This window comes from Lycium barbarum, chromosome 3 (genome assembly GCF_019175385.1).
Source record: "Lycium barbarum isolate Lr01 chromosome 3, ASM1917538v2, whole genome shotgun sequence".
In the NCBI taxonomy this organism is placed as follows: Eukaryota; Viridiplantae; Streptophyta; class Magnoliopsida; order Solanales; family Solanaceae; genus Lycium; species Lycium barbarum.
This window is the reverse complement of record NC_083339.1, coordinates 11961045-12033133: the sequence shown is the minus strand read 5'-3', so window position 1 is coordinate 12033133 and position 72089 is coordinate 11961045. Positions and strand designations below refer to the sequence as shown.

The following is a 72089-nucleotide window of genomic DNA, read 5'->3' as shown; positions in this document are numbered from 1 at the left end:
TAATTATGCAGGAAAGAAAACCCTAATGTCCGGGTAATAACAATAAACCCGCAACAAAAGAAAAAAATGGTTTACGTGGAACAAGGCACCAACATCAAAGAGCGTACTCCTGCTATCAAAAGGCAAAATAGTAAATACATCATCCTGGGTAGTGAAGTACACCGCGCCAAAACCTATAACGGCAAAGTCCGGTTGAATAATCTCCCGAACTTCAACATCCTGATCTTCAACCTCCTGATAGTCAACCTCTTCCTCGGATGAATATTGTTTTTAAAGTAGAAGTGAGCAACTATTTGGGGTAAACAAGTGCTACAACAAAGTAGAAAAATTAAAAGCAGAAAAAATAATAAAACTCTAAAAGCTGAAAGCTAAAAGAAAATAGAACGATTAAAAGCACCAAAAATAATAACCTCTAAAAGATTAACGTTAAAAGAAAACAGAAAAAAGATGAATATTTTTTTTAAAGTAGAAATGAACAAATCTTTTGACTTTCATGACAAAAAATTAGAGTGGGATGTTTTTCCATACCGCTACCATCTGCTCGCATGGTTAGCAGAAAAGATTCAAATAGTGTTAGCTGCCTAAAGCGAGAAAGAAGGAGACATATATTTTTTTGGAATTTGGAATGAGTAGCATTTCTTTACTGCTACATATTTATAGTAGTGTGGGGACCCTATTGGGCCTTTATCCAGAGCCTTTTAGGGTTTACGGGCAATATAGAAAATATAAGTATTATTAATAAAATTTTATAGAATATATATTCCTCTACCTTAACTTTTTAACTTAAAGAGATAAAAAAATTACAATGATGGTCTTATCTGCATATTGTTAAAATAATAAGTATTATAATAATAATGATAATCAATATCTTAACTTAATTATAAATATTATAATTGAAATAATAGTATTAGTTTTTCTTTAAAAAATGAACTAAAAACATTATAGATTTTTTTTTGGTACTGTTTCTATAACGCAGTATTTTACTGCGTTACAGAAAAAAAAATTAACTGCTTCTATAACGCAGTAAAATAATGGGCTAAAGCATTTAACGGTTCCGTCTCCGTGAACTGCTTTAGCGCAGTAAATTACTGCGCTAAAGGTAGTTTTGTAACTTTTTTTTTTGATGGGGTATTTTGATTCAAAGTGGTTTTTTTGGGGGTCGGACCCTCGAAAACAACACATGCCAAAAAGTGAGCATTTTGGTTCAATGCAACCGCTTTCATTTTAAGTCCCTATGTTAAATTGTATATATATGCAGTTATTCTTATTTAATTCCCTCACGAAATCTATCTTCACAAAGTACAATTATATCAAAAAAAGACACTGTACAAGAAAGAAGAAATCAAAATTTGGTAGACCGTGTTTTTGGGAACTTTTGGAGAAGCCCCAAAGATGTCAGATTTTTTGCTACAAACAAAAAAATTTAAACAGCCTCATCCGAAATTTAATTACAAGGAAAGTGGCAAATAACAAGCAAGCACACATCCTTAATTAGGAAGGAAAGAAAACCCTAATGTCCGGGTAATAACAATAAACCGGCAACTAAAGAAAAAAATAGTTTACGTGGAACAAGGCACCAACATCAAAGAGCGTACTCCTGCTATCAAAAGGCAAAATATTAAATACATCATCTCGGGTAGTGAAGTACACCGGGCCAAAACCTATAACGGCAAAGTCCGGTTGAATAATCTCCTGAACTTCAACCTCCTGATCTTCAACCTCCTGATAGTCAACCTCCTGATCTTCAACCTCCTGATAGTCAACCTCTTCCTCGGATGAATATTTTTTTTAAAGGAGAAGTGAACAAGTATTTGTGGTAAACAAGTGCTACAACAAAGTAGAAAAATTAAAAGCAGAAAAAATAATAAAACTCTAAAAGCTGAAAGCTAAAAGAAAATAGATCGGTTAAAAGCACCAAAAATAATAAACTCTAAAAGATTAATGTTAAAAGAAAACATATAAAAGATGAATATTTTTTTAAAAGTAGAAATGAACAAATATTCTGACATTCATGACCAAAAATGAGACTGGGATGTTTTTCCATACCGCTACCATCTGCTCCCATGGTTAGCAGAGAAGATTCAAATAGTGTTAGCTGCCTAAAGCGAGAAAGAAGGAGACAGATATTTTTTTGGAATTTGGAATGAGTAGCATTTCTTTATTGCTACATATTTATAGTAGTGTGGGACCCTATTGGGACTTTATCCAGAACCTTTTAGGGTTTACGGGCAATATAGAAAATATAAGTATTATTAATAAAATTTGATAGAATATATATTCCTCTACCTTAACTTTTTAACTTAAAGAGATAAAAAAAATTACAATGACGGTCTTATCTGCACATTGGAATAGTAATAAGTATTATAATAATAATGATAATCGATATCTTAACTTAATTATAAATATTATAATTAAAATAATAGTATTAGTTTTTGTTTAAAAAATGAATTAAAAATATTATAGATTTTTTTTGTAGTGTTTCTATAACGCAGTATTTTAATGTGTTATAGAAAAAAAAATGTAACTGCTTCTATAACGCAGTAAAATAATGCGTTAAAGGATTTAACGGCTCCGTCTCCGTGAACTGCTTTAGCGCAGTAAATTACTGCGCTAAAGGTAGTTTTGTAATTTTTTTGTAGGGGTATTTTGGTTCAAAATGGTTTATTTGGGGGTCGGACCTTCGAAAACAACACATGCCAAAAAGTGAGCATTTTGGTTGACTGCAACGGCTTTCATTTTAAGTCCCTACGTTAAATTGGATATATACGCACTTATTCTTATTTAATTCTCTCACGAAATCTATCTTCACAAAGTATAATTATATCAAAAAAAAAGACACTGTACAAGAAAGAAGAAATCAAAATTTGGTAGACCGTGTTTGTGGGAACTTTTGGAGAAGCTCCAAAGATGTCAGATTTTTTGCTACAAACAGAATAATTTAGACAGCCTCATCCGAAATTTGATTACAAGGAAAGTGGCAAATAACAAGCAAGCACATATCCTTTAACTAGGAAGGAAAGAAAACCCTAATGTCCAGGTAATAACAATCAACCCGCAACTAAAGAAAAAAATTGTTTACGTGGAACAAGGCACCAACATCAAAGAGCTTACTCCTGCTATCAAAAGGCAAAATAGTAAATACATCATCCCGGGTAGTGAAGTACACCGGGCCAAAACCTATAATGGCAAAGTCCGGTTGAATAATCTCCTGAACTTCAACCTCCTGATCTTCAACCTCATGATAGTCAACCTCCTGATCTTCAACCTCCTGATAGTCAACCTCTTCCTCAGATGGATATTTTTTTTAAAGTAGAAGTGAACAAGTATTTGGGGTAAACAAGTGCTTCAATAAAGTAGAAAATTTAAAAGCTGAAAAAATAATAAAACTCTAAAAGCTGAAAGCTAAAAGAAAATAGAAAGGTTAAAAGCACCAAAAATAATAAACTCTAAAAGATTAACGTTAAAAGAAAACAGAAAAAAGATGAATATTTTTTTTTAAAGTAGAAATGAACAAATCTTTTGACTTTCATGACCAAAAATGAGACTGGATGTTTTTCCATACCGCTACCATCTGCTCCCATGGTTAGCAGAGAAGATTCAAATAGTGTTAGCTGCCTAAAGCGAGAAAGAAGGAGACAAATATTTTTTTGGAATTTGGAATGAGTAGCATTTCTTTACTGCTACATATTTATAGTAGTGTGGGGACCCTATTGCGCCTTTATCCAGAGCCTTTTAGGGTTTACGGGCAATATAGAAAATATAAGTATTATTAATAAAATTTGATAGAATATATATTCCTCTACCTTAACTTTTTAAATTAAAGAGATAAAAAAATTACAATGACGGTCTTATCTGCACATTGCAATAATAATAAGTATTATAATAATAATGATAATCGATATCTTAACTTAATTATAAATATTATAATTAAAATAATATTATTAGTTTTTGTTTAAAAAATGAATTAATAACATTATAATTTTTTTTTTGGTACTATTTCTATAACGCAGCATTTTACTGCGTTATAGAAAAAAATAATTTAACTGCTTCTATAACGCAGTTAAATAATGCGCTAAAACAGTTAATGGCTCCGTCTCGTTGAACTGCTTTAGCGCAGTTGTAACACCTCGTAAACTTGAACTAGGTGTGAATGTGTAAAAATCTAGTATTAGGATGATATTATATCTATATGAAACCATCTTGATGAATTCGGGTGAAAGATGGTCGTTTTGAAGTCAAACCAACTAGTAAAGTTCTTAAGGCCTCTTAAATTCGCCTAAGTTTTGGTAGGTCTGTCTTCTGGGGGATTTTCATGAAAATGTGTTGCCAATTTGGAAAAACATCCTTCATGGAAGTTGTAGCTCTTTGAAATATCTTTCCAACGGTATGTCCCGCAGCCCAGGCAAAGTTACGTACAAGAAGTTATTCCTATTTTACCGAATACTGTGCAGAACCGATACATGCCGCTTGTGAGGGTGCGTGTGGGCGCGTGCTATGGCCCCGCGTCGCGCGCCGATCGCACAAAACCCCCTTCTCTGACTATTGATCTGCAGATGGTCGTGCGCTGCATGTGCGTCGCGTGCCGATCGCACAAAAACCCCTTCTCTGACTATTGATCTACAGATGGTCGTGCGCTACATGTGCGTCGCGTGCCGATCGCACAAAACCCCTTCTCTGACTATTGATCTGCAAATGGTCGTGCGCTGCTTGTGCGTCGCGCTCCGATCGCACAAAAACCCCTTCTCTGACTATTGATCTGCAGATGGTCGTGCGCTGCATGTGCGTCGCGCGCCCATCGCATAGCAGGGCCGGTTTCGGGTCAAAAATCAGGATTTCGCGTTTTAAGTTATATTTAAGCTTGGGGTTTATTTCCCTAACACCCCTAGTCAGAAAAAATCACCCTAAGGTTAGGAAGAACAAGTCCCAATTCTCAAGAACCCTACAAGGTAAGTTTTATCATGATTCTAGGTTGAATTCAAGTTCCTAATCCCTTTTCTAACATCATGCCCATAATTCTTAATATGGTTTTTGTGACCAAAACCTAGGGTTTGCAACATAAATCTTCCCAAAGTTATTCAAGCTAGGGCTTGGGTATTCTTCATTAGAAAAGTAATTTGTTAAACCTTGTTTAACAAATCAAGGTATGTCTCTCTTTTAAAAACTTATTTTGAATGAAAAATCACTTTTTGAAACTATTGTTGGAAGTATAAATTTTATTCAAGATTCTTTAATGAACGAAAGGAAAAGCAATCTTTTCATGTTTCCTTGAACTCTAATTCATGACTAAATGGTGGTTAATGTGTGTGAGGGGACAACCCCACATTAAACCTAGATTGTAACAAACCCTATATGTGTATAAGCTATTATGAATGTTTTCCTCTATGAGAGATGCTTAGTAATGCTAGTTAAGAATTGGTAATGACATTCTCACTGGTGAGTTGGGACATGGAAATCTTTGTAAAGAACTTGTACGTTTTCAAAACATTGATTGGAATGACTTATTCTTTCGATATGCATAATGAACGTTAATGTTATTGATAGTGTGACAACTTTGAGACAATTTGTGAATCGGCTTCTATGCTATGAACTTTGTTGTGATGTTTGGCCCGAGTAGCCACTATGGATCCTAGTGTGTCATTTCCTAGCCATTCGGGAGGAAGGGTGGCCACCGCTGGGTTCGCTACCCGGGGTGTGATTTATGCCTAGCTATTCGGGAGGAAGGATAGCCACCGCGTACTACATAGACCGGTGTGATTTATGCCTAGCTATTCGGGAGGAAGGATAGCCACCGAGAATTATATGTTCCGGCGTGATGCGCTATGCGCGATATGCTTGATTCTTGGGCCTGTATTAGCATGTGTGACATTCTTATTCTATTATGGAATTGTTTATGACTATCCTAATTGATTAAAAAGGCATATTTGAAGTTGTAACTTGACAAGAGGCTTATAAATGGGTTTTGATACTTATTATTGAGATACATAAACCGAATAACTATTCTTACATCGCTCCCACCTGACTGGCAAGACTAATTTCTTTATGTATTATGTATTCTATTTTCTATTTACTCATTGTCCCCGAGGCACTCACTGAGTACGAAGTACTCAGGCATACCATTGTTGTTTTTGATGGTATGTTAGGTAACGGAGAAGAGCAGGTTTGTCACGGCCTAAAACCCACCCTAGACGTGACCGGCATCCGACGTCATGAAAGATATCGGAAGAACCTAAACAACACCATAATAATACTTGAACCCGCCAGGTTCAACATTCGCCTCCAACAATTTATAAATTAAATGTAACATATCATGAATCATGAATTAAATCAGCGGAAGTCTTTAATATCATAAAAGTTAATCAAAACGTGACAAACACCCAAGAGTTAACAAAACTCAACAACTGCCCACAAGAATGTATACTATGGAGCTTCTAGGATAAGAGGTAATAGGTTGACTCATCGGGACGCAACCCAAAACTAATAATAAATGAACAAAATAAAAGGGTGTCCCACGAATGAACGTGTGGGCTCACCAAATCAGCAGCAACAACAAGTCCTTCCTAAGCGCCTGATGTATCAAGAACCTGCTCTCCTCCGTTACCTAACATACCATAAAAAACAACAATGGTATGCCTGAGTACTTCGTACTCAGTGAGTGCCTCGGGGACAATAAGTAATATAAAAATAAAATATAATAATACATAAAGAAATCAGTTCCGAAAAGATAGTATAAAAACTGTCATTCCACTTTATGATTCTTAATATCACTTATTGCACAGTTTATAAAGACATTTCAAAATCCCAGTTTCAATTATGCTTAGTTCCATAATAAAGATGGATATCACAACCGCCCATATAAGCCCAACTCAATATCAACAACACTACGTAATACACCGAAATATGAATTCACGGTGGCTACTCTTCCTCCCGAATAGCAAGGCAATTAATGCACCCCAGGTAGCGAACCCGGAATTGGCCACTCTTCCTCCCGAATGGCAAGGCAATTAATACACTAGGATCCATAGTGGCTACTCTTCCTCCCGAATAGCAAGGCAAACACAACAACAAAGTCCATGGCATAGAAGCCGATTCACAATTTGTCTCAAAGTAGTCACACCATCAATAACCTTAAAGTTCATTATGCATATCGAAAGGATAAGTCATTCCAATCAATATTTTGAAAACGTACAACTTCTTTACAAAGAATTTCATGTCCCAATTCACCAATGAGAATGTCATTACCAACCATTAACTAGCATTACTAAACATCTCTCATAGAGGAAAACATTATTAATATCTTTTACATATATAGGGTTTGTTACAAACTAGGTTTAATGTGGGTTTGTCCCCTCACACACATTAACCACCATTTAGACATGAATTAGAGTTCAAGGAACATGAAAAGAGTTCTTTTCCTTTCATTCATTAAAGGATCTTGAATAAAATTTATACTTCCAAATTCAAGAATAACAACTTGTCAACAACATCCACAACAATATCAACAATTATTTTATATCAATATCCAACTAATACTATCCATTTAATCATACCAAAACAGTCCCCAAGTCATTTGGTATCCAAAAATTATAACCGAACTTTCAATGCCATTTTCTATATTCTAACTCGTCAAATCTATCAATGGTAAGGATAAAAACATCATTAAAACTTAGACATACCTTATATGGGCAGCCACCACGAAAACAACCTCCCCCAAGTTCAATTTTTAGCTTAGAACGACGGCAACAACTTGTTCTACACTTTATCCTTCACGAGCCTCGGGCTTCGGGGCCTCGAACTTGATTGTTTCACCACTTTCTCTCTCTAACTCTCCTCTCTCTCTCTCTCTAAAAATCTGAAGGTTTGGTAGGGGAAACGTGGCTGCTAGAGCTGAACATTTCCCTTAAATACCAAGGGAAATGGGCCTGACCCGGTTTTGAATTGGGTTGGGCCAACAACTTGACCTCTCTATCTTAAAACGTCCATATCTCCTCATCCCCATGTCACCTGGGGTCCACGACCTATGGTTGGAAATATATTTCAAAGGGCTACAACTTTCATCAAGGAAGTGTTTCCAAATTCCCAAAGAATAATGGGGTTATGGCCTCCCGAAGTCAGATCGCCTGAAAACGTATTGTTTTCACCTGTGTTATGCCCCAAGGGACGGTCCGTAACACGTGTTACGGCCCGTAACTTGGAGCGTAACACTGGCCAAATTTCCAGTGAGGTTCTGGAAATTTTTGGGACGTTACGGCCCCATGTTACGGCCCGTAACGTGGAGCATAACGCAGGCCAATTTTCCAGCGCAGACAATCTTCAGTAAAATGGTCATAACTCTTCGCACAGATGTCCGTTTGACCCCCATAATATACCGTTGGAAAGCTATTTCAAAGCTCTACAACTTTTATTTCAGGGCGTATTTCCAAATTCGCAACAAATTTTCACGCAAATCGCCCAGAAGACAGACCTACCAAAACTTAGGCGAATTTAAGATCTCTTAAGAACTTCACTAGTTGGTTTGACTTCAAAACGACCATCCTCCACCCGAATTCATCAAGAATGGATTCATATAGATAAAATATAATCTTAACACTAGATTTTTTTTTTACATATTCATACCTAGTTCAAATTTACGGGGTGTTACAAGGTTCTTGATACTCCAGGCGTGTAGGAAGGACTTGCTGTTGCGGCTGATTTGGTGAGCCCACACATTCGTTCGTGGGACACTCTATTTATTTAATTCCATTTATTTATTTTAGTTTCCGGGATGCATCCCGATGGGTTAGACATTTACTCCTTATTCTTAGAAGCTCCTTAGTATACATTCGAATGTGGGTAGAAGAAGAGTTGGCGTTTAACTCTTTCGGGCACACTATCATGTTTTGGGGTGAATCATTTAAATTATAAAGACTTCCGTTGATTTAATTCATGATTTGTTACATTTAATTTATAAATTGTTGGAGGCGAATGTTGAACCTGGCGGGTTCAAGTATTATTATGGTGTTGTTTAGGTGCTTCCGATGTTGTTCATGACGTCGGATGCCGGTCACGTCTAGGGTGGGTTTGGGGCGTGACAGCAGTAAATTACTGCGCTAAATGTAGTTTTGTAACTTTTGTTTTTGTTGGGGTATTTTGGTTCAAAGTGGTTTTTTTGGGGGTCGGACCCTCGAAAACAACACATGCCAAAAACTGAGCATTTGGTTCACTGCAACCGCTTTCATTTTAAGTCCCTACGTTAAATTGGATATATACGCAGTTATTCTTATTTAATTCTCTCACAAAATCTATCTTCACAAAGTATAATTATATCAAAGAAAGACACTGTATAAGAAAGAAGAAATCAAAATTTGGTAAACCGTGTTACTAGGAACTTTTGGAGAAGCTCCAAAGATATCAGATTTTTTGCTACAAACAGAAAAATTTAGACAGCCTCATCCGAAATTTGATTACAAGGAAAGTGGAAAATAACAAGCAAGCACACATCCTTTAATTAGGAAGGAAAGAAAACCCTAATGTCCGGGTAATAACAATAAACCCGCAACTAAAGAAAAAAATAGTTTACGTGGAAAAAGGCACCAACATCAAAGAGCGTACTCCTGATATCAAAAGGCAAAATAGTAAATACATCATCCCGGGTAGTGAAGTACACCGGGCCAAAACCTATAACGGCAAAGTCCGGTTGAATAATCTCCTGAACTTCAACCTCCTGATCTTCAACCTCCTGATAGTCAACCTCCTGATCTTCAACCTCCTGATAGTCAACCTCTTCCTCAGATGAATATTTTTTTTAAAAGTAGAAGTGAACAAGTATTTGGGGTAAACAAGTGCTACAACAAAGTAGAAAAATGAAAAGCAGAAAAAATAATAAAACTCTAAAAGCTAAAAGCTAAAAGAAAATAGAACGGTTAAAAGCAGCAAAAATAATAAACTCTAAAAGATTAACGTTAAAAGAAAATAGAAAAAAGATGAATATTTTTTTTAAAGTAGAAATGAACAAATATTCTGACTTTCACCAAAAATGAGACTGAGATGTTTTTCCATACTGCTACCATCTGCTCCCATGGTTAGCAGAGAAGATTCAAATAGTGTTAGCTGCCTAAAGCGAGAAAGAAGGAGACAGATATTTTTTTGGAATTTGGAATGAGTAGCATTTCTTTATTGCTACATATTTATAGTAATGTGGGGACCCTATTGGGCCTTTATCTAGAGACTTTTAGGGTTTACGGGCAATATAGAAAATATAAGTATTATTAATAAAATTTGATAGAATATATATTCCTCTACCTAAACTTTTTAACTAAAAGAGATAAAAAAATTACAATGACGGTCTTATCTGCACATTGCAATAATAATAAGTATTATAATAATAATAATGATAATTGATATCTTAACTTAATTATAAATATTATAATTAAAATAATAGTATTAGTTTTTGTTTACAAAATGAATTAAAAACATTATAGATTTTTTTTTGGTACTGTTTCTATAACGCAGTATTTTACTGCGTTATAGAAAAAAAAATTAACTACTTCTATAACGCAGTAAAATAATGTGCTACAACAGTTAATGGCTTCGTCTCGTTGAACTGCTTTAGCGCAGTAAATTACTGCGCTAAAGGTAGTTTTGTAAAAAAAACATTGTTGGGGTATTTTGGTTCAAAGTGGTTTTTTAGGGGCCGGACCCTCGAAAACAACACATGCCAAAAAGTGAGCACTTTGGTTGACTGCAACCGCTTTCATTTTAAGTCCCTACGTTAAATTGGATATATACGCAGTTATTCTTATTTAATTCTCTCACGAAATCTATCTTCACAAAGTATAATTATATCAAAAAAAGACACTGTACAAGAAAGAAGAAATCAAAATTTGGTAGACCGTGTTTCTGGGAACTTTTGGAGAAGCTCCAAAGATGTCAGATTTTTTTGCTACAAACAGAAAAATTTAGACAGCCTCATCCGAAATTTGATTACAAGGAAAGTGGCAAATAACAAGCAAGCACACATCCTTTAATTAGGAAGGAAAGAAAACCCTAATGTCCGGGTAATAACAATAAACCCGCAACTAAAGAAAAAAATAGTTTACGTGGAACAAGGCACCAACATCAAAGAGCGTACTCCTGTTATCAAAAGGCAAAATAGTAAATACATCATCTCGGGTAGTGAAGTACACCGGGCCAAAACCTATAACGGCAAAGTCCGGTTGAATAATCTCCTGAACTTCAACCTCGTGATCTTCAACCTCGTGATAGTCAACCTCCTGATCTTCAACCTCCTGATAGTCTACCTCTTCCTCAGATGAATATTTTTTTTAAAGTAGAAGTGAGCAAGTATTTGGGGTAAACAAGTGCTACAACAAAGTAGAAAAATTAAAAGCAGAAAAAATAATAAAACTCTAAAGCTGAAAGCTAAAAGAAAATAGAACGGTTAAAAGCACCAAAAATAATAAACTCTAAAAGATTAGCGTTAAAAGAAAACAGAAAAAAGATGAATATTTTTTTAAAGTAGAAATGAACAAATATTCTGACTTTCATGACCAAAAATGAGATTGGGATGTTTTTCCATACCGCTACCATCTGCTCCCATGGTTAGCAGAGAAGATTCAAATAGTATTAGCTGCCGAAAGCGAGAAAGAAGGGGACATATATTTTTTTGGAATTTGGAATGAGTAGCATTTCTTTATTGCTACATATTTATAGTAGTGTGGGGACCCTATTGGGCCTTTATCCAAAGCCTTTTAGGGTTTACGGGCAATATAGAAAATATAAGTATTATTAATAAAATTTGATAGAATATATATTCCTCTACCTTAACTTTTTAACTTAAAGAGATAAAAAAAATTACAATGAAGGTCTTATCTGCACATTGTAATAATAATAATAATAAGTATTATAATTATAATGATAGTCGATATCTTAACTTAACTATAAATAATAGTATTGATTACAATAATTCCACGTGCAGTAGAATCTTTCTTTTTCTACGCATTGTAAGTTTTCAGATCTCTTTTGTGCTGAGCAGTGTTACCCTCTTCTGGGTGAACCAAAACATGGTTAATACCTTCTAGAGCATCTTGCTCTTCTAGTACATATCACATTTTACGACTCCAGATGTAGTAATTCTCGCCATTCAGTTTTTCACCTTTGTTTAAGTTAGCAATGATACTCTTAGATGTCAAATCTCTTGATTGAGACAATTAAGCAAGTTTTTATTCATCAATACTTGCTTTAATAAATTTATGCATGTAATATTCACACTCAAGCAATTAATTTCCATAAATGACTTCACATTTAGTATAAAATCAAAAGGTCACAAAGTTTCCAATCATCATCTATAGTCTAAATGTTTAATCAGAAATGGAAAAAATAAATCTTAGCGTGAATTTTATTTAATAACTTTCAATTAAGTCTCAACCCATTTAAAAATAAATAAATAAACGGGATATAAAAGAAAGTTAAACAACATAACCATATATTGAAAAAAATTCACAATTTAAATTACAAGTTCATAATCTCCCACTCGAATTCAAATTTTTGAACATATACCTCAAAAGGTTGACTTAGAAAGAAATTGTGATAACTATTAACTAAAATACCACTCCAAGGCTCTCGGAGGGAATCTACTAAAATTGCTAAAACTTCCCAATCCGAGATTTCAATAAAATTAGCCAGTTCTTCTCGTTGCAACCGAAAGAGTTCAATATGTTCAGGCACCGAAGTATTAGGAGACATCTTAAAAGCTTTAAACTCTTTAAATTTCTTCTCTCCTTCCCTTCGTATAGCCCTTTGATCCCTTAGTAGATTTTGGGTCGCCCTCGGAACATTATTCCTTATGACTTCACGTCCACGGAAATGTGTCCCACGACGACGTACTCTTCTACATTGTCTCCTTACTCGATTTCGGGAACTCCCACTTGGAGTACTTCGAGCTTGTCCCTGTCTAGCCATGTCTGAAATGGGAATAATGAAACAATAAGAATGGACATACCATTCAATATGACAACACATGCCACATTACTCGTAGAAGACAAAAAATACGTCAAGGATCATATACCAATATATGGCATGGCTATTAGGAGGTTAAAAAAAAAAAAAAAACTTTTTATTTTATTTTACATAACATAACTTCAACACTTCATAACTCACTCGTTTTAAATCCGTTTTTAATGGGTAATATATCAACGGAAAGCTTGTAACGAGTAGATTCTGAAAATATATATCACACATTGTAGTTCTTAAAAGCAATTTCCAGAAATTAAATTACAGAATGCAGTTTTTCAAAAAAAAAAAAACTGTCACAATTTTCGGCTTATTTTGAAAAAATCATAACTCACTCGTTTTAAATCCGTTTTCAATGAGTAATATATCAACGGAAAGCTTGTAACAACAAGATTCTGAAAATATATATCACACATTTTATAATCAAATTTCATCATCTGGTGAACAATTTTCATCAGCCACTGCCTCATAAAAAAAATATCCATTCTGGTCTCCTTTTCTATTACGACAGTGTCATAATGACACTACATAATCTAAGAAACTTTTTCATTGTCATCTTCTCTCTTGTTCATATTATAGATTTCAAAAAAGATTATAACCAAAGTAGACAGATAGATAAACACAGGCGTAAATCGAGTGTCACTCCAATCAAAAACTAGATGTTCTGCACTTAGTACCGATATTTCCATCACAAGAGACAGAAAAAGCATTTGTTATAAAATAACTTCTTTCAACGAAGAACAATATCACTGTTACCATGGGTTATTTCACTAGAAAATAGAAACAACAGAAAATATAGAGCATGTATGTCGTTGCTATGTGTATCTCATTTTAACGACGGACACCATCAATATTCTCAAGAAAATTTGATCACTTTTTACTGTAACTTTTATCCTATACAGATTTTCTTCAAATATTTTTAGTCACAGACTAGGAATCAAATAAACCCTAGGCTTCTGATACCATTGTTAGAAAATCATAACGGGGCAAGAATAACGAATTGTGTACCTTTCAATTGCAGCGGAAGTTGTTGATCTTACCACCAAAGAAATTGCCCAAGGTCGACTTCGTCTCACTAGGAAACCAAATTCTATTCACAAACTAAATGCCTTTCTTTGTTGCGTTCTTATGAAAAAGATGGAAAATTGAGAATCTGTATTTTCTTATATCTTTGAGAAGAAAAGAAACCGTGCCTTTTTATCTAGAAGAGAGAAGTTACAGGAGTTACAAAAACTCCTCCCATAAACCCACGTTGATAGGGTAGAAGTTACCTTTTAGTGTGGTAACTCCTTTTTTTTTTTTTTTAACTTCTGATAAATTCTTGCATATTTAATTCTCCTAACCGGGTCGGGTCTGTCCACATGGGCGACCCACGATCCAAGCCCAATATCCAACATCTCCCACTTCGCACATGGTGGACTAGACTCATACTAGTACCATGCTAATAGCACATAACACACATAATTCATACAGACAAATAGTTTATGCGATTTGCGAGCATCAAGAGCTAATACCTATTAAGGTATTACAAGAGCTCCATGTAGGAATTCAATCACATGCGAAAAGAATCCACTATCGATTATAAGGAACATATTACTCGCAATACCCCAGACATCAACTGCTACTCTAGTAGCTAGCTGTCCGATCCCTCATCCTCGAAAGCGGTGAACTCGAGTTCATGTTTAACATAAATAAGCTATATTTGCCATTTGTCCTACTTTTTCAACATATTTGGCATTCGTTATACTTTTTCAATAAATTGCCCATTGTCAATCCAACTTTAGGGCCACATTTGCTCTCGTACTTTCCAAAAAGTCATTATTTATATCCCATCTTAATTTTCTAATGTGTCACCTACGCGTCTACGTGGATTTTTATCCCAATTAAATCTTCTTACTCATTTAAACTCTATTAACCCCCGCCCGTCCTACCCAATCTAGTGATCCGCTAAAAAATTAATCTCAACGGTTGAGCAGGTTCTATAGTTTTTGCCAGAGTCTAAAATGTTACAGTCGATGACATACTAAGTCGGCGAACAAATATGTACATAATGTTGCAAGAGCTATCAACGGAGAACAGAAAAGAAGAAAATTGAAAAGCTCTCGACAAGTTCTCATATACTGCTCTTGCAAACGTACCAAGGAATTCTCAGCCTTGCATTCTACTCTTTCTTGGATATCACCCTAATCAGTAGCAACTGCATTATTCTCTAGATCTTCAACAGCTGGGAAAGAGAAAACAGTTAATGCCACCCCATACAAAGAGGCGGAGAAGAATCATTTAGCGACGTGTTCGGAGGAACTCAATAGCATTTTCTTAGACCCGGTATTTGTATTCAAAAATCCATTAAATATTTATACATATTTAGTCGCGAACCAGAAACTAACACGAGTTATGAGTTCAATGGCAAGTTCAGAATCGATAAACTTCAAACACTACTTCACCCTGCCTATATATGCCGGGAATGAAAACGGATGCAGCATACAACATATAACTTTACGATTCATAGGCTTAAAACTTTAAATAATGAAAGAAAATTGTAATACGATCCTATATTAAGCCACTAATAGTCGTATGCAGACCAACTGTCCTTTTCTCGGAAATGCTTCAGAAATAAGGACGATAAACTAAGTATCTAACGTGATATGCTTAAGAGATTAAGGAACATAATGTAGCATAGTGGAGAACTCTCTTATGAAAAACTAGTTTGTTACTATCTTTTTCTCTAGTCTTTTCTCACCGGCAACTCGCTTTCCACCGCCGTGCCTTTTCGTGTGGGAGGCATTTTCTGTGTCGGTTGTGATTCAAATTGTGAAGTATCCCCATGTTGACATCCAATTTTGACCCTTTTTTCTTCCAATTTGTTTTCTCGAGCTTCTAAGTTCGTAAAATATCAAGTACCTTATTTTTTTTACCACTATTTTATTACTATTACTACGATAACTATTTTTTATTACTATTGGGTTATTAATTGCTATTATTATTGTTACTATTATTATTGTTGTTGCTGTTGTTGTTGTTATTATTATTATATTATATTATAAGTTTATTAAAACGCTTATATAATATTGATATAAGAACTTTGGTAAATTTAGAAGATTAAAAAAACAAGGGAACAGTGAAACCAAAGCAGCCCAAATAGGCTAAGTCAAGCCCAAAACCAAAACCCAGCAAACCCATTTCAAATAATCCCTATACTAAAAATTACCCTCTTATCCCTAAGCCCTAATCTCCCTCATCGCCTCCTTTTTCCTTTTCTCTGTGGCAGGATCGCCTTTGCCTTTTTAGTCATATTTGGCTAAAATTTCTCAATTTCTCAGCCATGAACAGAGGTTGTTCACCTAATTCGACACAAGCTTTGACTTATTTCAATATTTATCCGAAACATTTTTGTCCTTTCGATGATACAACGTCCATATTTCAAAATTGAAATCTCGTGGCGGAGATTTTCTTCAACTTTTTTCTGTCATGATCTTGACTGATCTTCAAATGACTATTTCGAAATACCCTAGTTCGTCACTATATATACTAGCCTTTTCTACTCATTTTGGGGACAACTTGGAAGCCGCCACTCCTTCGAAACTATGATCTTCTTCTTACTATTATTTTGTCAAGGCACTTAATATTCATTCTCTTGCTGAAACCTCAGATCTTAGCATCGTTCGTGTTTGAGCGTAGATCCGAGATCCGAAGCCCCGTTAATTGCACCTGCAAAAGATGTATTCACGCCTTTTTCTCTGTTTTCTTTCTCGTCTGTGAAATAAAATGCCATCCTTATTTAAAAAGAATCCTATCTTAAGAGTATTTTTTCTTAGTTAAGATAATGATAAAATATGATGGTAAAAGGTGTATTTGGGTTTGTCATGCCTTTAGGAACAAATGAAGTAGAAATATAAAAGGCATGTTTCAAACGTAATGTTATCATGAAATCTAATAGTGTGGTAAATTTGAGACACATCACCGTTAGCTAATTTATATACTCATGTATTTGATTTACTTTGTTCCCATGAAATTCTTCTGGTCATAATTTTCGTTTTAAAGTATGGCACCTCTTAAATATATATATATATTGACTTTAGTAGAACATTTATGCTTACTACAATAAAACTTATCACTGTTGCAGGTTTTCTTTTTAGGAATGAGATGTTTGATAACATGTTTCTTTTGAGTTCTGTTCCCTTTTAATAAAATGAAGTAGTACGCACCTTACTGTTTTGTTTAAAAAATAAATGACAGATCATTTGATCTTAAAAAGTGAAAAAGAACGTTACAAATTAGTTAGAGTTTTGCTGAAATCAAATGCGATCCTGTTTTCCCGACTCTGTTTAGTATCAATATATTTTCTCCAATCCCGTTTCTCTGCTATTTTTCGTTGTCTGCATGAGCACACCGGAGTTGTAAGGAGTCTCGGATGAGACTCGTGTTGGGAAGAAACAAGCAATAACCAAATTGCACGACGAGGTAACAGCGGAACAAATACTCAAGTTGAAACTTTCCACACTATTTGAACCAAGAAAACAATAAACCCTAGCACAAATGGAAATCCAGCCAGCAGCTATATCAACAATAAAATAGCAAAGCAAGCAGAAATAAATCGAATGGAAGAGACACCAAATTTACGTGGTAAAAACCCCTTCAAGGTGAAGAGGAAACATCCACGGGACCTTCGGCCCACAAAAGCTCTACTATAATCAACAAGAGTTACAACAATGTTCTCAAAATGGCTACAACAACAAAGCCAAACACGGAGCAACAATACATAAAAGATAGCACCAAAACTAGTGAAGAAAGGAGAGAAATCACCCAAAAAAACGAGCTACTGTTCGTACTCGTAAACTGGAGCTACAGACCACAAAATCCGACCTCGACCGTTGAAATCGAAGAAACAGATGTTGAGAACCCCCAGTTCAAAATTTAGCACGATCTAACGGTTAACGAATCGGAAAACGTAATTTAAAGCGAACTACTGTAGCAGAAAATTTCTGGACGAAAATCTGCTTTCTCTCTCACGTTTTTCTCTCTATATGGCTGCTATGAATTCAGTCTTGTGTTCTCAAAATAAGACCTAAATTGATCCTATATATAGAGGAAATTTTGGGCAAAATTGGCCTGGTCCAAATTGAATTGGGTTTTATTAATCCAGTTTCACATAGGAAGGGAAAACCCAAAAACCTAACAATTCTCCCCCTCTCGACTATGTGGAGGAAACCGCCATCCTGGCAATTAAGCAACACTCTAAACCTAGACTCGCAGCCAAGCCTAGGACAACCTGAATGGATGACATCTTCACAAATGGAGAAAAGATTTTATAATCAACTCCCTTCTTTTGATTGAAGCACTTGACAGCCAATCTAGCCGTGTACCGTGGAACTAGGTTACTATCTTCATGTTTCACCCTGAAAATCCACCTGTTTTTCAAAGCTTTTCTGTCTCTAGGAAGCTTAACTGAATCAAATATATGATTATCATGGAAGGATTTAATCTCATCTTGCATAGCATCAAACCACCTTTCTTTTTCTTCACTATCCATGGCTTCATCAAAACTTTCAGGTTCTCCCCCATTAGTCAAGAGTATAAACTCATTGGGAGAATAACGAGATGAAGGTACTTTCTCTCTAATAGATCTTCTGAGAGAACTCTCTGGAGCATCAATAACATCATGCTGGTCATTCTGAACATGATCACTATCTTCGTTATCAACTTGATCTTCATTATTTTGAAGATTTTCTTTAGGTGCAATAGTCACAGGAACTGGTTCAACATCAACTAAGCTTTCATTGCTCTGAGAATCAACCTTCTCAGCTTTGTCAAAATCTTCAATTGTATGGTCTTCACAGAACACAACATCACGGCTTCTAACAAGTTTCTTCTTAACTGGATCATAGAAACGATAGCCAAATTCGCTATGACCATAACCAATGAAGATACATTGCCTAGTTTTAACTTCCAGCTTTGACTTCTCATCCTTAGGAACATGTACAAAAGCCTTACACCCGAAGACTCTCAGATGAGCATAAAAGACATCCTTACCAAACCAAACTCTGTCAGGGACATCACCATCCAAAGCAACAGTAGGAGATAAATTGATAACATAAGCATCAGTATTAAGTGCTTCTGCCCAAACATCTAACCCTCTCAACTAGAATTATGTTCATCCTCTCTGCTAGACCATTTAACTGAGGAGTCTTTGGAGGAGTTTTCTAATGCCGAATACCCTGCTGTCTACAATAATTATCAAAGGGACCAATATATTCACCACCATTGTCTGAGCAGATGCATTTTAGTTTCTTCCCTGTCTGTCTCCCAACCAAGGCCAGAAAAGTCTTGAACACATCAAGTACTTGATCCTTAGACTTCAAAGGAAATACTCAGAGTTTATGAGAATGATCATCAATAAAAGTCACAAAGTAAAGTGCACCACCACGGGAGCTTACTTTAAAAGGACCACACAAATCAGAATGTACCAACTCCAGCAAATCCAACTTTCTTGAAGGTGAATGACTCTGAAAAGAAACTCTTTTCTGTTTCCCGGCTAAGCAATGAACACATCTCTTTAACTTTGCTTGTTTCACTCCAGAAAGAAAATTCTTCTAAGCCAAGTTATGAATCCCCTTCTCGCTCATATGACTCAGTCTTCTATGCCATAATTATGATGAAGTATCATTCTCCACCAAATTTACTGAGTCACCACAAATGGAGCCCTGAAATAAGTACAAGTTAGATGTCTTGTAACCTCGAGCCACAACCATTGAACCTCTAATTAGCTTCCACTGGCCACCACCAACGGTTTGATCATAACCCTCATCATTAAGTTTTCCTACAAAAATTAAATTCAACCGAACATCTGGAGCATGCTCGACATTGTTAAGAACCAACCTCGAACCATTATTACTTTTCAAGCAAACTGTGTCGATACCAAGTACCTTAACCTTACTATCATTGCCCATTCGTAAATTTTCAAAATTATCCGGAGTATAAGAAGAAAATAATTCCTTCTTTGGCGTGACATGAGAAGTGGCACCTGAATCCACAAACCAGGTAGACTCATCACAAACAAGATTGATATCATTTTTACCACAAGCAACAAGAAGATCATTTTCAGCAACAACAGCAATATGATTTTCATTATCGCCTTCTTTCTTTTGCCTTTTCTAGTCTCTCTTAAACTTATACCAATATTTCTTGATGTGCCCTTTCAAGTAACAATAGTCACATATAAGATTCTTGTACTTGGAGGATCTTCACTTGCTTCTACTTTTACCTCTATCATTTTGACCTCTGAAACTGCTTCTCCCCCTATCTTCAGTAACCAAAACATTGGAGTGTGAAGTTAAAGAAGACGAAGCTTGAAATCTTCTTCTCATCTCTTCATTCAAAACATCACTCTTAGCATATTCCATAGCTACACCATCACTAGGAGCAGAATTAGTCAAAGAAACTCGAAGAGTTTCCCAAGAGTCTGGCAGAGTATTAAGAAGCCAAAGTCCTTGTATTTCTTCATCAAACTTGACACCCATTCCAGACAGCTGATCAAGGACACCCTGAAAATCATTGATATGATCAGAAATAGGGTTGCCCTCTTTGTATATAATATTCATCAATTGTTTTAGTAAGAACAACTTATTATTTCCAGTCTTTGAAGCACAACTTATTATTGCCAGTCTTTGAAGCATAAAGAGTCTCGAGCTTTTCCCACAAGCTTTTAGCATTTGTCCCATTTCACAATATGATTTCGAACATTATCTTCAACTCATTGTCTGATATAGCCACAAACTTGTAAGTGCTAAAATCCCCACTCTTCATCTTTAATAGACGCGGGTTTCTTAGAAGCAAACACAGGTAAATGCAATTTCTTGACAAATAGAAGATCTTTCATCTTGCTTTTCCAAATATGGTAATTACTGTCATTTAAACAAACCATCTTGCTCATATTTGCCTCCATCATTCAAATAGACAATCAACACAACCAAATACAACTACAAGCTCTGATACCATTTTGTTGGGAAGAAACAAGCAATAACCAAATTGCACGACGAGATAACAGCGGAAGAAATACCCAAGTCGAAACTTCCCACACTATTTGAACCAAGAGAAGACAATAAACCCTATCACAAATGGAAATCCAGGCAGCAGTTATACCAACAATAAAATAGCAAAGCAAGCAAAAATAAATCGAATGGAAGAGACACCAAATTTACGTGGTAAAACCCCTTCAAGGTGAAGAGGAAACATCCACGGGACCTTCGGCCCACAAAAGCTCCACTATAATCAACAAGAGTTATAAAAATGTTCTCCAAACGGATACAACAACAAAGCCAAGCACGGAGCAACAATACATAAAAGATAGCACCAAAACTAGAGAAGAAAGGAGAGAAATCACCCCCAAAAACAGCTACTGTTCGTACTCACAAACTGGAGCTACAGAACACAAAATTCGATCTCCACCGTTGAAATCGAAGAACCAGATGTTGAGAATCCCCAGTTAAAATTTCAGCACGATCCAACGGTTAACGTATCGGAAAACGTAATTTAAAACGGGCTACTGTAGCAGAAAATTTCTGGATGAAAATCTGTTTTCTCTCTCACGTTTTTCTCTCTATATGACTGCTATGAATTCACTCTTGTGTTCTCAAAATAAGACCTAAATTAATCCTATATATAGAGGAAATTTTGGGCAAAATTGGCCTGGTCCAAATTGGATTGGGTTTTATTAATCCAATTCCACATGAGAAGGGAAAACCCAAAAACCTAACAACTCGATGCCTCCGCTAGATCAAAACAACATCATTCCTTCACTTTGTGTTTCTAGCTCCAATGAAACACATCCGAACAGAGCAATAAGGGTCGTGATGAACTCTTGAACTCACGTCCGCTTCTTATTCGATTCTCTCCCTCTCCCGAAAATAATCCGAGCATAAGCAAGAGGAAGAGGGGAGAGGACGAGAATGGCTACTGCATTTTTTGAACTTATCTTATTCGTAGTTTCTATTTTGTATTCTTATGCGTGATTGTTTATTTGATATTTTAGTTTGTCGATATTAGAACACCTAATTTAGAGGGGGAAATTGGTATATTATTTTAGTGAGTATCGAATTTTTTTCTTCTTTTTCAAAGCTCTAATCTAGTTCATTTTATGGGACTTTTTTATGCATCTAAATGATTTCATAGCAACCAATTTTTTTCAAAAGTCCAAATGATTCCTTTAACTGTGAGTTTGAGCTTCTGCCAATGCTAAAAGGTTTGATTTCTTAACATTTCCCATGTTCTCAGTTTTCCTTAATGTCAAAAGCATTTCTAAAATGTCGTGCTCCCAAAATGTCGGATTTTTATATTTAAATAGAGTAAACTAACTATTGAATATTGTGTTATTCAGTTCTAAATCTTTTATCAACTGCGAGACCAAAACTTTTCTATAAATAATTGTCTTATCTAGTTTATTAAAAGGGTTCAAGCTTGGCTTGTTTTCGGAAAACGACGTTCTCAACTTTTGCTCCATTTTTGGTTTCAAGTATTCTTTTAATAATCAAGTCTTTTTAATCTAAAAGAACTGAGTTGGTTTTCAAATGACATGAACTTTGAGTACATAAGTTTCAACAAAATTGCACTAGCATTTGTGTTTAAGTGATTTTTCAAAGCCTAGTCAATTCACCTAAGTTTGGCCGGTTAAACGTTTTTAACGGATTTTAAAGGATGCTTAACACCTTCCCTTTAGGATAATTAGAACTCTTATCTAGAATCACATTAGTTAAGTAGACTTTTAACAGAGTTCATTTTAGCATTATCTTAGTTAAACAGGTGTCCTAATTCACTTTAAATATAATTACGTGGCGATTCTTTTGCATAATTAAATGGGAATCACAAATATGTTGTACACTATTTTGACCCGGTTAAAATGGGGTATAACAGTTTGGCGACTCCGCTGGGGATTTTAGGTTCTTAACCATAACACACTTAGGTGAATTATTAAGTCATTAAATGTTTGGTTGTGCCTTAATTGTTTCTCTTATGTGTTTTTTATAATGTAATAATTATTGCTTTTATATTTTTCTTTATGTGAATATAGTATAGTAATATGTTACCGCTTTCTTTAACTGTCATTCCGTTCATATTTCCTCCACTTCTGGAAACTCACACTATCACACGTACACGCTAGGTGTGTTTTTCGCATCCACAAATATCTTTAAAAATCTGAAATTTTAGGAGAGTTGGCATATGCGCGGGGTGTCCGGATTTTATGTGTGACCGCGTAGCCTTCTCATTCAAGTAGTCCGCTCGGAAACCTTAAGTCTAGTGAACCAACTCTTAGTCTACCTAGGATATAGCTAAACCAACACCATTTTCTAGGGGGGCATGCATCATTTTAACTTAGGAGGCTTAATATCCTTTTTTTGTTTTGATGAAGTAAGTGGCTTAATATCCTTGGTATATTAAGTTCATTAGTTAGCTTTAACCAAATGTCAAGTGGGTTCACGATCTCGAATGACGCTTATCATATTATATGTGCATTATTTGAAAAATGATTGTGCTAAAATATGGACCATTTGCTCTAAATTAATTAAACTTTAGGAGGGGAAATATGACTAACCCTTTTGTAATGCAGGAAGCGGTGAAGATCTAAAGCTATGTTAGAAAAAAAGGAAAAAAAAAAAGAATTGCCTTGGCACACATTATCATTTGAGGAAGAAGCTTGGACGTGATGAAGAAATGAATTGCGCGCACATCAAAATTTTAGTATTTCTCCAAAGCTGCAACTGCGGCAAAATTTTGGAAGGTACCGCCACAAGATATTAGACATCACAGAGATATGACTTAATGGGGCAACCATGCTGGGACAAAGGATGTTCGAACGCATGTCATATCTAAGATCCGACAGGAAATTTTAGAAACTAGATATATTCAAAATATATGTATGATATTTATTGATGAGCTATGATACTCCATGTTTTGATGATTTGACAAACTCCACTCAAGGAACCAGAATGCAACCATGTGTTTGAGCTTTAGGGGGAACAAGTCAGAAATTTGGTCCTCAGTGGGAATACAAATTATGTTTCTTTGTCGTCATCAAAAAAGGGGAAATTGATGAGTTATGATACCTTATGTTTTGATGAATTGACAAATCTTAAAAACCAGATATGTTCAGGTTCACTTGTTGCATTTGGCCTCCTTTTGATATCTCATGTACTGCTATGTCGACATGCTTCTTGAAGAATCAAATGCAATCAGTCACTACACAAGCTATAGGATATGTTCATGTTTGAAGGACCAAATACGTGTTCAGAGGGACCAGATGAGATCAGGTTCCTAGCAGGATATGTTCATATATGAAGGACCATAGATGCTCTCAGAGGGACCAGATGGGATCAGGTCCCCACTTATTGCTTGGTTAACTGAACGGCTGAAAGCTACTAACATTATAGCAGTGTAGCAGCAGAGCGGCAGAGTTGTTACAGCCCGTTCAAGAACAGATGAGGGATCAGGTTCCTCCAAATGAGGGACCAAGTCCTTGGATCGGTTAAAAGTCAACTCTACAGCTGTAAAGCTGCTGAAACAGTAGCAGTGCGACAGTGCAGCAGTAGTACAACAACAGAGTTGCTTTATGGGCTGTCACCTTCACTCCTCCTCTACACACCTTCACTTTTTCTCTACATATACAAACATTATGTTCAAGTAAAGACCTATTCTTACACAATCTGAAAATTGCTCCATCCAAAGTGCAAGTCTCCACCTTTCATGGTGTTCCTCAAGAACAGGGCCACAGCAACCCAAAGGACTAGGTCCAGAACTGAAGATGTTTTAGGTCCTTATGTTGTTGCATCTTTGATCTTTTGTGCTTAAACTGTAAACCTACTCTTCTATAAAAAAAATTTGTTTGTAGGTGTCCTGAATTGTCAAGGTTGTTTCTGCATGCTCTTGAGTGGTACACAAGGCTAGAGTTAACTTAGTTGTATTAGTGTATGGCTAGAGCTAGTCACTGCGGTGAATTCTCAAAGGGTGCCTTTGAGTGGTACACTAGGCTGTGATAAGCCTAGGTGAATTAGTGTACTTGGCTAGGGGTAGTCAAGGGTGAGGGTTGTAGAAGCGTTATTGTGAGGGTGAGTGATTATGGGAGTTAATTCCTAGCTTACGATAGAGTCGTAACTTGAGTTGCTCGGTTAGCGAAGTTGAAATCCTACAGGAGTAGGTCGTGATTTTTAATCCCTTGAGTAAGGAGTTTTTTACGTAAAAATCTTGTGTTGATTCTCGTACTGCATTGCACAAGGGAACTGGTACACGACCAGGTCTCTCATATACTATTTGGTGGAGGCATAGCCTGTATCATCTATGCTATATAATTTTTAAATAATTTTAAATATTATTTATTTACCAAGGCTTATACTTTGGACGGGGCCACTAAGTCTAAGCAAGCAGACGAGCAAGGAATGAGAAGAGTTGGAAATCTCAAGTCAACGTGAATAGCCTCCCCTCCCCTAACTCACAAATTTTCTTTGAATGTAGGAAAGTTCAAACAGGCAGAAGAGTGAATCTGTTACTCATTCAGCAAGTGTCACACTTTAAACGAGAAAGCTTCAAACATGCAGAGCAATGGTGTGGTGGTATTCAGGAGACGGTGTGAAGTTTTTTGAACCAACTGCACTAATTTCGTCTTAAATTATTTAGCACTAATTTTTGCACCGACATTAACTATGATTTATCACTAATCTTGCATCAGCACTAATCACAATTTAGCACTAATCTCGCACCGGCTCTAACTATGATTTAGCACTAATATTTGCACCGATGCTCATTTTATCTCAATAGATTTAGCAATAATTTTTCACCAGCGCTAACTTTATTTTTAAAAATTTAGCATTAATTTTGCACCGGCACTAACTTTGTCTCAAAAATAAAAATTTGCACTAATTGTGCACCGGCGCTACCTTTATCTAAAAGGATTTTGCACTAATTGTGCACCGGCAGTAACTTTATTTCAAATGATTTCACACTAATTTTGCATCGGCACTAATTTTTCCCAAACGATTTTGCACTAACAATGATTTGAGCCCAAATGATGTTGCACTAATCTTGCACTAACAATAAGTTGATCTCAAATGATTTGGAACCTACACTAATTTTATTTCAATGACTTTGCACTAACCTGATCTCAAACGATTTTGATCTCATTTATTTCCCCCATTATTTTATCTTAATGCCTTTATGTCAATCTTATTACTAACCAATGCACTCTAGATTTTACAGAAGTTTTAGCAGGAAACATGGCAAATCAAGGATCTATGAAGCATGGCACAACGTGGAACACAGACTTTGGCAGTGAACTAGGGCAAATTTGCTAAGAGGAATACCAAACTCAAAAGCAAATGTCAAGGATCTACTCTCTAACTCGAACACCTAGTGTCACTATTGCTCGACACCGGGACAATATTTTTGAATTCATCAACCTTGTTTTCCTAATTCATAAGTGTCATAGTTCTTCTTGAACTACATATGACCCGATTCTCATGGAACCCGAGATATATAGGTAACTGAAACCAGGGTTCGACTGTAATCTTCAAAACCTTTCCTATCAGTGTCATAATATTTTCCAGTATCTATTCCATCCCATAACCTTCCAACATTGTCATTACCTCTATCCTTGTCGTATTTATCGGTCGGGACAAAATTGGACACTACTTCAACGTCTTTGCCCGAAAAATCTTACATTGTCCTCGATCAAAGAGGGACAAGTTGTTGACACCCAATTTTGACACTTTTTTCTTCCAACTTGTGTAACGACCTGCCTGGTCGTTATTAAAAACTTCTACGGTCCATACACCAAAACCAAGATTCGTATGGTAAAGGACTAGGTTCACTAGGAAGTTTTACGTATAATTAAGTTAGGGATCGAATTCTTAGAAATTAAAAATTGTGTGGTAGGGTAAAAACCCTTCGCCGCAGCTTTACTGAGACTGCTGCAGCGGAAAGCCCACCGCTGCAGCTAAGCAACGTGGGCCAGACAAAAATAAAAAACTTATTTCGGGATTTTGCCCCATTTTCCCTCAAAACCTGATTCTAAGCCGTCTCTTGTGAGGTTTCTTGGACATGGCACTCGAAAACTTCGCCAAGAGTTCTCTGCCAAGGCTGTCGATTCGGGAACGTGATAGGAGAAGACTCCATGCACATTCATGATAGTTGTTCGACATCGAGGTAGGTTATGGATTACTTGAGTTAGACTTTGGTTAGTGAGTCGTATATACGTAAAGAATTAACGGGAGAAAGCATGGTTAGGTCTTCGGACACGGAGTTCGGTTGGATACTGTTTAGATTATTGTGAATAGTGATTTCTGTGTGCATGTTGTAGTTAGGCGAACAACTGAACCTAGATGTGTACTTATTAGGGTGAAGGGAATGGAGTGGTGCGTATATAGTAGTGATATTGATTAGGAGTCTGGGCGGGACTCGGGCATCATCAAGTGGGCTAGTCTAGAGTCTCGATGTACTATAGGTTGGGTGATGTGTAATTTGAGTACATGGGTATTCTTCGATCTTACATGCAGTGATGTAGGTGGTTTCATGCTCACGTTGTCAAAGAGTTGACCTACATAAGTAAGGCTAGGGCTTATAGTGTTGTGGCTTCAAAAGTATATTCATTGGCATTGATTGTATTCACATAGCATTATTGCATGCATTCATTCATACATGATGGAAACGGTTCGAAAATGATTAATGAAAGACCTACAATAATTATGAAAGAAAATGTGACACCTTGTGTTTGATGTTAATATTGTTAACTGCTCATAGTCTATACACACTGAGAATAGGGAAACCTTGTGACATACTTCGATGATATATATATATCATTTGACACGGGGTGACGATGTGGCCTGAGTTAAGGGCTCGTGATCCGAGGTAAGATTTCAGATCGAGTGGTACATGGACACCATGGGTTCCCTACAGGTCATGAATTTTGGCATGTGTGTACGGATATGATTCTAGCATTTCATAGCATTCATCGAATTGCATTGCATCGCATCGCATCGCATTCGATCTCTTTAAATTCGGTGATGGCTTCTTGTTGATGATATCTGGACACGTGTTGTCGTGCCTATCTATCCATTTAGCTGGAATCCTGGTGAGGATGGTGTACTTTTGCACAGAAGCATTCAGCTCCATCACATGTTATATTTATCTGTAAAAAGGCAAATTTTCATTACCTCGACACCTGCACCGCGATGGAAGGTTTCCGCAGTCCGTTTTCCCTCGTCATAGCAGCTCCTAACACCTAGGTGTTTAATTTCAAGACACTCAAAAATCATTAAATCGGCTGAAAAAAATAACTTTTGTTATTTCAAAAAAGGAAAGAAAAAGAAAACAACAGGATTTCTTAGTTGTTGAACACACATGACGCCAATACATTTCCTTTTGAGGATGCTCAGGTAAGAAAAAGAAAACAACACGATTTCTTAGTTGTTGAACACACATGACCCCAATACGTTTCCTTTTGAGGATGCTCAGGTGGATCAGCATAAACCGCACTTGTACTGGTAAGCAAGAACCTCGCACCAATTCTCTTGGCAAGGCCCAACATGTTAAGTGTGCCCAACATGTTAAGTGTGCCCATCATAGTTAAGGATCTCAAATGTATCCAAAATTCAACAAACCTTCTCATTTCCATAGCATTGAACTAACTATCAAGTTAGCATAAACAAGCACGAAACCAGAAGAGGTTTTTATACATAGAGCCGTTAAATTAAAAAACAATAATCCAAAACATGATCTAGAAATTGATATAACAGTTCTGACAGGATTAAACAAATTCAATAAACAAATCAAAGAACACTCATTTGAATAAGATTGAACTAAGTATCAAGTAGGCACACACATGAGAAAATGAAAAATGGTCCCTTATGTTTGATGGTAGTTCAAAATAGTCCCTTAACTATCCACTTAATAGTTTGGTCCTTTAAGTTTGCCAAAAGTATTAACTTTTAGTCTCCGTCAAATATTTCCCGATCTTTGTCTGTTAAATTTGACGGAAACAATGGAAAAAAGGGTTTAATTGAAAACACCAAGAAAGTCCATCAAATCCTAAAATATGCAACAACTGGACACTAAATAAATATAAAAATTATCGGAGGCCCTAAACATATAAAAGCCCAAACCTCTAATTCATTTTTCACAAATTCCCCTAGCGCCGTAGATAGAAAAGAAACGAGAGACGTTTTCTTTCTTGAGAATGGAGGGTCGTGTTTTGGGTAAGAGGTATCTACTTGATATCAGAATTGCCAAAGGAGGGTTCAGCGAGATCTATATTGGTGATCGTCTTTCTTTCTTTCTTTCTTTTCTTTTTTATTAGTGTTCCTTGTTGATGTTTTCTTTCTTGTTGTGTGTTGTAGGTGTTGATACAAAGACTAAAAAGCAGATCGCAATTAAGATGGTCAGTCTTCTTTCTTTGTAGCGTTGGTGATTCATATGTAGCCGTGCATGCCTTTGTCTTAGCCATGCCAACAACATTTATTTAAGATTATAACATATCTCTTGTAAAATTAGAAAGATGAATATATTCCTTGCTTTATTTGCTCATGCTTTCAAGTCTTGTAATGTCTCTGTCTTTCCTCACATCATAAATGGCAATTCCATCTCTGTTTATTAATCCTTTTGCAGGAAAGTGTCAAAGAAAAGCCTCCTCAGTTGCTATTTGAGTCAAAGTTGTATAAACTTCTTCACGGAGGAAGTAATGGCTGGCTTCTATTCCTAGTCTCTGTTCTCGTTTGTTCTGCTTAGCATTATTATTATAATTGGTATACTTGTCTTGTAGCTGGAATTCCAAATACGAGGCTCTTTGGCTCCACGTCAGATTACAATTTTCTCGTCATGGATTTGCTTGGACCCAGTTTTGAATCTCCATACTTCAGGAATCTTCCCCTCAATCAAGTTTTGATCTTTGCAGATCAAATGGTTAATCTGAATAGAATACTTAATGTATACATTTAATTGATGTATACATGTATAAAAAATAAGTTGTTTTCCTTTTAAGTGATGCCATAAAAAAACAAGAACCCAAACATATGTATACATTAGTTGTATACGACTCAAAATTGCATTCATCATCCAATGCACGAATTCTATCAAACAGATTCAGAATTAGAATTATCCATATCAGAATCTTCAGATTCAAAATTATCCATCAGAATTTTTGAAATTGGAATGTTCAAAATCAGAAACAGAAGCCCGACTCTTGAACTCCACTAAATCCATTTTTTTAAAAACAAGATTCCTGTAGTGGAAGTTCTAATTGTAATGGGAGTTCTAATTGAATGATTTTAGGAGAAGAAAGTGGTGGGGGAATTTTGGAGAGAGAATGAGAAACTAAGAAAATAAAGTGGACAAAAGAAATGAAGAAATCAACGTATAAAGAGAACAAAGTAGAGACAGAATGAGAAGATGGGAGCTATTTTTTCTCAAAAGATTATGGGTCATGTTGTGCTAAAATATTTGACCCAAAACATATATATTGGCCTTTTTATGCCAACTTATTAAAGATCGGCTAATATATGCCAAATTAGTCTAACACTTGGCACACTGTGCCAAATTCCCCTATTGACCCCACTTACGTGACCCGCAAGACGTTGATGCCAAATTCCCCTATTGACCCCACTTACGTGACCCGCAAGACGTTGATGTCAAATTCCCCTATTGACCCCACTTACGTGACCCGCAAGACGTTGATGCCAAATTCCCCTATTGACCCCAATTACGTGAAATTCCCCTATTGACCCCACTTACGTGACCCGCAAGACGTTGATGCCAAATTCCCCTATTGACACCAATTACGTGACCCGCAAGACGTTGATCTCATCTGATGCAAAGGGCTGAGTGACATCTCTCCTCACCTAAACATATAAAAGCCCAAACCTCTAATTCATTTTTCACAAATTCCCCTAGCGCCGTAGATAGAAAAGAAACGAGAGACGTTTTCTTTCTTGAGAATGGAGGGTCGTGTTTTGGGTAAGAGGTATCTACTTGATATCAGAAGTGCCAAAGGAGGGTTCAGCGAGATCTATATTGATGATCGTCTTTCTTTCTTTCTTTCTTTTCTTTTTTATTAGTGTTCCTTGTTGATGTTTTCTTTCTTGTTGTGTGTTGTAGGTGTTGATACAAAGACTAAAAAGCAGATCGCAATTAAGATGGTCAGTCTTCTTTCTTTGTAGCGTTGGTGATTCATATGTAGCCGTGCATGCCTTTGTCTTAGCCATGCCAACAACATTTATTTAAGATTATAACATATCTCTTGTAAAATTAGAAAGATGAATATATTCCTTGCTTTATTTGCTCATGCTTTCAAGTCTTGTAATGTCTCTGTCTTTCCTCACATCATAAATGGCAATTCCATCTCTGTTTATTAATCCTTTTGCAGGAAAGTGTCAAAGAAAAGCCTCCTCAGTTGCTATTTGAGTCAAAGTTGTATAAACTTCTTCACGGAGGAAGTAATGGCTGGCTTCTATTCCTAGTCTCTGTTCTCGTTTGTTCTGCTTAGCATTATTATTATAATTGGCATACTTGTCTTGTAGCTGGAATTCCAAATACGAGGCTCTTTGGCTCCACGCCAGATTACAATTTTCTCGTCATGGATTTGCTTGGACCCAGTTTTGAATCTCCATACTTCAGGAATCTTCCCCTCAATCAAGTTTTGATCTTTGCAGATCAAATGGTTAATCTGAATAGAATACTTAATGTATACATTTAATTGATGTATACATGTATAAAAAATAAGTTGTTTTCCTTTTAAGTGATGCCATAAAAAAACAAGAACCCAAACATATGTATACATTAGTTGTATACGACTCAAAATTGCATTCATCATCCAATGCACGAATTCTATCAAACAGATTCAGAATTAGAATTATCCATATCAGAATCTTCAGATTCAAAATTATCCATCAGAATTTTTGAAATTGGAATGTTCAAAATCAGAAACAGAAGCCCGACTCTTGAACTCCACTAAATCCATTTTTTTAAAAACAAGATTCCTGTAGTGGAAGTTCTAATTGTAATGGGAGTTCTAATTGAATGATTTTAGGAGAAGAAAGTGGTGGGGGAATTTTGGAGAGAGAATGAGAAACTAAGAAAATAAAGTGGACAAAAGAAATGAAGAAATCAACGTATAAAGAGAACAAAGTAGAGACAGAATGAGAAGATGGGAGCTATTTTTTCTCAAAAGATTATGGGTCATGTTGTGCTAAAATATTTGACCCAAAACATATATATTGGCCTTTTTATGCCAACTTATTAAAGATCGGCTAATATATGCCAAATTAGTCTAACACTTGGCACACTGTGCCAAATTCCCCTATTGACCCCACTTACGTGACCCGCAAGACGTTGATGCCAAATTCCCCTATTGACCCCACTTACGTGACCCGCAAGACGTTGATGTCAAATTCCCCTATTGACCCCACTTACGTGACCCGCAAGACGTTGATGCCAAATTCCCCTATTGACCCCAATTACGTGAAATTCCCCTATTGACCCCACTTACGTGACCCGCAAGACGTTGATGCCAAATTCCCCTATTGACACCAATTACGTGACCCGCAAGACGTTGATCTCATCTGATGCAAAGGGCTGAGTGACATCTCTCCTCACCTAAACATATAAAAGCCCAAACCTCTAATTCATTTTTCACAAATTCCCCTAGCGCCGTAGATAGAAAAGAAACGAGAGACGTTTTCTTTCTTGAGAATGGAGGGTCGTGTTTTGGGTAAGAGGTATCTACTTGATATCAGAAGTGCCAAAGGAGGGTTCAGCGAGATCTATATTGATGATCGTCTTTCTTTCTTTCTTTCTTTTCTTTTTTATTAGTGTTCCTTGTTGATGTTTTCTTTCTTGTTGTGTGTTGTAGGTGTTGATACAAAGACTAAAAAGCAGATCGCAATTAAGATGGTCAGTCTTCTTTCTTTGTAGCGTTGGTGATTCATATGTAGCCGTGCATGCCTTTGTCTTAGCCATGCCAACAACATTTATTTAAGATTATAACATATCTCTTGTAAAATTAGAAAGATGAATATATTCCTTGCTTTATTTGCTCATGCTTTCAAGTCTTGTAATGTCTCTGTCTTTCCTCACATCATAAATGGCAATTCCATCTCTGTTTATTAATCCTTTTGCAGGAAAGTGTCAAAGAAAAGCCTCCTCAGTTGCTATTTGAGTCAAAGTTGTATAAACTTCTTCACGGAGGAAGTAATGGCTGGCTTCTATTCCTAGTCTCTGTTCTCGTTTGTTCTGCTTAGCATTATTATTATAATTGGTATACTTGTCTTGTAGCTGGAATTCCAAATACGAGGCTCTTTGGCTCCACGCCAGATTACAATTTTCTCGTCATGGATTTGCTTGGACCCAGTTTTGAATCTCCATACTTCAGGAATCTTCCCCTCAATCAAGTTTTGATCTTTGCAGATCAAATGGTTAATTTTTTAATTTAATGCTTCAAAAATTATTTATACCCTCTTAAAATTGTGTTGTTGGTTATATGGCTATTCTATTGTTTACTGCAGATAAATTGCATTGAATTTGTTCATTCTAAATCATTTTTGCATCGATCTATCAAGCCAGGCAATTTTGTTTTGGGCACGGGAATGCGTTCAAATCAGGTCCCCTTTTCTTATTACTGTGTCTGTTACTTTTGTTTCCGTGATTTTGCATGACTTATTGTTTCTTTAATATTTTGTTTTCCCTTAAAATGTAGGTCTACATTATTGACTTTGGTCTAGCCAAGAGGTACAGAAACCCTTCGAGTCACGAACACATTCCTTACAGGTAAGTGCCTTTATTTTCTTGCTACTTGCAAATGCTCCTCCGGAGGGAGGATGTATGGAATTCTCACTTGCCCCTTGTGTTCTTTTCCCTTGTTTTTAAAAGCTTTGAGTTGGCTTTAGCATTGGAAGCAAACTAATGTAAAGTTCCCTTCCAATGAGGACATCACAATATACTTAGAATTCCCTACATCCTTCCCCGTTCCGTTCCCTAAAGAAAACATTGCAGTGTGTGTATTTCCAGCTTAGAATTGTAGTTACAACATAGAGCTGCTCTCTTTCTAATTCAGTATGTCCTAGGATATTATATTATTTTTATGCCCATGCATCTGTTTTAATCTTATTATTATGTCAGTTAGTTTACATGGTATTTGGCCCTGCAGAGAGAACAAAAAAATTTTAGGCAATCCGACATATGCTAGCATGTACACTCACCGTGGTTTCGGTAAGTGTTCTTATTCCTTATTTTCTGTTAGAACCCGTATTTTTGTACAGTGGAATAATCCGGATTTATTTATGATAAGCTAAGGACAAAATTATTTTGGGATACAAAGTCGGGATTCTTGACCTTCGAATTTATTTTGAGATATAAGTTGTGCATGAATTTATTGGTATGGAACAATTAGGAAAATTTGGGACCAAAGGTGATAAAATTTGAAGTGGAAAGTCATCCACAAATTCAATGTGGTGCCCACACAACTTTGTGTCATCTTCTAAGTGGAACAACTCATTATGTGGGCCAAGGCACCCTTGACTAAGTCTTGCATTGTTAAAAAGATGACCACTTCATTTCACTTCACTCCAACTCTTAAAAAAACGAAGGAATTGAAGAGCACCACAATAAGGGGGCTCTCGGCCAGCCCAAGGAAAAATCCACCCCCATTTCTTGCTCTTCCAAAATTATTTCCTTGGTACAAACCCACTATTTTGAGGTCCCTAAGTAGCGTGGGAATGTCGTTGGAGCGATCAACTCATTATTTTTCATCCATTGGAAACCCTAGCATTTTGTGGAATTGAAGAGGATAGGTAAGAGTTGATCTTGCTTTTGTGTTATAAAGGTTGTTTGTATCTTGTAGTATGTTATAATGGAGGAAAATCATGAAATATGAAATGTTGGAGGTGAGTTGTGTATGTGGAGCTTGAGCCGTGTAAATGGGTGTTGTTGTGTTGTGATTGAAATTATGAATTAATGCCTAGTTAGTTGATTATGATCATTGTAAGGTGAAGAACAATTGAGAATCATCCATATATGTATATGTGTAGTGTTAGCCGAAAATGGGTCACCTTATGTGCCAAGAATTGAATTAGTATCGCTTATTGTTTAGCCGTCGTCGCCATGAATTCTATGTTGGAAATGAAAGTTTATTGACTCAAATTGATGTTGTAAATATTGCGGACTGATTTGGAAGTTGTTGTACATTTAATGTAAATTGTGTATTGATGAAAATAGCATTGTTAGAATGTAAATTGTAGATACGAACCATGATTTGGAAATGAAGAAAAAGTTAGGGGGGCAGTCTCGGTTAGGGGCTGTTTCGGGTAGCTTGGGAAAATTTATGGATTGTTGGAAAAATTGTATAAATTGCTTAGAATGTCTTGAAATGTTTTTGGTATGGGTTCGGGTTAGTATGTGAGCGTATAAGCGTCGATTTTGGCTTGAAGGTAAGTCGTCGAATTGAATTTATGAAAGTTGATGAATGATGGAAAAGAGAGCTATTATTGTTGTATTACCTTCCGGATTGATTATTAATGTTGTTAGGTTGGTTGTTGTTGTTGTTGTTGTTGTTGATTGATACGGCCGAGTTAAATTCTCGGGGTAGCCTATTTACAGGGGAAATGCTGCCCAAATTTCTGTAGAATTAAGGGCGAAATTGGAATTTAATGCCCAAAGAGTCTTTAGCTAATGTTTGGCATTTTATGGCTTGTTTATAGATCGTGGGCAGCCCGAATCATAGGTTGGATTTAGCTTGAGTTTGGATCGTATTGGAGAGCGTTTGAGGTATGTAAAGTAATCTTCCTTCTTCGGCATGCCTTAGTTAAAATAGGCTATGATATAAGCCTCGAGGAAACTCTATTCTCACAATCCGAGCATGTTTCTGAATCGCATTTGTTCTTTGGCATCCTTGCCTTGTCATGGCAAAACATTGATCCTTATGTTCTTGGAATCCATAATTTGTAAAGATTACATGAAAGCTGATTTTTGTTTTAAAGTTCATTCTTTAGCGATTCCAAAACTTCAAACGCCCATAATTTCCTCAGAAAAGCTCGGATTGCTTTGAAATTTTCGTAGGAGTTTATATGATATAAAATGAGTATGTTTTTCATAGGTGGGCTCAGTTCGGGTCTATACTCGTCCGTGTGTCCCGCGACGCCCTTTTTGAAATTCGACAACTTTGAAACAAAAAGTGATAATTATTATTCCGATTTCGAATATGACTATTTTACTTATCCTTCAGATTTATAATAATGATTTTATGCATATGATTCCTCACTACTCCGCTGGTGCCTACTGTGATATCGTTCACCGGTTCCCGGGCCGGTTCTGTTGTCGTGCGCTTTGTGATACATTCTGGTGTTATGCTGTGATTATGGTTCACCGTGCTCCTCGCTCGAGGGCCGGGTTCCACTTATGTTTGGCGTTATGCTGTGTTTGGCTTTATGCTGTGTTGTGATGTGTGACGGGAATTCGGAGATTTGATACTTTCTCGTGTTATGCTGTGTTGTGGCGCCATCGACAGGCGGGCGACCACACGTTCCTGTGCCCTATGCATAATTTATACTTTGGAAATAAATATTTTGATATTTTTTTTTTGATATGTATTATTTTCTATATATCTGATTCGATTATTGTTCAGATTTATTTCTGTACCTTCTGCTTTGCATACTCAGTACATATTTCGTACTGACCCCCTTCTCCGGGGGCTGCGTTTCATGCCCGCAGGTACGGACGCACAGCCTGGTGATCCACCTGTTTAGGATACCCTTTCTGCTATTCGAAGTGCTCCTCTCTTTCCGGAGCTTATACTTTTGGTATATATATTTATAACTGCATTTGTATATATTCGTTCATGGGTACGGCGGGGCCCTGTCCCGTCATATGATTTTGTCGGTCTGTTTAGAGGTCTGGACATGTTTGTGAGTTAGGGTCTTTCTGTATGGATAGGTGTATATGTTGTTTGGGCGATCCCATACGCCGAGGCGGCCGGTCCGTATATGTTTATACGTTGCTTTGCTAGCCCTGTGTGGCCTTTGTTGGTGTTTGCTGTGTACAGGGTTATTTTGGATAGTCTGTAAAACAGAGGAAACTCTGCCGAAATTTTTCTGGGAATTGTCAAAATTTAGAATATAGCCTCGTCGGCTTCTGGTATATACTTGAATGCATTTGATAGATGGGTTTGGGTGCCCAGATCGGGCACTAGTCACGGCCTACGGGGTTGGGTCGTGACAAAAGTTGTATCAGAGCGGTTTGTCCTCGGAATGTCTACAGACCGTGTCTAGTAGAGTCTTGTTTATCGGTGTGTTGTGCACCACATCTATAAACAGGAAGCTACAGGACATTTAGGACACTGAGAGAGGCTGTGCAGTTATTGACCACTCTGGTAGCGGGACAGGCTCGCAGACGCGGGCGGAGAGATGATGATGATGAGGGTTTCTATTATGTGGCCCTCCAGAGTTTTACGGGTCTAAGCCCGACGAGGACCCCCATGACTTTATTCAGGGGATGCGGCGCTCACTAGATTTGGTCAGGGCTTCAGAGACTGAGTCTGTTGAGTTGGCTTCGCATAGACTACGGGATGTTGCTGCTCACTGGTATGAGTCCTGGGAGCTGTCCAGGGGTGAGGGTGCTACCCCAGCTACTTGGGACGAGTTCGTGACTGCTTTCACTCACCACTTTTTGCCCCCAGAGTTACGACGGGCGCAGGTTGACCGATTTTTGCATCTGCAGCAGAGGGGTCGGAGCGTCCGTGAGTATAATATGGAGTTTGATTCTTTGGCCCGGTATGCACCTGCCATAGTAGCAGATATGGCCGATCGGATGCACAGATACGTGATGGGGTTAGACCGCTATTTGATTGATGGATGTATGGCGGTGGCATTGCAGGCAGACATAGATATTGCCCGACTACAGGCTTATGCCCTGGGTATGGAGGACCGACATAGAGCTGATTATTCTAGCAGAGATCGGGACAGGAGGCCGCCCAAGAGGGCCAGATTCGCAGGTTATTCTGGAGATTCTCGAGGCGGACAGCCTCAGCAGCAGCAGTCAGGCAGACATCCTCCTCCGTCAGGCCGGGGTACACAGCCAGCCGGTAGGAGATTTGACAGTGCAGGACAGTCTGGGGCCGGTCAGAGCTCCAGAGCATCAGGGTCACAGATAGCTAGAGGTCCCAGCCAGTCCAGACCACCCAGGCCCCGTTGTTCCCATTGCGGGAAATCGCACCCGGGAGAGTGTTATCGACTTACTGGAGCCTGTTTTTCATGCGGTGGTCAGGGCCATCTTATGCGAGATTGTCCGTTGGCGAGCGGTTCTGGTAGTGTGGCTCAGCCGACGGGGTCAGCCGCTGGTTCATCATCTGCTCCATCAGTTGCACGCCCTGCGGGGCGAGGTATGCCTGCACCGGCGGGACGCGGTCGAGGTCGTGGCAGTGCTTCAGGTTCTAGCGGTCCTTCGAACCGCATTTATGCCTTAGCCAGAAAACAGGACCAGGAGGCTTCGCCTAATGTCGTCACAGGTATATTACTGGTTTTCTCTCGTGATGTGTATGCATTGATTGATCCTGGTTCTACATTATCATTTATATCTCCACTCGTTGCTGATACAATTGGGATAGAATCCGAACCGATAGAACCTTTTGAGGTAGCTACACCATAGGCAATCCGACATATGCTAGCATGTACACTCACCGTGGTTTCGGTAAGTGTTCTTATTCCTTATTTTCTGTTAGAACCCGTATTTTTGTACAGTGGAATAATCCGGATTTATTTATGATAAGCTAAGGACAAAATTATTTTGGGATACAAAGTCGGGATTCTTGACCTTCGAATTTATTTTAAGATATAAGTTGTGCATGAATTTATTGGTATGGAACAATTAGGAAAATTTGGGACCAAAGGTGATAAAATTTGAAGTGGAAAGTCATCCACAAATTCCATGTGGTGCCCACACAACTTTGTGTCATCTTCTAAGTGGAACAACTCATTATGTGGGCCAAGGCACCCTTGACTAAGTCTTGCATTGTTAAAAAGATGACCACTTCATTTCACTTCACTCCAACTCTTAAAAAAAAAGAAGGAATTGAAGAGCACCACAATAAGGGGGCTCTCGGCCAGCCCAAGGAAAAATCCACCCCCATTTCTTGCTCTTCCAAAATTATTTCCTTGGTACAAACCCATTATTTTGAGGTCCCTAAGTAGCGTGGGAGTGTCGTTGGAGCGATCAACCCATTATTTTACATCCATTGGAAACCCTAGCATTTTGTGGAATTGAAGAGGATAGGTAAGAGTTGATCTTGCTTTTGTGTTATAAAGGTTGTTTGTATCTTGTAGTATGTTATAATGGAGGAAAATCATGAAATATGAAATGTTGGAGGTGAGTTGTGTATGTGGAGCTTGAGCCGTGTAAATGGGTGTTGTTGTGTTGTGATTGAAATTATGAATTAATGCCTAGTTAGTTGATTATGATCATTGTAAGGTGAAGAACAATTGAGAATCATCCATATATGTATATGTGTAGTGTTAGCCGAAAATGGGTCACCTTATGTGCCAAGAATTGAATTAGTATCGCTTATTGTTTAGCCGTCGTCGCCATGAATTCTATGTTGGAAATGAAAGTTTATTGACTCAAATTGATATTGTAAATATTGCGGACTGATTTGGAAGTTGTTGTACATTTAATGTAAATTGTGTATTGATGAAAATAGCATTGTTAAAATGTAAATTGTAGATACGAACCATGATTTGGAAATGAAGAAAAAGTTAGGGGGGCAGTCTCGGTTAGGGGCTGTTTCGGGTAGCTTGGGAAAATTTATGGATTGTTGGAAAAATTGTATAAATTGCTTAGAATGTCTTGAAATGTTTTTGGTATGGGTTCGGGTTAGTATGTGAGCGTATAAGCGTCGATTTTGGCTTGAAGGTAAGTCGTCGAATTGAATTTATGAAAGTTGATTAATGATGGAAAAGAGAGCTATTATTGTTGTATTACCTTTCGGATTGATTATTAATGTTGTTAGGTTAGTTGTTGTTGTTGTTGTTGATTGATACGGCCGTGTTAAATTCTCGGGGTAGCCTATTTACAGGGGAAATGCTGTCCAAAGTTCTGTAGAATTAAGGGCGAAATTGGAATTTAATGCCCAAAGAGTCTTTAGCTAATGTTTGGCATTTTATGGCTTGTTTATAGATCGTGGGCAGCCCGAGTCATAGGTTGGATTTAGCTTGAGTTTGGATCATATTGGAGAGCGTTTGAGGTATGTAAAGTAATCTTCCTTCTTCGGCATGCCTTAGTTAAAATAGGCTATGATATAAGCCTCGAGGAAACTCTATTCTCACAATCCGAGCATGTTTATGAATCGCATTTGTTCTTTGGCATCCTTGCCTTGTCATGGCAAAACATTGATCCTTATGTTCTTGGAATCCATAATTTGTAAAGATTACATGAAAGCTGATTTTTGTTTTAAAGTTCATTCTTTAGCGATTCCAAAACTTCAAACGCCCATAATTTCCTCAGAAAAGCTCGGATTGCTTTGAAATTTTCGTAGGAGTTTGTATGATATAAAATGAGTATGTTTTTCATAGGCGGGCTCAGTTCGGGTCTATACTCGTCCGTGGGTCCCGCGACGCCCTTTTTGAAATTCGACAACTTTGAAACAAAAAGTGATAATTATTATTCCGATTTCGAATATGACTATTTTACTTATCCTTCAGATTTATAATAATGATTTTATGCATATGATTCCTCACTACTCCGCTCGTGCCTACTGTGATATCGTTCACCGGTTCCCGGGCCGGTTCTGTTGTCGTGCGCTTTGTGATACATTCCGGTGTTATGCTGTGATTATGGTTCACCGTGCTCCTCGCTCGAGGGCCGGGTTCCACTTATGTTTGGCGTTATGCTGTGTTTGGCGTTATGCTGTGTTGTGATGTGTGACGGGGATTCGGAGATTTGATACTTTCTGGTGTTATGCTGTGTTGTGGCGCCATCGACAGGCGGGCGACCACATTTTCCTGTGCCCTATGCATAATTTATACTTTGGAAATAAACATTTTGATATTTTTTTTTTTGATATGTATTATTTTCTATATATCTGATTCGATTATTGTTCAGATTTATTTCTGTACCTTCTGCTTTGCATACTCAGTACATATTTCGTACTGACCCCCTTCTCCGGGGGCTGCGTTTCATGCCCGCAGGTACGGACGCACAGCCTGGTGATCCACCTGTTTAGGACACCCTTTCTGCTATTCGGAGTGCTCCTCTCTTTCCGGAGCTTATACTTTTGGTATATATATTTATTAGTGCATTTGTATATATTCGTTCATGGGTACGGCGGGGCCCTGTCCCGTCATATGATTCTGTCGGTCTGTTTAGAGGTCTGTGGACATGTTTGTGGGTTAGGGTCTTTCTGTATGGATAGGTGTATATGTTGTTTGGGCGATCCCATACGCCAAGGCGGCCGGTCCGCATATGTTTATACGTTGCTTTGCTAGCCCTGTGTGGCCTTTGTTGGTGTTTGCTGTGTACAGGGTTATTTTGGATAGTCTGTAAAACAGAGGAAACTCTGCCGAAATTTTTCTGGGAATTGTCAAAATTTAGAATATAGCCTCGTCGGCTTCTGGTATATACTTGAATGCATTTGATAGATGGGTTTGGGTGCCCAGATCGGGCACTAGTCACGGCCTACGGGGTTGGGTCGTGACATTTTCACTCTTCGGATAGATGAACTTTGCTGTCTTTTTGACTTGATGTACTATTTTGGTAATTATAGAACAAAGCAGGAGGGATGATATGGAATCTCTTGGATATGTTCTCATGTACATGCTCCGAGGAAGGTGATTTTTTTGCTGCAATGTTCACCCTCCTGCCTTTGCCTGCATGTGTTTGACATCTATTTATTGCAGTTTTCCTTGGGAAGAGATCAAAGCAGATACTGGGCGCCAGAGGTGTGAGAAAATTGGAGAAAAGAAGGCTTCAACATCTATTGAGGTATTTTATCCGTAAATATGGTGATTGGACTCCTTTTTATTATGGAACTTAACTCTGCTGATCTGTCTGTGTTTCCGCAGGACTTATGTCGGGGTTATCCTACTGAATTTGCATCTTACTTCAATTATTGTCGTTCTCTCAAGTTTGAGGATGAACCAGATTATACTCGCCTGAAGAGAATATTCCGTGACCTCTTCATCCGTGAAGGTCTTGATAAGCTTGGAAGATGTTTCTTAGCTTTGTCGGTTTATAGCCATTACAATTCTCTTTGCTTTGCAGGTTTTAAACTTGATGACTGTGTTTCTGATTGGGCTCGCACTGCAACTCCTCCTTTCCAACCTCTTGTAAGTGGTGGTGTTGCATCTCTGTTTTTCTTTATAAAAGCTCCACTTGTATCTGACAATGGTTGCTCTATTTAGGGCCCTGGTGCTGGTGCCGCACCCAGCTCAGACATTCCTCCAGCCATTCCCAATGCAGACACACATTCAGGTTGTTTTCCGTGTGCCTCTATATGCGCTCTTGTTTCTAAATTTTAGCACATTGACACTATATCCTCCATGCAACTTGCGCATGGAGGTGGACATTTTTTTTCACGTCAATTACTTGAAATAGGACTAGAATAACTTTGTTAGTTGGCTATTTAAAAGTTACATGGTGCAAGAAATTAAGTAAATTTAAGGTTACAGGCGGAAGGAAGAACAATTTGTTTGTTTGCGTGGTAATAGTGCAGAAAATTATAACAGAAAAGGGTCAAATTTGCGCTTGTAGTCTCACAAATAAGTTATATTTGCCATCCGTCATATTTTTTCAACATATTTGGCATTCGTTATACTTTTTCAACATATTTGCCCGTGCCAATCCAACTTTAGGGCCACATTTGCTCTTCTACTCTCAAAAAAGTCATTTATCCATGCTTCATGAAATCTTTATATCCCACCTTAATTTTCTTATGTGGCACCTACGTGGCTTTTCTTTCCAATAAAATCTTCTCACTCATTTAAACTCTTTTAACCGCCTGTCCGACCCGACCCACTAAAAATTAAACCCAACTGCTTATTTTCCATCTTTTTTTTTTTTTCTCTTTTCAATACCCACCCAAAGATACAATGGGCTGTTATTTTGGTTCACATATTCATAATCTCCAGAATGCACATTACTGTGGTTTATGCACGAACGATGACTATCACGACAGAGAAAGTAGGCCGATTTATGCTTCTATTCCACCCGTCCCAAAAGATATATATATTTCTCTCTTTCTTAAAATTGTTTAGCATCAAAACCATCTTTGTAAACTATGAAACCTACTTTGTTTCCTTTTTTATTTTATAAATATGTTAGACATTGAGATACAAAATTGATCTTTCAATCGTGTGCGTACTGAGGATAGTGTTATAGGCTACGTTAGCATGGACAATAAGGTATTGGTCAGTGATGAGGAAATTAGTTTCGTTCGAGCTGTATAGGACCGGATGATGCAGTGCCTACCCTTTCTTTAAGATGTCTCTTCCTGAGTAATCAAAGATCTTATCCGACATAAGATTGACCTTTTGGACACTTGAGCAGGTTTTATAGTTTTTGCCAGAGTCTGAAATGTTACAGTCGATGACATAGTATCAGCGCACAAATATGTACACAATGTAGCAAGAAGCTATCAACGGAGAACAGAAAAGAAAAAAATTGAAAAGCTCTCAGCAAGTTCTCATATACTATCTTGCAAACGTACCGGAGAATTCTCAGCCTTGCCTTCTATATCACCCGAATCAGTAGCAACTGCATTATCCCCAAGATCTTCAACAACTGGAAAAGAGAAAATGGTTAATGCCACCCTATACACAGAGGCGGAGCAAGATCATTGAGCTATGGGTTCGGAGGAACTCAATAGCGTTTGGTTAGACCCTGAATTCATATTAGGAAATCCATTAAATATGTATAAATATTTAGTTCCAAACCAGTAACTAGCATGAGTTATGGGTTCAATGACAAGTTCAGAACCGATAAACTTCAAATACTAGCTTCCCCTGCCTATACATGCCAGGAACTAAAAATGTTTTAAAAATGTATGCAGCATGCAGCATACAACTTCACATATTCATAGGCTTAAAATATTAAATAATGAAAGAAAATTGTAATCTGATCCTAATTAAGCCTCTAATAGTCATATGCAGACCACATGTCCTTTTCTCGAAAATGCTTCAAAAATAAGGACGATAAACTGAGCATCTAACATGACATGATTAAGATATTAATGAACATAATGTCTCATAGTGGAGAACACTCTTATGAAAAACTAGTTTGTTACTATCTTTTTCTCTATTCTTTCCTCACCGGCAACTCGCTTTCCACCACCGTGCCTTTTGTGAGGTAGGCATTTCCTGTGTCGGTTGTGATTCAAATTGTGAAGTATCCCCCACATGCATCCAGGAGTATTTTCCGAATAATGCTGGGATCTCGGTGTTGCACGCCCTTTCTCATGTGTTATTGTCACACCCCAACCTTGGTGACGCGGATGGGCACCTAGTGCCACAATTATGCGAGCGACACACTATGTGATACAAGTAACTTACTGTATTCAACTACCTGCAAACAAAAGATCCCAAAACAAGTATATAGACATATGGGCCTACGAGGCCTCAACCTGTAACACCCTACTTACATAGCACCACTCACCACAGGTGTACATACGTCTACAAAAGCCTCTAAGAGTATCTGACAAAACAACTTGGTCGGGACAGGGCCCTGACCTACCCAGATAGTCTGTACAATTATATCGCAAGTGACTAGACTCGTCTACTCCAGAAGGAAGTGGAGCTCACCAACCTCTGCTGATCAACTGGGATGTCTACTGGGAAGTCTGGCCTCCTGAGAACTTGGACCTACAACATGACATGCAACATCCCTGGTAAAAGGAACGTCAGTACGAAATAATGCACCGAGTATGTAAGGCAGATAAACATAACAACAAGTACTGAACCTCAACTAGAAACAAGTAATAATGTAGCCACAAATGAAATGGAACCTGTCACTTACCTGCAAGTTGTACTCTACTGAGACTTCTATCAACTATGTCATACGAAATGTTACAACGAGTTCAAGTTACCTTTCAAAGTACAACTACTCTATATTTTGCAAGTACGCTCTGCTAGAGCAACAAATAGGCCTTGGAAGACCGGCAAGTAGGCCTCGGTGGCCAACAAATAAGCCCCGATGGCTAACAAGTAAAGCCGAAGGCTAGCAAATAAGCTCAAAGGCTGACAATAGGCCGCTAGGGCCAGCAAATCGTAGCTCTTAACTCAACTAAACTCTGCGTATGTTAACTCATTCAACTAAAGTCCCCCTTTTGAGGAACAACATGCGTGTCACGCCCCAAAAACCACTTTAGACGTGATCGGCATCTGATGTCATGAACAACATCAGAAGAACATTATAGATCAATAACCATCAAGTCCATTTTTAATAATCTTTCATTAATAGTTTAAGAGATGTTATAAATAACTAATTAAAGATCATGGTCATAATTTATGAAACAAAATCAGCGGGAGTCTTATTCAACATTTAAATTAAAATGTGGCAACATGCCTCCATAAACATAAGGGACATCCAAGACGCTACCCACAAGTTTATAACTATCTATGGACCTTCTAAGAAAATAAACTAACTCAGTACACAACCTGAAACTGCTAAGAAGTAATAATTGACTCAATGGAAACCCACGAACAAATATATGGGCTCACCAACAATTTGGAAAGCAGCAAGTACTCTTAATCCGCGAGATCTGTCTGTACATGCTCTTTTTCGTTACCTAACATACCATAAAAAACAATAATGGTATGCCTGAGTACTGGGTACTCAGTGAGTGTCTCGGGGACAATAAGTATTATAACAAAATAATACATTAATGATTAGTGAAAACAGTTCCCATTGAATAAATTGAAATCAAAGACAAGATCAATCGTACAACTCAAATCATTAATAGAAGTCAGGCCTACCGAAAACTTAGTCGATTCTATCAAATCTTACGCACCCCACTAGTCGTGTTGGTCTTAAATCAACTATTTTCACCCAAACTCATCTCGATAGGACTTTATATCTCTAAAATGTCATATTAATACTCTTTCAACACGTTCACACCTAATCCAAATTTACAGAGTGTTACAATAAGATGCATACAATTTGCTACAATGCAACTAAAGACTCGCTTACTTTCTGGATCCAAATCAAGTGCACAAGTGTTCAACTAGAGAAGTCATGCTACTAATGCAACTAACAAGTATGTGCCCCGACTCTTACTTACAACCAACCTTTTGTGATTCTCATCTCAGGAAGACAACTAACGATTCCAATAACTCTATGACCATATCGAGTAATATAACATCCAACGGAGGCCTAATAGTTTGGAATAGAATCAACTAAGCAAGCACAACTACCAACAAGTAGATAGATTGAACTCTTATTACGCCTTTTCTCTTACGGGCTCTTGGGTCTAGTTATACACCAACAACTATTACACACAACTGGAATTCCGAAACACAGTTGATAACACCTCTTACAAGTTGGTTTACCTAATATCTGCGATATGCGCTCGAGCAAAGAATGAATTCAATGCTAATGAACTTAGGAATAGACTAATGAGCCACATAACTCTCAACTCTACTATACGCATCACAATCTGAAGTAGGAAGAATATCAACTACGTGAATGGAGTACCTATGACAATTGCTCTTCTACAACTCTCTAGTCAAGTACATTTTCTAATGAGTCATGCCTAATAAAGAAAGGATACCCATTACATACCTTGGAATTGAACCTTCGAGGACGACAATGAAGTCTGCCTCCTCACAACCAATGTACAACAAGAAATAATACACTATCAACAAGAAGGGCATAACAACTAGCTAACCAGCGACAACTCGTCTTACACCTAATGGGACGGCATCTCCCACGCCTCTTGATTCTCTTCAGTCAACAACAACATCAACACGACAATAAACAACTATTATATGCCCAACATATGAAGAGCAATAAGAACAGCCCCTCAACGTCACTCAACAACACCCTTAGCTCAACTTTAGTTTAGCAACTTCTACGCACAAATCCATTGCTTTCTAACATCTCTAAAGCTCTACTAAGCTCAATTACATGAAGAAGAACATTAACCTTACCTTGTATAACAAGAACCAGCTCTCCTTAACCTTGCTTCAACTTGAAGGAATCCCAAACTCACCACAACAAGGAAGGAACAAGCTTATATTTGCACTTCTATGACCTTCAAGAGAGAAATCACTTCAATCTCTTGTAGAACTTTACTTAGATGATAGGGAGAAGTGTTTAGGATCAGAGATGGTGAGAATTGAAGTCCCATAAATGAGCCACCGCTTTAAATACATAAAATGAAATCTGCACCGCTTCAATGTACGGTGGAAGTACGGACCGTACTTCACAAATACTGTCCGTATTTCCTCCCAAAAACTTCTCAACTCTGTGAATCTTTCTACGGTCTCCCAGAACAAAAATACGCCCGTACTTCACTTCTACGGTCCGTACATTGGGCTGTAAATCATGCAAATTCGATGAATTTCGACGAAACATACCCTCTTCGACTCGTTCGGCCTTTAACCCTTTTAACACACACAAATCATGACCTTAACCATTCATAACCTCAGGAATAATCTTGCCCTCCGAGCTTGCGTGGAGTTAACTTACAAGGCAATTTTAACGCTCAAAATATGGGATGTTACAATTATATACTAAAACAAAGTCGCCTTTGTTTTGAAGGCCTAGCGAGTTCCTTTTGTTTTTTTCAAAGGAGGTCCTTTTCTTTCCTCGGTCTTCCTACACCTGAACCATATGTAGGAAGCCAATAAGCCAAAACCAATAGATCGACCAAAAAGAAATGAAAAAAAATAGTAACAATTCTGTTTTTGTGTTTAACTACAGAATGTACAAGTTAAATTCTGGACTAAAAAATTAAAAAGAAAGAGCTCATAGTATGAATTCCCAGTGAATTATAGTACTATGTAAAAGGGAAAAGGAAAAGAATAATTAAAAAGATCAGCAAACAGTGAATTGACCTTCATTAACAACAACAATTTAGGTTCTGATGTATTTCGGGCAATTCGCACAAATGTCCCAATCTTGGGGTGGTCTTTCATTTTGTCCCTCAAATTGCTGATTTTTAATTTTTTGTCCTTTTGCACTTTAAATAATAATAAAAAGTGCCCTAGAATATCTCTAACATCGAAAAAATAAAAAAAGAAATTTGGCATACCCTTATCTATGACCTAATTTCGCAAGGCGGCATAAATTCATTTCTACAGAATTTATGCCGGACAAGGCAAAGTTTCTATATACTTATGTTGAGCGAATTAATTACTACACAACTTATGCCGGATAACTTTATTTCTACAAAACTTATGCCGGACAAGGCAAAGTTTTGTAAACTTTGCCCAACAAGCAAACTTTGCCTTGCGAACTTTTTTTCCGACTCTGCTGGGAATCGAGCCCAGAATCTCTGATTTCGTAGGCCAGCGAATAAGGGTACTTTCGCTCACAAATTCATTAAATGAGAAGCAGGGACCCAAATTAAAGACCAGTCCGTACGAAGGGAAATCCGCGCAAAAAGTTGTTCTATTTCGTTTGCATTTCCTTTATAGTTTTATATGTTCGGACAAACCTTCATTGCAAGTATTCATTAGAAAGTTAAATTCTAGTCCTAACGCAATAAAAATAATCATAGAATAGCTCTGTTTCTACACATCAATCATCTTAATGTTAAGTTCCGAATTATACTATTCAGATTTTTCGTATTAAACTCCAAATCTTTTTTGGTCGAACAAACACATTTTATTAGAAAACACCCCACATAAATGACAGCAATCCTATATTAAAAAAAAGTAATCGACCAAAGCTACTCCTATTTGCTCTTCTATTTAGTCTCCTATTTGTATAATGCTTCTATCCATGCCCTGTCTTTAAAGTGCCTCTTCCTATTCAATATATCCAAAATTCTAAATTTGCATTCCACTTTAGTCTGCTCTGCAACATTCTGAGGTCTTGGCACTCGTTGGTTCCACAAGGCCTCATGAGGTCAAAAATTTTAAGTCATGTTGGACGGTATTTGACTAAAACTTTCGACCTCACGAGGTCGAAAATTTAGATTTTGTTTTTTAAAATATATTATGTATAAAATATTTTTTTCATTAATTATTTGTACTAAAAATAATTTCGACCGCATGAGGTCGAAATTATATTTTTCCATTAATTAAATGACCTCATGACGTTGAAATCATTACAAATAAAAATTAATTTCCTCGAGATTTCGACGGTCGAAATTTTTAGGTCGAAAAAGTCAGTTTTTATAGTAGTGTCATTTCTAGCATTCCAGATGTGGTAGATCACTGCTGCAAGTACTGCCCATATGAGTCCTGTGCTGATTTTTCTAGTTGCTCTTCTGGCAGCTCTACTCCACACCCCCTTGAGATCTATATTGTGCACTCCATTGCAAAAGTTCCTCCAAGCACTTTTTAGCAAACACACTCAAAGACTATGTGTTCTATAGTCTCAGATAGCTATCACATAGGAGGCATTTAGTTTCCTGAGTCACTCCCATCTTGACAAGTCTTCCTTGGCTAGTAGTCTCCCATGCATAGCAACCCAATACATGGAACTCACTACTAAAAAATTATTGTTTTCCGCTTATTTCTAACTGAAAAATCTTCAGTGGCTATTTCTCACTGAATTCGGCGGAAAAAACATAAATAGTAGAGTTTTCACACGGAAATTTTTTGAAATTTCCCAGCGGTTCAATGGGAACCTGTTTCCCACCATGCATTTTCCAGTGAGATTGTTCAGTAGGAATGAAGTGGGAAAATCATGTTTTATAGCAAAAATTTCCCACCGAATTTCGGTGGGAAAAAACTCTTTTTCTAGTAATGACTATGCTTAGGGACATTTGTTTTGTTCCAAACTGCCTCCACCGTGGCCATTGCATTCCAACCCCTCTCCTCCAGTTATATCCACTTTTGATTGTATCCACCAAGTCCTTGTCACCTTTACCCAATTATTCACCACATATCCAGCTGCAAATTTCACCTTTTTTTTACACACTTTCTTCCAATACCAGCAGCTGTCCACAGGAGCAGTATAGTGCCACCGGTGAACCCCCTTTAAGTAAATATATATGATTTACCCATTTTATCCAAAAGTTGTCAGTTTTGTTAGCAATATTCCATACATATTTGGCCACTGCTACCTCATTCCATACAATACAGTCTATAACCCCCAATCCTTCTTCTCTTTTAGGTTTAAATACCACATCCCAAGCTATTAAAGGAGATTTGGATGTGTTAATACCAGATAATTGATGTTATTGCTTTCATCACTTTTCTAGGAAGTATGAAGATAGAAGACTAGTAGGAGTGGATATGCATCAATACAGAATTTACCAACCGAACTCTGCCTGCATAAGATAGGTGCTTTGACCCCCCATGTTACCCTAGCTACCATTTTATCTACCGGCATTTCACAGTCCAGTAAACTCCAAAGCTTATATACCACATTTTGTGGAAAAAAAAATATGACAAGTAAAATGGACCGTGGGGAATAGCTATCATTGTATTCAATGCTGTAACCTTCACATAACCAGGAAAGTGTTCGTGCAAATTGCGACACTTATTAGTACGTGCGGTAATTTAATATAGTAACTGGGCCATTAATTGCAGGACCTGTTTGTTGCGGGAACAAAAACTTTATTAACAACAACAGTTTAAACTATGGTTTAAATGATGACGAATCCAAGCATAATCACCAAAGCTCAAGCAGAACTGCGAGAAGCCAGACAAATTACATAACTTTTAATAACGAAATACTATATTTAGAATTACCAAAAAAAGAAATACTATATTTAGATTTAGGGAGTAATTAAAGAAACTACGGAGAAGGGCCAAATATACCCCTGTACTATCGGAAAAGGGCCAAATATATCCCTCGTTATACTTTGGGACCAAATATGTCCTTGCCGTGTCCGATTTGCTTTACAATCTTTCCAACTTGTTTGCCTCAGACAATAAGCTCGATATTAGTTGATCAATACATTAAACAAGTTTTTTGAAGCTTGTATGGACATGGGTATTTTAATTGAATATCAAATTATGGGTTGGATTTTAATTAATTAGGGAAGACTTAAAAATAGGCCAATAAAATGATGACACGTGTCCCACCGTTAAAATGAGGGGTATATATGTGCTAAAGTATAACGGCAGGGTATATTTGGACCCAAAGTATAACGGCAAAGGTATATTTGGCCCTAAAGTATCTAGAGGGATATATTTGACCCTTTTCCGATAGTATAGGGGTACTTGGCCCTTTTCCGAAGAAACTCCATGCACTTCTGGTGCCAAGAGAATGTAAGGAAGAAACAGATATAATTAAACATGTATCTTTCTTCTGGTATTTTAGGTTTTACCCATCTCTAATGCATGTTCTAACTTTTATCAATAAAGAATGTATCATGATAACATTTTTCAATTCAACAAGCATTTGACTTTAGCCCACTAATTCCATTGAGCCGCCCTTGAAACATGCATGCACAAAACAAATTAGAGCAAAATAAATGAAAGGAGAACAGACGTGCCCTTGCATTTAGCAGCTGCAGCTATAAGGGCAATTAAAATTTCCTACACTGTTCCATTTTAATACCTGAGATTTATTAGGAGTATGACCAATCTGAGTGTTCCAATTTGCACCATGCAAATATTGTATATAACTCCCCACTTTGTGCCCAAAAACAAAATGGAAGCCCACACTAGTCAACAAAATCAGATAAAATGCTGCCAAATTAAGATACTTGAAACATAGAAGTTAAAAAGAGTAATGTTCATCATATTAAATAACATATCCACCAAATTTTCCTGAAAAATTAAATAGCAGAATAAAGAAGTCATAGAGGATGTGCACGTTTAAATTCACCGGGAGTCATCCAGCTTCGTCGTAAAACCAGGACCACACGTCAACAATTCAGCTCCGGGAGGTAAATTTGCTTTAAGCTGCTGAGCACGCTCTCTCATTTTCCTCTCCTCAATTAGGGAAGTAGAAATAGAATCTCCCTCTGACTCGAGGATCATCTTCTTAAGAGATGGAGCAATTCGCAGAAAATGTAAAGCAAGATTATAATCACTTGAACACCCAATAAAACCAACAAACTTCACCACCTCTAGACGTTTGTGACAGAATGAATCTCGTGCATCACGATCCTCTCTGCGCAACTTTTCCAATTGCTGCCTCATCTAGGGAGGCGGAAAAAGAAACTGAGTCATATATATCACTTTGAGACACAAAATTTTCTACTAAACGACGTAAGCAAAATAATTTACCCCCTTAATCATGCTAGGTAGAACTTTTTGCAGAATTGGATCGTCACGAATCAAAATATTCTGCCGTGTATATGTGTCAATCTAAAAAAAAAGGAAGAAGAAGAACAGAGATAAACTAGGCTTGAATATGAAAATAAAAAAGATGGCATCAAAGCAAGACTGAGGACAACAATCTTTTTAGGCATAATACATAAATAGGCCCTCAAACTTAGTCTCAGCTGGCAAGTATACCCTCCAACTTTGGGTGCGCACAAGTAGGCACCTCAACTTGTCTACAAAATGATCATGTAGACACCTCCAAAATTTATGTGTAACGTCAGCATTTGCGTTTACATGTTCAACTTTTTACAAGTTGAAGTGCCTACTTGTGCACACCCAGCTGAGGCCAAGTTTGAGGGCTTGTTTATGTATTATGCCATCTTTTAACTAAACAATCTTTGGAAAGCTCTAAAAAGTAGCTACATAGATTTTAGCTTATTTCTCTCTCCGTGCCTGAAAGGAAAAGTAACAGCTACAAGAAGAGAAAGGCATATTAGTAAAACTGTTAAGATGCATATGCCCAAGAAACTGGCGGAACAATTTCTAGCAAACAGACTAACCAAACTAAATATGCAATGGACAACAGTGAACCCAAAAAGAAGACGGGGGAAAAGAGGAATGGAAATGGTGACGCGAGCAAAAAGCACGAAGGTACATCTGCATACTAAGGATGATGTTAATCATGATTGTAACATATTAGTTCAGCTTAAACAGCAAGACTGTGAGTGTCCATTATGAAAATGGCAGTAAACAATGGAAGATGTGTAACTTCTAAGTGAAATTCTATCATTTAAAAATTTGAAATATTTTTAGAAATATATCTACCTATGTATAGTACATCTCACTCTCCATATCTGACCACTCTCCTATAGTAATTGTTACGCCTGAATTTAGTGGGGCTGAATAGTCTTTCTTAACATTTGAGGTTGTCCTTTTTCTTGGCCAGAAAGAGTTTTGGAATCTGTCTAGTATTTTTGAGACCTTAAAAAATAGATGTTTCCCCCTAAGATGTTACTTTTCTAACGGGAAATAAACATGCTCTCGGAGATGATACTCATTCTTTAATCACAGGTGTAAAACTGGGGCTAGTAAAATTTTGTACTTGTTGATGTCTGATGTGCAACTAGCAATATCATACGTAACTGATTATAGAACAGCACAATCGGAAAGCAAGCAATTAATTACAGATCTCGTTGCTGCTTATTTGGCATTTCTACCATAAATTTGTTGATTTGTAGAATAATTGGCCAATCTATGAAACCTAAATAACTAAGTAGATATTATGCTTTTGTGTTCATTGGAAGATATTGTCTGGTAGCTTAAGCTTTTAGATGAGTTTAAAAAAGTTCATACAATCAGCTCATCACTTCAAAAAACACGTACGGTTAAGCATCATTATTGAAGGCAAGAGAGTGGCACAACATGAATTTTTACCCGGATTGTTAATCTGGACAACTGAGGAGAACACTTAGTCAAGAATGTGAAGAAGCAAAGGCCATCATCCTCTTCTAAGGTGATGTTCAATTCCAACTCTTCCAGATTGCAGAATTGAGGATGTTCATTGGGAACCTTCTGGCATTTCTTAGATAGCTAACAAGATTTTCAGTAATGTATATATGTTAACAATTTATCAAACCAGACTACAAGTGAGGAAAAGAAAATGTGACTACAGCCTCGTGTGACACTTCCGGCTTAAGCTTCTTCAGATTTCGGGAATAGCTCGAGTGCTTGTGAGCATCAAAAATAAAAGAATCCGCATAACATCCTCCAATAAATAACTCAGCTAAGAGAGGAACTTTCTTGAAAGGCACTTTGATAGCGGGTCCAATGTATGTAAAAGACACGAGACCCGGAGCATGAACCTTCATAGTCTTCAACATATCACAATCTGATATTTCCATGGACCTTAACTTAGTTAATGAACCAGCAACTTTCAAACCGGTGAGAGAATCTAAGGCTGAAATACCTACTTGCTCCAACAGACGGCAGTGGGACAAAAGGAATTCAACTACTTCCTGTGTTACGCGGATATTAACAAATCGGAAAGATTTGAGAGCAGTCAATATTCTCAGCAACTTAACCTCCCCAGAAATGGATAACAGCTTTTGCACATGGGGAATGTTATAATTACTCCAAAATCCACGGTTGTTCTCGTCACCTCCCGCCATGTTCAGTTCAAGTACTTCGACCTGCTTTTCCATTGCAAAATTAATCCAGCCATCAATATTATGGTCGACTTTGACTTGCCTTTCTCTTGCAAAATCACTATCGCTGTTGGGGCCATAATCAATACTTGGATAGTTAAAACCAATTTTGAACCGCTCAAGAGATTCACCCTGATGCAATTTCAAGACTTCATTCACTGAATTTATGAACTTTTCTGCTGCCTCAAACTTCCATGTGTCTTCATTATAAAATTGAACACTACAAGTTATATACTTCCATAAGTATCTCCATCGCCGCGAGAGAATACATGTCCTTGCTGCCTCATGGAAGCTCAGGCACGAAAGAATGGCAATAAGCAACTCATTCGGCAATTGGTCAATCCCACTCTTGCAAAGATTCTACATTTAAAAGAAAACAAAAGATAAAACCTTTTTCATTCATTAGCCTATGAGTAAAATAAAACAGTATGGGAGGTAGAACTAGGTACCTTATGGCGCTTAATACAGCGAGTAAGAGGCATCACATCATCCATCTTACTTCAACTCAGAGCTGTTAACCAGAGAATTGTTCTACATGCAATGATAACGGAAACAATTTCAGCAGAGGTATCACTAAGATACAAACAATTTATACACACACAAAAAGCATGCCTCGATTGGAATTTACATATATGAGTAATCTATAACAGAGACTTGAATTTTCTATCGAATCAGAAGATAAGAACACCGAATCAGTGCATAGAATGCTGTTAATCAAAACAAAAACAATAAATATTAAGCAAAGATCAGAACTTTCTAAACCATGAGTAGATCAGAACTATCTTCTCTTTTGAAACGGACTAATAAGGAAATCGTGTCACTTTTTGGTTGCAGAATTCCTGTGAACACTTGTGATTACTCACAGAATTATTACAAAAATTAACTCTTCTTTTGCACAATTTCCTCAAACACTACCTAAGTAATTGAAACCTTCAAGTTTTTTTGTTCACATTATCTGTTTTTCACTACATCATTGAACCATTTCAGTTTTTAAAATTTTTGCCAATAATATTAATATAATATTTCTGGGTACGTTACCTTATTTCTCCCTAATGATAAATCTTCTATGTTTTTACATGGCATGTATTTTTTTATTTTATTTTTGCTAGTTCAAAATATGAATACATTTGAATTGATGAGCCAAATTAAGCAATGTAATTAGTGACTAATCAGGAAAATAATTAGTCATGTAACCTTGTATAAGGAGGAAACTGTAAAGTATTGGTATTTGGAGGTAAGCAAAGAAGCAATCATATATTTCATTCTAGAGATAATGGTTAAAGACACGCCTAAACTATTACTTTTTTGCGAGTTTCACACCCCAACTATTAGTTGTTACTTTTTCCTACTTGAACTATCATCATCTATATATTAAAACACACCTAGTTGATAGTTCAGGTAGAAAAGGAGAACATAGTTGGCTTAGTCAGTTTCGAGATGTGTTTTAATACATAGATGGTGATAGTTCAGGTAAGAAAAAAGGAACAACTGATAGTTGAGGTGTGAAACTCGCGAAAACATGATAGCTCAAGTAGCAAAAAGGAACAACCGATAGTTGAGACATGAAACTCGCAAAAACGTATACCTCAGGTGTGTTTTTGACCATTTAACTCTTCATTCTAATTAGGTCAAACCCATCGGCAGACATCTGTGGTCGTCCACATCTTTCACTTGAGCACCTAAAGTGGACCTTGTTTCATTTAGACACCTCAGGTGGGCAATACCTGTTCCAGTTAGTACCGTTAGCATGTCGTGTGTTATCAGTCAAAAAAATGCTCGTGTAACGTTTTTTTTTTTTTAATCCTATGTGGCAGCCAATGTATTATTACTTCCCTTTATATATATATCATCTTCTCCACTTCAAATTAAAATCCAATTTAGCCCTGATTTTATCCCCTTTTCAAGATCAGATTTTTCCCTCAAATTCAAGCTAATATTTTCTGCTTCTTGCTAATATTTTCTGCTTCTTCTCGTTCGTTCTTCAATTGTTGTTACTATTATGTCGAGCTTATCCGACTCTTTCATGGAGTTTTTTTTATGAACATGCCCGATATGGTAGATGTGGTAATGAAGCATTATTGAAGACTTCTTAGACCCAATTAAACCCAGGTCGCAGATTTTTATGTTGTAAAATACCAAAGGTAAACTTATATCTTCATTCATTCCTTATTTAATTATTTATTAGATGATTAATTGTTGGGTTGAAAATTGGCTTTGTAGAAAATGGGTGGTTGTGATTATTTCTTTTGGATTGAAGATAGGCACCCTGCGCAAGAAAATAGGGTGATGTGGGGTTTGTTGAAGAAAATGAAGGCTTTTGAGGAGAAAAGAATTCGAGCAAGAAATATGCTCATTGCTGCCATTGTTGCTGGTTTTGCGATGCTCAGGATATGGAAAATCAAGTCAAAATGTTAGATGGAGCAGTACAATATGTGCTCCTTAAGTACTTGTCTTTTGCTAAGTTGTGTAGTTGTAATATTGTTAGGATTGTTGGAATGTAATTTGGTTACTGCATTGTTGTGACAATTTTGTATTTTGGCATGGCTGAACTTTGGCCAACAGTCGCTCATGTAAACCAGCATTTTGAATGAAATGAAATGAAATGTTGTTTTGTCTATACTGTATTTGCCAACTCTGTTTTGAGCTCACACAGTTGCATAAAAACCTGGCCTGCTTCCAATAATTTTATGCTACATATTATTGCCAACAACAGGTAGATCAACTTTATTCAACACCAACAGCAGCTATAATTACATTAGCAGAACTGTTTAAACACCAACAACAGGTATATAATGGGCACAAAGTAACCCCAAATAGTATCTAATATATTAACATGCTCAAGAATGAGCTCAAAGTTAGCATACAAGTAGCCAAAAGCAAACATTAAAATACTGCAAATTGTTTACTGCTACATACAAGTAGCAGATTGCCAAAATAACCATCCAAAAAGAGAAATTGTTTGGTACCATATTACATTGCCAATTAAGTACTACATCCTATCCTAATACTGTCAATTCTTCTTCTTCTTCTTCATGTTTGCCATCTGCTTCAATTGGGGGCCACTGACAGTTTCCCTGTTTTTCCATCTCAATCCTCTAGCTTTATAACCAAGGTCTATGCCTGTTGGACTTGCATCCTTGTAAGCTGAACCAATTTCTAGAATCCGCTAGCTTGATGTTCTTGCTCATTTTAGCAGAAAAATGAAGCATAGTCAATTTTGTTACATGTAGTTGTGTTTTAGAGACCAAAGTTAGAATTGACTTACATTTAGTGTTTGAGTTCCACTTGTACTTGTGTATATGCCAAATCCAACATCAGCTGCCCTCTTGTGTCCCCTACTTACAGGTTCCTCTCCAGTTGCAACCTTGGCTCTCTTCTGTCCAGCAATTTGTCTTCTTCTAGGAGGTAGTTGACTTGTTATTCCTCTTGTAATAGGAATACTTGTATCTGTAGGTGGGGCTGGCTAGCTTGAGCTTCTAAGTCTTTTTGATTGATTCACCCTCCTAGCTCTAGTTGTATCATCACAAACTGCTGCTGAAGGCGTACGCTGGCTTAAGCTTGTAGGTGCAGTTTGGCTAGGTGCTTCTGTAGGGTCTTGTAAACTTTGGCTAGGTGCTTCTGCACCTGGCACAACCAGCATATTTAAAGGCAGTAACAACTTAAAAACCCAAAACACATGATAAACAAGTTAACCAACTCAAAGAAAACTATTTTACCTTGCAATATTTCTTGTTATGTCCTTGTTGATGACACTTTGAACAAGTTATTTCCCCCCCCCCCCCCCCCCCCTTTTGTGGACACCTTTCCATACCTCATCTTTTTTGGTTCATCTTTGCCTTTTGTTCTTTTCTTCTTCGGCCTGCCAGGCATTGGTTTAGGTGCAGGAGGCTCAATCTTTGGATTGTTTGTTTCAGGCCACATCTTCATATTTGGAATTGGTTGGATGAAATGACTATATTCCTTTAAGAATGTATCCTTCCTATACCAATGCTCCACAAAGTGTTCAGGATTTAGTTCTATGTGGTAGTATGCACAAACAGCATGCCGGCATGGAATTCCTCTCAGTTGCCAAGTTCTACAACTACAACTCTTAGTACTCATGTTAACTGTATGCCTATACTCACCCTCTTCAATCTCAAATCCAACATCAGCATTCCAAAGAACCTTGCATCCCCTAGCCATTTTCTTATTATCCCCTAAGGTAAGTCTAGCCATAAGTGAAATCTCAGATATCCAAATGCTGGCAAACTTAATCATATCACATTGTCTAGTCATTATCTTTCTCCTAATTTCCTCCAACATGGTTATAATTGATTTGTGTCTACAAGACAAGATTTTTGAATTGAAGGTCTCACACATGTTATTCTCAACAACATCACACTTAGAATGCTCTTCAAAGTATTCGCTAACCCATGATTTTTCTGGATAATGCAATAAATCACCACAAAAATCATTACCAAGTTTGCTCATTTTATCAAGCTCTGACCTGAACTTCACTTCAAAACTGGCCTTAGAACATCTCCAAAATTGTTTTCTTCTCTCTTCACCCTTCCATTCTTGATGCCAATTAGACCAGATGTGTCTTGCACATCTCCTATGCTCAGCATTGGGTAACAATTCTTTTACAGCAGCATGAAAACCCTTCAAAGAAAAGAAATTATTAAATAAACACTCAACAGTAAAAAATAGTAAGAAATTAAACAAGTTACTATGTACATTACCTTTTGCATGTCTGCCATCACAGTAAGACCATCTCCAGTACCCAACTGCAGATCCTCTTTCAAATAATTAATGAAAAAACTCCAACTATGCTTAGTCTCTGAGTCAGCAACTGCCCAGGCTATAGGAAACATCTGATTGTTTCCATTCTTGCCAACGGCTACTAGCAGTTCACCTTTACAAGCACCCTTTAGAAAACACCCATCAAAACCTATTATTCTCCTACAACCTTCCATCCACCCCTTCTTCAATGCACCCAAATAGACATAGAAGTACACAAATAAATTCTTCCCTGGACAACTTTCTCTGTCCATCCTCACCCAAACAGAACCACTAGGATTTGTCTGTTTTATCATATCAGCATAGTCACACAATCTTGCAAACTCTAAATACCTATCACCCATAGACTCTCTTAGTATCTGCATTTTAACTCTGTAGCAAATTGTCCTACCAACATAAAGTCTTAACTTATCCCTGCACATGTCTTGTATTTCCCATATTCTCGAAGATGGCTTCTTAATTATTTCATCCTTAAATCTAGCAGCAAGCCATTTAGTGTTGCACATTTTGTTCTTGTTAGAAGTTGTACACTTGTGTACAGGATGGTAGCTCTTAATCATAAAGTCACCAGAATCTCTATCTGTTGCAGCATAACACAATCACTTGCACTGTTTGTTACCCTTACACTTTGCCCTTACTTTACCAGGTTGATTAGGCCTTAACTTAAGACTAACTTTGTATTCTATTGCATAATCAGCCAATGCTTTCCTAAATACTTTTTCATTTTCAAAAAGCATACCAAGTTCAAAAATAGCAACTACACAAGCTGGATCATACCTGACCTTTGTGCTCTTCCTTCTTGCTGGTAGATTAACACCCCTTAAGCATCAGCATCTAACTCATCATCACTGTCAGCACTACCACAATATGAACTGTCAATATAATCCTCATCTCCACCTAATCTTCCCACATACCTAGCAGACTTATTTCTACTAATATCTTTAAAGCCTCTATCAATACCAGCTTCACCTAGTGGTATTTCCTCTGTGTTAGTTTTTTTCTTCTAGGATTGGGGTTCCTTTTACTCCTCTTTTCAGCTCTAAGGTTTTTCAATTCTTCATTAACATCTGAATCATCAAGATCTGGAAAATCTGATTCAGAACTACTAGCAACATCTGATTGATCCCCATTTGTTGCAGCCCCATTCAGAATTGTTTCACCATCATTCAGATCTGTTTCAGCACCATTCAGATCTGTTTCACCCTCATTCAGATTTGTTTCACCCCCATTTGGATCTATTTCACCCACATTTGGAATTGGAAATGTTTCAGCCTCCTTTCGAAATGTTTCAGCCCCATCTGGAACATTTACATCAGTATTTATACCCCTCTCAGCCACATGTGTTGCCCTAGCTTCATCAGTACCACATAGGTCATTAATACAGTCATCACCCTCTGGCCCTACCAACAAATCAATTGGTTGTGGAAACCCGTCCACCTCATCAATGCCATGGATCACAAACACATCAAACTCATCACCATATTTTAAGTTATTCACAAGCTCTAATAATTGTCTATCAGAAGTAAGCTGAACAAAGGCACTATCATCAACCTTTTTGCAATAGAATCCAAGGACATTTGTGTACCCAAGATCTTTAGTGTATGCTTCCAACTCAACAAGACTAAAATGGTCTTTATCGATAGCAGCACCAAAGACCTCTAATTCCCCTTTGTATGTGGGACCCACTACAGGGTCTTCAACAATTGTACCCCCATGGTGAAAACAAGTAAGAATATAGTCGTCCATTATATTCCCCAACACCCCACAATAGACAAGCAACAAGGAAATACCCAAAAAACCCGGAACTTTAACACTGAAATTCCCAAATAAACCATAGTAAACAAATAAAGTGATAACAACTAGTTTTGTACCAAAAACACCCTTATTTAAACACAATATAGCATACAAACACGAGAAAAGTTCAGTAGAGCCTTAAATTTCTCCAATGTCGCAAATGAAGTTGAAACAAACAAAGTCGAAAGGGTCGATTTCCAAACTAAAACCTGCAAATAAATGAAAATAATATCTTATGAGTGATTGTTAACTAAGAATTAAGTGAAAATGGAGAAGATATTGAACGAAATCGATGAAAATTTTACCTCGGTTTTCGTGGCAAATCGCCTGATCGTTTGCACCTGAAGTGTGTATATGGAAATGGGTAATTTTGAGCCCTAATTTGGTCTTTAGTTGATTTGCCCGCGTGTACAATGATGTGACCAATTAAAATGAGTTGGCACAGCATTAATTGAGTTGGCAAAATTTAAATGAGCTGGTACAATGTAATTGGTCACTTAATCCACGTAGGAGACGACTGATATACACGCGCTTGGGATTTAAAAAATCTGGTGCAAAAATTGTCTAACTGGAACAAGTATTGCCCACCTGAGGTGTCTAAATGAAACAAGGTCCACTTTAGGTGCTCAAGTGAAAGAAGTGGACGACCACAGATGTTTGCCGATGGATTTGGCCTTCTAATTAAGATAGCATTGTGAGTAGTAACAAACATCATGAAAAGGCATAAAAAAGAATATGATTGTGAATAGCATAATTGTAATGCTTGATCAGTTACTCCTACCAACGACATGAAAGGGCATAAAAGAATACTACAAGAAAATACAACAGTTATTAATATGTTTAAATTAGAGATAAAACAGAATGTCCAATTACCAGAAGACACGCCTACTTCGTTAGGTTTTGAGAGATTTTTGAGAGTATTAGGGAAAGGAATATTTTATTTCTAAAGATTTTTACAAGGCTGACTTTGAAGGTTTTACTACTACTTAGAAGAGGGAGTTTGGTCGTCCCTCTTCGTCGTAGTTGATGGGCCCCATAAAAAAAAAATTTGGGCCCTATATTAAACGGGCCATAAAAAAAAATTGTAAAAAAAAAATTGTGAATCCCATATATATTAAACAACAATTAATATTTTTTAAAAAACGTGGACCCCATATTAAACACCATGCATATTCGTAGCAAACACTAATATAATAAAATTTTAAATACGGAATATAAACTAAAAAATTATGGATCCCATATATATTAAACAACAACTACTATTTAAAAAAAAAAAAGTGGGCCCCATATTAAATACCATGCGTATTCGTAGCAAACACTAATATAATAAAGTTTTAAATACGGAGCATAAACTACAATTTTATATTAATCGTATTTTGAACATAGTATCTCATATTGACAAAATCAAGCAACATATAAAAAAAAAGAGTGCAGACTTTGTATTCTTAGCAAACACTAATATAATAAAGTTTTAGATACGGAGCACAAATTACAATGTTATATCAATCGTGTTTTGAACATAGTACATATAAATACGAACATAGTATCCCATATTGACAAAATCAAGCAACATATATATAAAAAAAAAAAACAAATGTGCAGACTTTGTATTCTTAGCAAACACTAATATAATAAATTTTTAAATACGGAGCACAAATTACAATGTTATATCAATCGTGTTTTGAACATAGTACATATAAAAAAAAAAAAAAAAATGGGGCCCCATATTAAACAGGCCCATAAAAACAATTGTGGGCCCCATATATATTAAACAACAACTAATATTAAAAAAAATGTAGGCCCCATATTAAACACCATCCAGTATTAAAAAAAAAAGTGGAACCCACCACATCCAAACTCTCGGGAAAAAAAAAACGTGAACCCCATATTAACAAAATCAAGTAATATTAAAAAAAAAAGTGAATCCCATATTAAAAAAAAAAAATAATGTTAAAAACAATTGTGGGCCCCATATTAAATACCGTGCGTATTCATAGCAAACACTAATATAATAAAGATTTAAATACGGAGCACAAACTACAATGTTATATTAATCGTGTTTTGAACATAGTATCCCATATTGAATCAAGCAATATATATATATAAAAAAAAAAAAAAAAATCTCATATTAAAAAAATAAACAATGTCAAAAAAAAAAGTGCAGACTTTGTATTCTTAACAAACACTAATATAATAAAGTTTTAGATACGGAGCACAAATTACAATGTTATATCAATCGTGTTTTGAACATACTATATTTATATAAAAAAACAAAATGGGCCCCATATTAAACAGGCCCATTAAAAAATAATTGTCAGCCCTATATATATTAAACAACAACTAATATTAAAAAAAATGTGGGCCCCGTATTAAACACCATCCAGTATTAAAAAAAAAAAGTGGAACCCACCACATCCAAACTCACGGGAAAAACCTCATATTAACAAAATCAAGCAATATTAAAAAAAAAATCGTGGGCCCCATATTAAACACCGTGCGTATTCGTAGCAAACGCTAATATAATAAAGTTTTAAATACAGAGCACAAATTACAATGTTATATTAATCGTGTTTTGAACATAGTATCTCATATTGACAAAATCAAGCAATATATAAAAAAAAAAAAAAAAATGAATCCCACATTGTGGGCCCCATATTAAACACCATCCAGTATTAAAAAAAAAATGGAACCCAGCACATCCAAACTCACTGGAAAAAAAAAGTGAACCCCATATTAACAAAATCAAGCAATATTGGAAAAAAAAAGTGAATCCCATATTTAAAAAACAAACAATGTTTAAAAAAAATGTGGGCCCCATATTATACACCATGCGTATTCGTAGCAAACAATAATATAATAAAGTTTTAAATACGGAGCACAAACTACAATATTATATTAATCGTGTTTTGAACATAGTATCCCATATTGACAAAATCAAGTTGTTATGTTCACTAAATATACTTAAAATATTTATATTTTAAAATTAGATAGAATTTAATACAAAAGACAATATGACAAGTAAAATGAGCTAAACCGAGAATATTTACTAAAAATTTAAAAAATAGTATTTCTTCGTTTAGATAGAAAATCAATTTCTACAAGTCTTCTCTTTTAAAAAAATATTAATAAATTTGCCGATTTTGTATTCGTAGCAAACATTAATATAATAAAATTTTAGATACGGAGCACAAACTACAATGTTATATTAATCATATTTTAAACATAACATATACTCTATATATATATATATATATATATATATATATATATATATATATATATATATATATATATATATATAATCACTATTCAAAGACAACTACATACACATAGATGCACTATAATCTAAAATGTTGGGCCCGTGCGCAGCACGGGCATAAGCCATCTAGTTTTAAGAAAAGATTGACTTTTTATATTTAATTTAACTATTAGAGATCAGCAAGAAACTTCTTTTTATCACTAGCTAAACTAAAACATTATGAAAAAGTATATGTATTTGGTGGGATGGGCTAGGTGTGTAGAAGCTGGCCCAAAACACCACCCTTATAAAATTGTAAATTTTACTTGGCATAACTTATTATGTTACATATTTATGGAACATAACTATATTTTTTAATAATTAAGTTTAGTAGCTATAATATTATATTTTTACAACTTATACCTACCCACTTTTCTAACAATTAACTTATCACTCTCCACACCCCTATTTTTTAGCTGCACACTTTCTCTCTCTCTCCCCCTTTTCCTAAATATACGTTTCTAACTCCCATTTCGTGCTTTTCAAATCAGTTTCTGATTTCTTTCACTTCCTTTTTTTACTCTGTATTAACTATTCATTAATTTCAACCTTTTACTGCCAAAATTCAACTCTATTTCCTAAAATACGTAAGATTCTCTGTTATTTTTGTGTTCTCCCTCATCATCTTTGTTTCTTTTTGGGCTTTACTAAGCAGATTTCATCTTTCCCTGTATTCAGTGGAAGTTTAAAGGTTTTTTTTTTGTTTTTGTTTTGAGGGATCCATGTATCATTCATCCTCATGTCGTTTTAGACCACCGTCTTCCCCGGCGTATTTCTCCGGCGTGATCTGACCGGCTTCAGTCGTCTTCTCTTTTCCGGTCAGATCTGTAGCAACTGCATGGTCAGATCTGTAGCAATTACAAAGACCAGCCTATTTGAACAGAAAATATTAAAGACCCAAGTCTAAATCTTCCCACCATAACCTCAACTTGCTCGGGACGCCGCTGACCATCTTAATTTTGGGAATCTGCGGGACGAAGTCCATCCTACAAAAAAAAAAAGATTTTCCCAAACTCGAAGTGTCATGATTAGGCTTGGATCCTTCTATCACTATCACGTTACACATAATATGCTTGTCGGTCGTTGGGTTATGCAAACCCGTCAACAATTTGGTAGGTTTTCTAATTGTGGAACCGATACCAAGGATCGACCCACCTAAGGTTTATGCATGCATGACTTAATAAAATTGGTGGCAAAGCTCTATCTTAAGTTTTCTAAGATTTGTCTTACTAGACACAAGGTTCCCGAGCGGACTACTCGAGTGAGAAGGCTACGCGGTCCCCGTTATTCGGGCACCCCGCGCATACGCCAAATCTCCTAAAATTTTGGATTCTACGAAGAAATTTGCGGGTGCGCTATGCACACCTCGCGTGTACGTGTGATAGTGTGAGTTTTCCAGAAGTGGAGGAAATATGAACGGAATGCCAGTTTAAGAAAGCAGTAACATAGAAAACTTGTCATAATAAAACAGCCATTTAAAAGCACATAAGAAAACAACGAAGCAAAAATAAAGGCAAAACACCCCAAACATCCAATTAATTAATTATTAACCTAAGTTGTTATGGTTAAGAACCTAAGTTTCCCCAGCGGAGTCGCCAAGTTGTCATACCCCATTTTAACCGGGTTAAATTAGAGTACAACATATTGGAGATTCCTATCTTGCTTGTTTTAAGGAGTCGCCACCAAATTGATTTTAAGGTGAATTAGGGCACCTAATTATTAACTAAGGTAAAGCTAACTAAACCTCTGTTAACAGTCTGCTTAATCAGTGTGATTCTAGGTAAGGGTTCTATATTATCCTAAAGGGAAGGTGTCAGGCATCCTTTAGAATCCGTTAACTACGGTTATCCGGCCAAACTTAGGTTAATTAATTAAAGTTAAAGATGTAAATGTAGCATTTAAATTTTAAGAAATTGGCTTACAATGTTGCTAATGTTTTAAAAGGAAAATATAAGCTATTTAAAATAACACTTGTAAATATTATTAAGGCTTTAAATAATAAAGCTATTTAAAATAAACTTAAGAATGTCGCTAAAGCTTTAAGTGAAAATATAATAATGCTATAGAAAATAATCTTATAAATATTGCTATGGCTTTTAAAAAATGCTATTTTAAAAAATAAGATTTGCAAAATATAATAATTTGCATATAAATGGAGAAGAGTGCGGGTTGCAGCGTTTTAATATTTGAAACAACTCAAATGGCGAGATATTAATTGATTTTGCAATTTAGGAATATAGACAAGGTGCGAATTTTCTTTCTCCTTTTCATTATCTCTTATTAATTATGCTTAGCTAAAAATATGCATGATTGATTCAAACTTGAAGAGTTATTTATAAAATATACTTGAATTTATATTTGTGTATTAGTGACGTTTTGAAATGTATATGATAGTTAGAATAAAATATGATTCCCTTTACTTAAAATATATAGTCATGCCATTTTGCAAATCAATTATTCCAAATAAAATAGGTATTAGACATTATAGATAGTTTTAACATGAAAAGAAGAGAATAAACTTATGGAATTGATTGTTAGTCTTTCTTAAACTAACTACCCGTTGCTAAAACTAAATCTACTAATTCATTAGGATTCATCTAAGTTAATAAAATAAGATAAAGTTAGTCATACAAAGCAAATAAAAGTACACAACAATAAAATAAGGAAGAGAGAGAAAGAAAAAGATGAAATGGATCTGGCCCATTTTAAGGCCCAACTGCTGGAACTGTTCACGTTATTGGGCTTAGGCCCAAGGAATTTTCTTTATATTGCTGCTGCGGACAGGGCTGCTGTTGGGCTTTGGCCCAATATTTTTTTTTTATGTGGATTGCTGCAGATGGTTGACTCGAGAGAGGTAATGTTGGGCTTTAGCCCAACACCGAATGCGGAGGAAAACAAGTCTCGCGAACTCGTGTGCAACGATCATGCATAAAACGAAAGGGAAAAGGATTAGTATATAATCAAGGAATAGGGTCAAGCATACAATGTAAACTCAAAATAGATCAGTAGGTTGTGCGTATGCTATGTATATCAAAGATGAAATCGAGACAAGGAGGAAAGAAAAGGTCTTAAACCAATTCAAACAACACAAGAAGACCCAAATCAAATAAGTCACCTAAAATTAATTTAGACTGGCCCAATATAAACTAAAAGCTTAGCCCGTGAAGGAAGCCCAACAATAAATGGCCAAAGAGATCTAACCCAAACTGCATGTCTAAGTCACAACATCTATACCTATATTAGTGATATACTTGACTTATACTAAAATATAAAGATTCCCTTATGCTAGCTGTATGCGAGACTGCATATATCTAGTATATTCAAGCATATCCCTGGAATATTTACTCGTAAATCAACAACCAGATCCACTCTGGAACATGTTCACATCTCCTTAGCATGTTTGGACAGCTTTCGAAATATATAAAGACAGTACCAAGAACAAAAGAGGTAAAGGAAAAGACACAGTATGATGTGCATAACAGAACCAAGTACTATATACCATCAGATGCATGGTTTGATACATTAAGGCATTTCATGTCATTCTAATATTCGAGGATGGACTTAATATGCAGCACATACAAAAGGGAATAAGTATATCCTAGAAAAAAAATATACCACCATCATTTAAAGTGAGATTGCATTTCTGAGAAAAGGAAAACATCTTCATAGTTTCATGTGATACTTTGAAGGTAATCCATATGCAAAATGAAAGAGGCCGATTCAAGTGCATCAAAGAACACATAATATTCAAAGTACACTTGATATACCTGAAAGGTATACACTAATATGCAACCTTGGTATACGCTCGGTGTATACTAAGGCTCATATACTATGTATACTTCGAGGTATATCATGCCACAAACAAGAACTAGATGAGGGATAGAAGGAGACAAGCCAACATGGGCAGATTTCAAAAAAAAAAAATATATATATTAAAAGCAAAAGGACAGGAAATTCATGGGCATCTTATATGTTTCAAGCCAAAACCAACATACCAATCTACACATGCTTGACAGACTAGCGGACTAAGCATGAATCTAAGAGAACAGAATATATTCCTAAATGGACAGTTTCAGACTTATGTGTGCAGATTACCAAAGGGCCAAGGTACTTCTTATTCCTAAATGAAAACATGTTCAGGCCATTACCAAATTCTTCGTTTATTTAAGACTTCCGACAAAATATTCAACCACCACAGTTACATTTTTTATCAGAGGGAAGGACCAGGGAACTGCAAATAGGTATGTGCATTTCAGTCATACAGAGGCAATGAGAATTCAGTATATTCCCATGAAATACATATGAACACAAACGTGCTAATAAGACTAAAATCACCTGAACTGGATTCTGCTAACTACCAGTCTGGAAATTAAACCACCTTAAGACAATATAAACCAGCCCAAGAACTGAAACTGATGTATATTAATGACTCCAAACAGCACATCAATTTTACTTTATGCTTATTTTAAACCAAATTTATTTATCTTATCCACAAACTATCATTCCTATCGTAATACAAACTGGATATGCTTTCTCTCTATTACAATTTCAACCCTCCATATTACTATGTCATTACTGAATTGCATTAAACAATCTTGTGTTATAACCAGAAGCAAATGGAAATCAATCACAGACTTAACCGCTAATCATGCCTGACCTAACAACAATCACTTAAACAAGCTCAAATATCCTACTAACTAATTGTCCAAATTTATGCAACGATATGCAACTTAAACCAACTAGCACGATTAACTCATGCATTCGAATTAACTGAAGCCAATCTATCACACATAATCTATGTAATTACATAAGCAGAGCCAAACTCGATGCTTCAATCATCACACAAGACTAATTAGATCCGGATTAATGTCAACATACAAACAAACTTATCAAGCTAATCTAACTAATCAGCACATTTTAAAACCTAACAAAGATTAGGAAAACATAGATTAAGCAGGAAATAAAAGGAAAAGGGAAATTACCTTCTTCGGTTGCAGCGAACTGGATTCTAAGCCTTCGATCTATGCTCGAACACCAGAAATCGAACTCGCATACAATAGGACTTGAAATTATTCCAGAGGCAAATGAAAACAAAATATGACTTAGAATATTTTAATCGATATCACGAAATGCTGCAACTGATATTTCTAAAGGATTTCTGAATTCAAAATCTTATACTTTTTAAGGGATTTCGGCTTTTTTTTTTCTGTTTTTGTAAGGGAATTTTTTGGGTTTTTCCGCTTGTCTTCCAGGGGATTTTGGCCGCTCAAAAACTTGCCCTTTCGATTCAAATCGCCACCCTTTATAGTGTTTTCCATTCGAGTTTTTTAAAGAAAATAGAAGGGAAGTGCGGTGGGTGAAAAGGAGAGAGGAGCGGGGAACAGGGGAAAGTGGGGAACAGAGGGAAGTGGGAGCGGTGTGTAGGCGGCGGTGGTGGGACTGAAGATGACGATGAAAGAGGGGAAGAGAAGAGAGGGAAAAAGAAGGGAGGGGAGAAGATGAGCGGCGGTGAAAATGGGGGAAATGAAACCCCTAGGGTTTCATTTCTCTTTTGAACGTGACGGGTCGGGTCAAATTTGTGGGCTGGGTCGATTTTTCTTTTGGGCTGGGTATTAAAATGAATGGGCTGGTAATTATTTTAAGTGATAATGGGCTAATCCGAAAATAATGTGGTGAATTGGGCTTTGATTTTGGGTCAGATGAATTAAAATATGGGCTGAATTGAGAGAAATAGTTTGGCTTCTAAATTTAAATAAAAGACCCATTTTAATTAATTATATACTAAGTGGTGCTGAAAATATCCCTAACATAAAAGTACGTATTTATTAGTGCTCAGATGAAGATAAAATGGTGTCGTAATAGTTGTGCAATAATATTTTGAAATTCAACAGTAAGTAAACGTTATTATTAAATTATGCGAAGATAAATGCGGTGCGTGTGCATAAAATGCTGAAACGAAAAAATGTGAATTATAATAATACTGGTAATAATAATAATAATAATAATAATAATAATAATAATAATAATAATAATAATAATAATAATAATAATAATAATAGCAACGGTAATAAAAGATAATAACAGTAGTGACTACAACAGGATAATGAAATGCCGGTATTAATAAAAGCTAATAATTATAGTAAAAAAATGCAAATAATTATTTTTTTAAAGTTGCCAAAATATTAGGAGCGTGAAATAGATATTTCGGAGGAAAGGTGGGACAAAATTGGGTGTCAACAACAGTCACACACTATTGTAGTGACAACCACAGTGCATTTGACATTGATATATTTGCATTATATTTATAGTAAATTTTCAGTATATCTTGAATGTGTTGTTATTTATTGTGGTTAATTTGTTATGTTGTTATTTTTTCATGTTTTGTTAATGTAAATTTTCGGTATATCTTGACGCATTCCAGCTGAAATTGATGCAAAGTTTCTCCGTATGAGATACGACGCAAATCGACAAGGCAACCCTGAATGCATTTATTGATAACGAGCAACCACCAATACCCTGTCAAGACTACCATTGATTATGATGCAGTGATTTTAGTAGATGTTCAGGAGTAGATTTGTAGACAGAACAGTTTATGTTTTAAGTTGTTTTTTTTTTCTCCAACTTTTTTTTAATGTATAACATCACTGTTGCGACATTATTTTTATGAAGATTTTAGAAGAAGTTTTATGTATTTTGGTAATGATCCCGCTTGTTGTATAGTCTAATCGTAGATTTGAATTCTGTTTTTATTACATTTATATTTTTCTTGTATAGTTACTGCTAAAAAATTACAAAGTGCATTTCAATATCAAGTTTGTATTTCCTGCATGTTTTCACTATATTTTATTGATGAACCAGGAAGAGTTCTATGCATTTTCTCTATATATTCATGGTACACTTGAATTCATTATTGAACCATGAAATCTATAGTTTTGTACAATATACTTCAAAAATTAAAAAAGAATTTTAATACTTCTAAAATACATACAAAATACAAGTGAAATATATTGTAAATATATTCATTACGATTCAAATCTTACGGATCAATTAGAATACACTCAAAAATACAATCATAATACAGATAAAATACAGTGAATCAAAAGCCACCCTTAGGGATTAAAGTTTTTTTATGGAGTCAAGTTTTCCCATCTTATTAAAGTTACTAAATAATATTCAATATCAGCTTATTGCACTCAATAACTAATACTTTTTGTAACGAACATTTTGATTTTTAATAATGTAATTTCATTGAATATTTTTAATAACGAACCCAAAATCGATGGTCATAGCATCAGGAGACAATCTCAACTTGTCACTATGCAATTCAATTGATGAACAAATCAAGCTTTGCGTGATTTATGGAACATTAAAAAGAGATTTTTTTTTTAGTTATATTTTGGGGAAAAATATGAAGAGAGTTTTTGAATTAAAATTTTATGTGAATGATTAGATGTTGAATGAGATATGTGATTAGATATGGAAGAGAATGAGATTTGCGTGATTTATGGAACATTAAAAATAGATTTCTGTTTAGTTTGAAAAAGATTTTTTTTCCCTTTAATAGAGGGATTATTTGCTCAACAGTTCCATGTATTTAGTCTGTATTTTGGCTATATTTATGCGACGCGTCCA

At 36.5% G+C, this 72089-nt stretch overlaps 1 protein-coding gene and 3 long non-coding RNA genes across 4 annotated transcripts in view; 2 read left to right on the top strand and 2 right to left on the bottom strand.

Annotated features, from left to right (window-relative positions):
- LOC132633735 (uncharacterized) overlaps positions 1–630 on the bottom strand; it is a 780-nt gene extending 150 nt beyond the window's left edge. Inside the window, exons 1-2 of the long non-coding RNA XR_009579770.1 lie at positions 529–630; positions 1–309 (exon numbers count right to left, since the gene is read on the bottom strand). The exon at positions 1–309 is cut by the window's left edge and continues 150 nt beyond it. This is a non-coding gene — a long non-coding RNA (uncharacterized LOC132633735). The remainder of the gene's footprint in view (positions 310–528) is intronic.
- Positions 631–10848: 10218 nt separating this feature from the next.
- Positions 10849–11675, bottom strand: LOC132633734 (uncharacterized). The gene is made up of 2 exons (XR_009579769.1): positions 11557–11675; positions 10849–11339 (listed from the first exon to the last, which is right to left on the bottom strand). It is a non-coding gene; the product is annotated as an uncharacterized LOC132633734 (long non-coding RNA).
- Positions 11676–29200: 17525 nt separating this feature from the next.
- On the top strand, positions 29201–42200 carry LOC132630308 (casein kinase 1-like protein 1; the record flags this gene model as incomplete). Its single annotated transcript, XM_060345899.1, has 10 exons — positions 29201–29279; positions 29361–29401; positions 29629–29698; positions 29783–29922; positions 33519–33614; positions 33710–33780; positions 34160–34221; positions 41759–41822; positions 41892–41976; positions 42057–42200. Coding segments are annotated over exons 1-10 (852 nt in total), but the record flags the coding sequence as incomplete, so codon positions are not given.
- Positions 40181–41272, top strand: LOC132630377 (uncharacterized). Its single transcript, XR_009578575.1, has 2 exons — positions 40181–40240; positions 41184–41272. It is a non-coding gene; the product is annotated as an uncharacterized LOC132630377 (long non-coding RNA).
- Positions 42201–72089: the final 29889 nt, after the last annotated feature.